The 72,089-nt window shown below is 42.5% G+C and overlaps 1 protein-coding gene across 4 annotated transcripts; it reads left to right on the top strand.

Annotated features, from left to right (window-relative positions):
* The first annotated feature begins 19,194 nt into the window (after positions 1-19,194).
* KCNE4 (potassium voltage-gated channel subfamily E regulatory subunit 4) lies at positions 19,195-46,869 on the top strand. 4 transcript variants are annotated; one of them, XM_074962970.1, is made up of 5 exons: positions 19,195-19,253; positions 20,406-20,459; positions 37,144-37,353; positions 37,816-38,383; positions 46,345-46,869. In XM_074962970.1, the coding sequence occupies exon 4, from the start codon at positions 37,842-37,844 to the stop codon at positions 38,337-38,339; it is 498 nt and encodes a 165-aa protein (XP_074819071.1). In that variant the 5' UTR covers positions 19,195-19,253; positions 20,406-20,459; positions 37,144-37,353; positions 37,816-37,841; the 3' UTR covers positions 38,340-38,383; positions 46,345-46,869. The 4 variants fall into 4 exon arrangements, 2 of the variants coding, with proteins under 2 accessions (XP_074819071.1, XP_074819072.1); XR_012640854.1 differs by lacking the exon at positions 37,816-38,383 and having other exon boundaries at positions 37,144-37,330; XR_012640853.1 differs by lacking the exon at positions 37,816-38,383.
* Positions 46,870-72,089: the final 25,220 nt, after the last annotated feature.

Below are 72,089 nucleotides of genomic sequence, written 5' to 3'. Positions count from 1 at the left end.
GGATCAGTCTTCACTGGGAAGCAACATGGTCAAGGGAAATGAGCTTAGGGTTGTGAGTCAGGATGGTCCTGAGTGCTCATCCTTGTTCTTTCAGGGACTTGCTCTATGACCTTGGGCAAGTCACTTCACTTCAATGCCTTGGTTTCCTCTGCTATAAAATGAGGATGTTACCTACTTACATTGCAGGGCATCATGAGGGTTTGTCAGTTTCATCAGTTTCTTCAGCACTTTGAAGATGCAAAATGCATTATAAATGCTAAATATTAGGCAGGATGATTTTATACTTAAGACATTGCACTGGAATTCAGGAGATCTGAGTTCAGTTCCAGCTCTGCTCAGGCTCCCTGTGGGACATTGGACAAGTCACCTGATCGCTCTGTAAACTTCCTTTGTCTGTTTTGTCTATTTAGATGGTCAGCTCTTTGGGGCAGGGGCACACCTAGCACAACAGGGTTCTGATCTCATTTGGAGTGTCTAAGCACTACTGTGATACAAAGTAATAATGGTACAGTAGAACCTCTGAGTTACGAACACCTCGGGAATGGAGGTGGTCCATAACTCTGAAAGGATTGTAACTCTGAACAAAACATTTGGTTGTTCTTTCTAAAGTTCACAACTGAACATTGACTTAATAGAGCTTTGAAACTTTACTCTGCAGAAGAAGCATGCTGCTTTTAACCATCTTAATTTAAATGAAACAAGCATGAACACAGTTTCCTTACCTTGTCACATCTTTTTTTTTTAAACATTCCCTTTACTTTTAGTAGTTGATGTTTAACACAGTACTGTACTGTATTTGCATTGCGGGTTTGTTTGTTTGTTTGTTTTGTTTTTTGTCTCTGCTGCTGCCTGATTGCATACTTCTGGTTCCAAAGGAGATGTGTGGTTGACTGGTCAGTTCATAACTCTGGTGTTCGTAATGCTGAGGTTCTACTGTAATAATTTGTGCATACCCTTGCACTTAGCAACCTATTACAGTCAAGTTCAGAAGGTGGGTATGATGATGTAGAGCAGAAAAGAAAAGATCACATTTTCCTCAGAAAGACTGATAAAGTACATTCATCATGAACATACATCCACCACCAGCAAAGCAACTACAGACAGTGGAAGAACTCCATGCACATTGCATGGAAAGGGGGAAAAAAAAGTCTATTCCAGCCTGTTGGCCATTAAGTGCTGCCAAGAACAACAGCAAGAAAAAAGCCATATGCCCCACTTTAATCTCTAGTCCCTAAAAAGAATCCCCAAGTATAAATTGTTGAAGCCATGTGAGTGAATTAAGATAAGATGATTAATAATGTATCCTGCTATGGGAAATGCAGAGGGTAAAAAGCAGATATCAAAAAGTGTGGGTAGCAATTACGGGGAGAGTGAGGACTGCAGCAGTGAATAGAAATTATGAAACTGACCAAAAATTATTTTTTTCCTGTGGAAAATTTTTGGATGAAATCTTTTTTTTATTTATGTCCATAGTTTTCTTTGAAACCTTTTTCACGGTAATTCTTACATTTTTTGATGAAAACAGATTTTTTTTGGCTGAAATTTTCATTTAATCACAGAGCCATTTTCCATCTTTCAGCATTTTGATGGAAAATTTTTGAGCAGCCCCAATTCCATATAATAAGCTATATTTATAAAATCATACTAGCTAACTTTGGAAGAGGCCTATTAGATAGTCATGTCCATCCTTCTGAAAGTAAAGGGCATGTAAAAACTTCTCTTAGATCTCTTTAGGCTTTCACACAGTTTCTAACATTTGACTCCTGAAGATCCATAGATGGTTGAGGAGAAAGTAACATAATTCTGAAATATAAAAATTGGGTATAATATTAAGTGTCTGCAATGGAGAATATCTCTGCCTATTACAATAATTGCAGATAAAATCCAGCTATATCCCAAAGCCACCCTAGAGTCTTAGATGAAAGCACTTCAAAGAATATACTCCATGTTAATTAATATGGATTTTGTTGTAAAGCTGGACCTGAACTACAAAGTTCAGATCCAAACTTTTACTCCTGGAGGAATTCTGCACCAATACGCATGCACATATAATTAATGAGCCACACACATTTTTATTTTTTTGTGCAGAAAAAAACGTCTGCCAGAAAGTTGCTGCAGTTCTGCCTTTTGCCCACCAGAGGGTGCTGTGGTGATAGAACAGAGCAGCAGCTCCTGGCCAGCTAGGGAAGAGAGAGAGCCTGCCTTCTTCACAGTGCCTGGCAGGCCAAGTCAGGATACAGAGGCAACAGACAACATAGGACTGCTGGGGGGTCAGACAGGGATACACAAAAGCTAGTGTGGGAGGACAGACTGGGGCAGGGGCTGAATGGAAGTGGAGGCACAGGCACAGGGGGAGGGAGGTGCAGGGCCATAGGGACACATGGGGATGGGGGATGGGGTGCAGGGCCACATGGGGATGGGGGGAGTGGGTGTCTGAGTGGGGGTGGAGGGACACATGGGGATGGGTCAGATGTGCCTGACTGAATGGGAGAGGTTAGGGGTCAGCCAAGCTCTGCATGGGGGAAGCTCCCTAACAATCCCTCTCCACGTCCCCCCCCCCCCCAAAACCTGCTCCATACGTTTCCCACCCATACCCAAGAACCCTCCAAATTCACACCCAGGCTCCTTCTGAGCAATTACTTCTCTCTTCCTCAGTTCCTCCATTACCCCTGACTCCACTAAGCCTTTGCACTCTGTCTGAGGTGTGGCAGAAATATGGTTCTATTTTGTAGTTTAAATGAATTATTACTCAGAGTTCTGTATTAATATCCCTAGTAAGGAATCTATTTCTCAAAAAATATTTCCTGAATTTATGTTGTTTGTTACAAACATACTTACTGCCAGGTATTTTGAAATAAATGACCAAATATAATTTAAACTGGGGTGATTATATTGTTATTTTGAAAAATAAAGGATGCAGAATTTTGCAGAATTTTAAAATATTGTGCCCATAATTTTTAATTTTTTTGGCACAGAATTCCCCTAGGAGTAAAACTTTCCCAAAGGTCAGGGGAGTTGAGATCAATGGCATTGGTCCAGACAGATACTATGTACAGTATAATTCCAGTTATCCAAATTCCCTTTATTCAGAAATTCTAGTTATCTGAATCTATGTGTAGCCCTTTTAGTTAAATGTTCCTTTTTATCCAAACACCTGGTTATCCAAAACTTTTTGGATAGCCCCTAGTCATTCAGGTCAATGGAGGTGTACTCTGTTCACAGATGTTCAGCTCTATCTAGCTGCATAAGTGTATAAACTATAAGACTTCAGTATAACTAGTAGAAAGTTTGGAGGGAGCATAATTTTTATTAGCTGATGCAGGCCGAATACACACTGTGTATTCTGGGGTTTTCAAAGGGGCCTAAAGGAATTAGGTTTCTAGGACCTATGGAAAGTCAATGGGAATTGGATGCCTAACTCCCTTGGGCCCCTCTGAAATCCCACCCATGTTCACTTGCCTTTTCAGTTCTGGTCTGGTCAGATGAGCGAGAGTTCATGCACAACAACAGCATCAGAAAGGTCAGTGTGCCTAAATAGATGTGAGTGTATTCACATCCACAGAACTCTTGTGGCCAATTTGAAAAGCCACCTCCTTAATTTTCATAAGAGCGTCATCTAGCAATTACAGTTACTGAACAAATTATTACAAATCCCAACCTGTTCTTGGATCATTCATGAATTGAAAAAAAGGGCCAAACCAGGCCAATAAATTATTTGCAACTAATAATTAGACCAGCTGAGCGCGCGCACACACATACACTCTCTCTTGCATGCATGCATCTCCCCCCCTACCCCCTCAGGTCCTCCACAGCCAGAGCTTAGGAAGTGAGGTTTGGGGCAGCACATTATGTCAAGAGATTTGGGCAAGGTCCTCAGCTGCTGTAAACCAATGTGGGTCTATTCACTTTGATGTAAAGATGCCAGTTTCCACCCGCTGAGGATCTGGCCTGTGGTTGGCACATTTTAACAAACATATTTTCTGGCCTTCTCCCCTATGACTCATGCAGATTGTCTGCCATGGGCAGAAATATAATTTGTGTATGGGACAGGCATGTGGCTATAGCTAGCATGTATGTTGGCAGCACTGATTTTGGAGAAACATAGATGCAAAGACATATACATCTGGAGGTGAGTGCATGGCTGCATGGTTGGTGTCACAGGGTGGGCCTCAGTTTTCTTGACCATAAGATGTTGTTCAAGAAGAAGGACTACTGAGCAGAGGTGGGGTCCACCTATCTAGGAAGGGGAAGAGTATCTTTGAATACAGACTGGCTAACCTCATGGACTTTAAATTAGGTTTGATGGGAGCAGGAGACAGAAACCTGCCGGTAAGTCCAAAACAAGGAGAAGGGTGAAGGGTTGGAATCTGGGTGCAACGTGGGAAACCAAAACAGGGACGGGAGACATAAGATGGAATATACAGGGGAAATCTAATGAACATTTTGTATGTCTGTATACTAATTCAAGAAGTATGGGGAATCAACAGGAAGAGAGAGAACTAGAAATACTAGTGAATAATCACAATTATGACATAATTGGCATTGCCGAACTTGGTGGGATAATTCGCATGGCTGGAATATTGGTGTAGAAGGGTACAGCTTGTTCAGGAAATACAGACAAGGAAACAAGGGAGGAGGTGTTGCCTTGTATGTCAAAGACGTATATAGTTGAACTGAGCTGGAGATAGAAGCGGGAGGCAGACCTGTTGAAAGTCTCTGGATAAGGATAAAAGGGGTAAAAAACAAGAGTGATGTAGCAGTAGGGGTTTACTATAGACCACCTAATCAGGAAGAAGAGGTGAATGAGGTTTTTGTAAAACAACTAACAAAATCGTCCAAAGCACAGGACTTGGTGGTCATGAGGTACTTCAAATACCCAGCTATCTGTTGTGGGAAAATAATATAGCAGGGCACAGATTACCCAACAAATTCTTGGAATGCATTGGAGACAATTTTTTTATTGCAGAAGGTGGAGAAAGCAACTAGGGGAGAGCTATTCTAGACTTGATTCTGATGAACAAGCAGAATTGGTTGAGTATTTGAAGGTGGAAAGCAGGTTGGGTGAAAATTATCATAAAATTATAAGGCTCACGATTCTAAGGCATGATAGGAGGGAAAACAGCAGAATAAAAACATACTTCAAGAAGACAGACTTTAGCAAACTCCAAGAATCGGTAGGTAAGATCCGGTGGGAAGCAAGTCTAAGTGAAAAAAGAATTCAGTACAGTTGTCATTTTTTTAAAGAGATGTTATTAAGAGAAAACTATCCCAATACGTAGGGAAGATAGGAAGTATAGCATGATAGCACCTGGGCTTAACTAGGAGATCTTCAATGACCTGAAACTCAAGAAAGAGTCCTACAAAAAGTGGAAACTAGGTCAGATTATGAAGGATGAATCTAAACAACCAACACAAGCATGTAGAGACAAAATTAAAAAGGCCAAGGCACAGAATGAGATTAAACTAGCTAGGGACATAAAGAGTAACAAGAAAACTATTTACAAATACATTAGAAGCAAGAGGAAGACCAATGACAGGGTAGGCCCATTACTCAATGAGGAGGGAAAGACAATAACAGAAAATGTGGCAATGGCAGAAGGTTTAAATGCCTTTTTTATTTCAGTTTTCACCAGAAAAGTTAGCAGTAATTGGACAACTAACATAGTGAACATCAGTATAACTGCGGTAGGGTCTGAGGCTAAAATAGGAAAGGAACAAGTTAAGAATTACTTAGACAAGCTAGATGTCTTCAGGTCAGCAAGGCCCGATGAAATACATCCTAAGTTACTTAAGGAACTGGCTGAAGTATCTTGGATCCATTAGTGATTATCTTTCAGTACTCGTGGAGGATGGGAGAAATCCCAGAGGACTGGAAAAGGGCAAATGTAGTACCTATCTATAAAAAGGGGAATAAAGACAACACAGGGGATTATAGACCAGTCAGTTTAACTTTGGTACTCAGAGACATAATGGAGCAAATAATCAAACAATCGGTTTGTAAGCACCTAGAAGAAAATAAGGTGATAAGCAACAGTCAACATGGATTTGTCAAGAACAAATCATAACAAACCAAACTAATATCCTTCTTTGAAAATGTAACAAGACTTGTGGATGGGGGAGGCAGTAGATGTGATATATCTCAACTTTAGTAAGGCTTTTGGTACTGTCTCACATGACCTTCTCATAAACAAACTAGGGAAATACAGCCTAGATGAATTTACTATAAGGTGGGTGCACAACTGGTTAGAAAAGCATATTCAGAGAGTAGTTATCTATGGTTTACAATCAAACTGCAAGGCATATTGAGTGGGGTCCTGCGGAGATCTGTCTTGGGTCCAGTTCTATGCAATGTATTTTCATAAATCATTTGGATAATGGCATAGAGAATATACTTATAAAGTTTGTGGATAATACCAAGCTGGGAGGGGTTGCAAGTGCTGTGGGGAACAGGATTAGAATTTAAAATGATCTTGAGAAATGGTCTGAAATAAATAGGATGAAACTTAGTAGGGACAAATGCATAGAACTCTGGCTATGGGACTGGAGCAGCCAAATCCCATAGACTCCACTGGGGATGGTATAATCAATTGCACAAATACAAAATGGGAAATGACTGCTTAGGAAGGAGTATTGCAAAAAAGGATCTGGGGGTAATGGAGGACCACAAATGAAATATGAGTTAACTATATAATACTGTAGCAAAAAAACCAAACCAAAACAAAAAACCACACACGCACTCATTATTCTGGGATATATTAGCAGGAATGTTGTAAGCTGGACACTAGAGAAGTAATTCTTATACTGTACTCAGTGCTGATAAGACCTCAGCTGGAGTACTGCATCCAGTTCTGGGCACCACACTTCTGGAAAGATGTGGACAGATTGGTTATAGCCCAGAGGATAGCAAGAAAAATAATTGAAGTTTTAGGAAACGTGACCCACAAGGAAAGATTGAAAAAAATGGGTTTGTTTAGTCTGGAGAAGAGAAGACTAAGGGAGGACATAACAGTTTTCAAATACGTAAAAGATTGTTATGAAAAGAAGGGTGATAAATTGTTCTCCTTACTCACTCAGAACAGAACAAGAAGTAATGGACTTAAATTACAGCAAGGGAGATTTAGGTTAGACACTAGGAAAAACTTCCTAACTGCCAGGGTAGTTAAGCACAGGAAAAAATTACCTAGGGAGGTTGTGGAATCTCCATCACTGGAGGTTTATAAGAACAGGTGCCGTTGGACAATCACCTGTCAGGGATGGTTTAGATAATACTTCAGGGGACTGGACTAGATGATCTATTAAGATCCCTTCCAGTCCAACATTTCTATGATTTCTATGATTCTAAGAGGGATAACAACAGCCTTGTCTGTTTACTCTATGTAGTTGACATTCTTTAATCTTTATCCTAATGAAGGGAGAGTTATATAATGTATTTATCCAAGTTTTCATGCTGGCTCTGATACCCCTGTTTTTAGGTAAGGTCTCCCCACTTTATCAAAAGCCTTCTTGGTCAGCCTTAGGCTACACGTGCACTGTAAGCTGGGGGTGCGATTCCCAGCCTGTGTACACAGACTAGCATTAGCTTTCATCTGAGCGAGCACGCAAAAGTAGTAGTGATGCCAAGGTAGCACAGGCAGAGACCGTGGCAGCACAGGTTAACTGCCTCGAATACAAACCCACCTGAACCCAGTGGTTACGTACCTGGCGTGACTGGCCCATGCTGCCACTTCCTGCGCTACTATAGCTGCTCTCCTACTTTTAGCATGCTAGCGCAGAAAAGAGCTAGCGTATGTGTACGCGAGCTGGGAATCACACCCCTTGCTTGTAGTGTAGCCTATGCTTAGTTACTGGTGATTCTCTTTCTGCCTCTCTAGTTTGGCTGCAGAAGGTGCTGCCCTTTTTCCGGGTGCTGTCTTTGTTTTTGAGGGAAAAGATCTTTATATTGGAAGATTTTCTTCCTTTTCCATGCATCTAGCTTGTGTTTATTTTTTTTTTAAACCCGGAATGTTTCGGGGTCACTTCCTCCTTGCTTATTGCTCCCCTCTCCACATGGCCACCATCTCACTTCCTCCCTGCTTGTCTGGCCTCTCTCAAGATGGTTGCCACCCCACTTCCTCTTCATGCACTCTCCAGATGCCTCCTGCCACCCTTCTTCCCTTAGCCACAACTGTGCATTCTGAATGGGTTTTGTATCTCATGGCGCTCCCACACTGTCCTTTTAGACTGTAGTGAGGGTTCAGTTAATTGGTTGCAGGCTTGCAGAACCACTCTTGGCTTGTTGCGCAGACCCATTGGAGTTTGTTGCTGGATTTTCTCACCCTGAGGCTGCTCTGTGGGCCCTGGGATGTGCCAGCTCTCTATGTGCCTCCTTTTTCTTAGCTTACTACATGTTCTTCACTTATGCCCAGCTCCTTCCTTCCCACCACCACTTTTGCATAAAATAAGATTAAGCCACCATATATATTGAACATATTAATATATTAAAGATCTGTGCAGTGCATCTCCTCCATAAACCAGTTTTATAGTTTGCAATATCAGTTTAATGATCTTCATTAGTTGGCTTCCCATTATGCATTGCTGCCCTAATGAAGATAGCATTGATTATAATGTAAAACCTCAGAAAGAAAGAACAATACTAGTCAAGAATCTATCTGTAGACTAACCTTCAAATGTACTACAGGAGAATTCTAATGATGATCTACATTAAGCAAATACTCCAGTGCCCAGTCTATCTTTATCTGTCTTCTGTGTATTCTTTATCTACATACGTACGTGGGTTCATCTTTCTATGATGTACAATGTGTACAAAGGATCATTTTACTTCCAGTCAAATTCCCATACAAACCTCCCTCTTTCTCTTATATAATTTCTTGTTCCTTCATCCATCAGTAGCACTTTCAGTAAATAGAGTAAGTAGGTCAGAGAAAATGCGGTTATCTGATGTGAGAGTAAGAGTGAGTTAAACAACTGCACAGACTCTTACATGAATCACGTGTCTTGAGAAGCTTGCAGAAACAGACCCTGATACATACCAGATGATTTAGCAGCATGGTCCCTTTGCAGGGCTTTTCCCCAAAAATGGTACAGGCTGCAAACTCCTCTGCTCTGATTATGCTGTTCTGATGGAGCTAAATGTATTCTGTAGATGTAAACTCCTGATTAGTGTGGTGGTTTATAGCTAGACAGGCTTCTACTAAAGAATCCAGTCAACAGATATTGTACTGACTACACTGCACTAACTAATCAGCTATAGATGTCACAAGGACTTGTTGAATTCAGGAGTTCCAGCCCTCTCTTTCAGGGATTCTCAACTTTTTCCCATCCAGGATCGCAATGCCAGCCATAGTTTCTTATTTTTAACCTCAGATTTTGTGTAATAGAAAGAAATGACAGCTGGCTTTGGGTGCTAGGTGGGAGTTAATATGTGCTGAATGGAAGGCGGGAAGAAGGAGAGGAGAGATGTCGAATAGGGGGGCTGATGAAGAAGGTGGTGGGCAAAGGGTTTCCTCCCTCCTGCCCCACCTGCACAGTGTTCATCTGTGGGGTAAGTGATGCTTGAAGATGCTATGGAGCCTGTGCTGCCTGCTGTGTGGGTGGGGTTGGGGAGAGGAAGGGAGGGATGAACAGCTGTGTAGGGCCAGGTTGCAGGTTGAGCAGGGGTAGTGCCTTGGCAGCAGAAGGAGAGAGAGGAGTATCTTCACTCATTCTCATCTGGGTCTTAGTTCCTTTGTGGGCAAGGGGTGGTGTGATGGGTTCCCTCCGAGGTGCCACCTGAAACTGGGGTGTCACTGAGCCCTCTGACCCACCAGCATGGGGTCCCTCTCACACTGTGCTGCTATGACAAGTTACAAAGCCCTCCAAATTCGCACTTTCACCAGCATTCACACAGGTAGGGACACACTCACCTTCCCAGCCTAGGACCCCAAAGCAGCACCGTCCTGCCCTGGTCAAATCTGGCCAGTATATGGGTTTAACATCCAGTCCGCCTCTCTCCCAATGTGAAGAGGACCATGCGCACTTGTGGTAACCAGCTGAGATTTTCCCCAGACACCTTAGTCAAATCCACACTGGTTTGGATTAAAACATAAAATAAGTTTATTAACTGCAAAATGATAGATTTTAAGTGATTATAAGTGATAGCAAACAGATGAAAACAGATTATCTAGCAAATAAACAAACCCGCAAATTGAGCTTAACGTACTAGATAGGTAGGATATGAATTAGCAAATTCTCATCCTGAGTGATAAACAGACTGGCACATTCTTAAGGCACAAGCTGCCTTGGTTTTGCAGCTTGGGTTTCCCATTTTTCATACACAGGCTAGCAATCCCTTAGCCTGGGACCATCACTTCCCATCTGTCCAGTCCTTATTCCTCAGGTGTTTCCAGGTGTGTTGTTGTAGGGAGAATGAGGTACTATCATGATGTCATTGTCCCCCTTTTTTAGATCTTCTTCCCTTTTGCTGTGACCTGGATCAAACAGTTTCCATTGTGTAGTGCTATCGCTGAGAGGTTTCTATTGTATACAGTTCCTGGGTAATCCTTGTGCTTGTGTGCATTTCCTCAACACGCCATTAACGTTGTTTGTCCTTTTTACTATTGTACCTGAAAGGCTGCTTGTGGGTGTTTTCAGCCTCACAATCTGTTTCAGTAACACATACATAGCCAAACTTCATAACTTCACATACGACGACAGCACACACAATCCAACAAGATATTAATGTGTAGCAGATCAAGACTTTTAGAATGATACCTCACAAGGCATACTTTGTACAAAACATATCCTAATTCCATGACAATGGTGAATATTGGGGTGCCAGGGTGTCACAGGTGGGTCAATCTATGGAGTGTGGCCCCTTGCGACCCTAGTGGATCATGCTCTAAGAAATGAGAAACACAGCTCTCTCTGATGTTAAACAGAATGAATTTTATCAGGATAGTAGATTGCTCTAATATTTTTGTTTCTTGCTCTTCATCTAAGGGCGTAGATATACTTGGGACTTGTGCCCATGAGGTACTGAGCAACTCCCCCTTTCTTTCAAGTCAAAAAGAGCAGAACATGGTCAGCATGTTACAGGGTCAGGCCCATTTCTTGTAGCAGTTTTCATTTGTAGTTAGTCTGAAAGGACAATACCTACCACTCGCTCCCATTTTCTACCACTGTGCCTAGGAATTGTGGGGCTTACGCAGAAATGTGCAGAGGACCTGCAACTCTTAGCTGCTGGTGTTCAGGACCTTAGAGATTCCAGTCTTGCATCAGGTTTACATCAAAGCATGTTTCACATGTATTAATTTACAAAGAGAAGCTGATCATTGCAAAACAAATGAGAGGGGTCTGATCCAAAGCCCATGGAAAGTAATGAAAATCTTTTTAGTGTCTCCAGCGGCCTTTGGATCAGGCCCTATCATCCATACGACAAATGAGGGTGACATACACCATGGAAATAATTGTTTCAAGATTTTTTGACACAGAGATTCTTCTCAGCTTACTTTGCAGAGGATGAAGAAAGGAAAAACCCTTTGCAATGCCAAGGAGAATGAAATGAAGCAGGCAAAGCCTTATACTCATTTCCAGAGGAATGCCTTTTTGATATAATTTGAAGAAATGTTGGATAGAAACTATCACACAGTTCTTTGGTCCTATGCTACAAGTCAACATCTGCAGAGAGAGAGAGAGAGAGAACAACTTTCTTGGATTCTTCTGCTAGTTTCTATGTTTGTCTGAGTTCATAGCACAGTATCTCGCACAGCCGCAGAAGATTGGCTTACGTCTGTGCTATGTAATTCTTGAGAGGGGTGACCTGATCTGACATGCTCACTCAGGCTCACAGACTTTGGGGATGTTGTGGGTGCTCTAGAGTCATATACCTGTCATTAAAATCTATGTAATTATAAGTTTCTCTCCAGCTGTGTGTGTGAGTGTGCTCCAGCCTCAAAGCTCTCACAAAAGCCACACCTCAAGTCATGACAGATGTTGGAGCCAATCATATGCCTTGGACTGAATTCACAGCTGGCATAAATGTGACGTCAAGGCAGCTGCATCTTCTTACGCCAGCAGTGGTTTTTTTTTCTCTTTTATATGGAGCTTGGATCACATTTAAAGTCCCAAACCAATTTGGGATAACTGAGAGCTGCTGCTCCCATGTTTTCGTAATTCTGATTTTAATTATTTTCATCTTGTTTACCCTCTATGTACTTTTCCAAAAAAGCTCCGGGACTTCTTAGGATAGCCTTATTATGCAGGAAATTTCCTGTACTTGTAATATTCCAGCCAGCTGTGGTTTTCAGGTTCCTCTGGTGATTAAATACATCCAGGACATGAAAAATATGTTGTAGACCACGAAGTGAGAGATTCTAAAGTTTCCTGTTACAGTTTTAAATAGGAAAATGAAGCACTTATATCCTTTTTGAATGGCTGCATAATCAAAAGAATAGGCAACAGCCTCAATCTCCTCACCAGATTTGAAGAAAATTTTTTTAAGGTTCAAAAAAGTTTGATTATTTCCCCTTCCTCCATTACTTTTTTCATTTTTGCACCTACTGTAGTTCCAAATTTTACCAGAGACTAGAATTATGAATGCCTAAGCAATAAAATACTATAAGAAATGCTGGTCTTAAAGTATTTCTAGTCGTACCTGAAGCAGGAACTATTGAAAATCTCACAAGATTGTTGGTGTGAGATTTTTCAGATCAAGATCACCTGTGAGATTTGGAGAAACATCTCAACTTTGGAGTGCTTAACTTAACTGAGCATCCAAACTTGTTCAGGCTGATCCAACATTAATGAGAATATATGTTTATTATGACATAATTTCCTTGACAAAAACCATAACTTTTAGAGTTTTTTTCCATAAGAAGTGACATGTTCTTTGTCATCAAAAATTTGCCTCTATAGCAGTCCAGTGTAGCTGAGTATTGGCTTTTAAATGGCTTTACATTATTCTTTACATGTTCTTATATGGTTTAAACAATATTCTTTGTAAAATGAAGGATATTTATTTGGGTTGGGACTTTCAAAGGAAGCTAGGCCCCCGGCTGCCATTCAGCCTAACCCTCTTTGAAAATCTATGCCTTGATTTTTGTCATAATTCCTCACAAGAAACAATTTAATGTGAATTACTGTACTGTACTGTTACCGTGCCATTATCCTTTTTATTCTTCAGCTAAAATTTTGATTTTTTGCATTTTTTGGCCATTGTTTGCAGTGAAAACCAACCAGCCGTAATCATTAATAATCTGACCAAATGCCTTCAGACCCTCTTATATTTCTCAGCATCTGAATGATTTATAAACTGTGTTTAGATAATCTCTCTAATTTTGGAAGAATAGCACTCAGAGGCACATAGTACAGTAAGTTCTATCTATAAATACTTTGTAATCTTTTTAATAATTTTCCATTACAATTACTACTATGTTTATTTAGCATTGGATTCTGCCACACAGATGCATGCTGATTTGTGAGCTACTTTGTGAATAGTCCAATTGACTTCAGTAACATGGACTGCATAGGAAGGTCCTACTCAACCTATTTCTTTTTATGCGTTAAGGCATTAAGTGGGGCACAGATTTTGTGCAGGCTTTCTGGGGTGAATTTCATCCACAGTTCTATCTGACACTCTATATGTCATATAAAGATTAAAAACTAACAACAGTTATTACAAAATTGAAATCATAAGCATGAATAATTAATTTATTTAAAAAAACGAAACAAAATCCAGATTAAACCAGTCTAATACTGGTGGATACCAAGTACCTGTCATTCTCAGAAACATAATTAATAGTTCACAGTCTTCAAGGGGATGTCCACTAACAATGTTCCTTAAAATTGATAAAAGGCAATACATTTTAATAAGGTATCAAATTAGTATAATTTCCCCTGTTGTCGTGTGGGTCTCATTCACTGTACCTGCAAGTCCATGGGATAGAAGTGGTGCATGAAGTCCATGATGTCTACCATTGGCTGCATGGGCACGATCATAAGAATATAGGAGTGGAAGGAAGCTCCTGGGTCATGGAGTACAGTCCCCTACTATCACAGGCAACCCCCCACACATAATTCTTTTCATGAATTTATCAAACTCTGTTTTAAAGCCTTCTTTGCATTACTCAAGCTGTTCCCTTGCTTTTCCATTATCGATGGGATTCCTTCCTCTTCTTCTCACTCTGCAGCATTATAATCTGTTCTCTCTCTCATCCCAACTGGCCTCATCCCAAGTTAGCTTTACACTCTGTCCTTAGTCACACACATACAACTGCCATCAAAGTCAACATTAGTGGTGCACACCTCACTTTGTGTAACTTGGCCATTTGTTTGTGCACTTTGTAGCTAGTGACAGGTTATCTAAGCCAGCCACAGCCTATTTACTTCTCTTTGTTCTCTTCTGCGCCAATTTATTTTACAGACAATCAGGCAAGTTTACTGCTGATGAAAGTGGGTGCAACTTTTATTGTAGTCAATGGGTTTGCACCATTTGGAGCCAATGGTGAATTTGACTTCAATGTCTAGCAGTTACTTCTTTTCTTTTAAATAGGTATATAGACCTAGTAGTAAAATAAAAAATAATGTTTACTTACATCATTATTTGCTAAATAAAAACACAATACTCCACAGTGATTTTACAAATGAAAAATATGTTCCACACAGAAACATAGTTTTGTCCCCAGTTTTCCTAGACATGGAGTCAGGGAGGGAGGAGAGTAAATGTATCTTCAGGAAACATAGGGAAAAATAGTACTGAAGACAGTAAATCAAGGAATAGCAAGGTCCAGTACCACACAGCCATCCCTTGCATATCTGCTTTCAGCTGAATTCTCTTCAAGTCCCTCTTTACATTTGCTGGCCCCTCCCATTCCTCAATCTGTACTCATTGTCCTAACAAGCCCGACAGAAGAGTTTTCCGTGATGACACTGAATGTCACTTCTGGAACCTTGAGATGGGTGTAGTTCTGAGCTGTAACAGCCCAAATCCTTCACAGTAATAAATACCAGCTGCCTGAGTAAATAACATTCCCAGTAAATTCTTGATGTCAGGAAGATCAGAAAATTAACATCATGAAGGCTATCGTAAAGTCAACTCCCCAGGAAGGTAAACAATGTTTTATTAGAGGGGAAAAAATCAATAACTAAATCTTCCTGAGGTTAAAATGATGAACTTGATTTGTATTTCCCAGGGTAATGATCTCAAGCCTTGGTGATTTAGAAGCATGTCACCTCTAATAATTTCCTGTAGTGGTGCATGTGACCATCTCAAATGGAAGTTGTTTGAAAAGCTTAGGTCACAATTTGAGCATCTTTGTGCCCTGTAGCTAGAGTATTTTTTTAAGGGAGATTTTTTTTCCACGGTAAGTTTCTAGTCCTAGGAGGCAGATATGAAGAGGTACTCCTCACTTCTGTTTAGTTTAAAGATCTCCGATTATTTTTTTCTTCTCAGAAGCATTTTTAAGGACCAACACTTGGGACTACAATTGCAAATACCCTCAATTTAGCCCGCTGTGTGCATGTGTTTTAATCACACTTAAAATGTTATTTGAAGGGGTCATGCTCCTTCCTCTTTTTTGTTTTGGTCTTGATTTTAGTCTCAGTTAGTTGAGTACATACCACAGTGCGTCCAGTAAAAATCAGCAACCCAACATGGGGTTACAGTCTCGAAGGAGTAATTCATTGTGATGCATAGGATTTGGCTACTTGATTCAATCCACTTCCATGCATCATGGCTAAATATTTATCTTTAACCTGTTCTGATTTGTTTTACTTTCAAGAGCACCAGCAATGTACAGTGTTTGTATACACAGCCTGTCCTGCTTTCACCTTCTATTAGTTACTAAACTGGTCTCTGGGTTGCACATGCACATCCAAATAGTCTTCTTTAGAACTAGATCACAAAGCCAAGGTATTTTTCCCCTTCTGATTTTCACCATTTATTGCAGCAGCTTTATCATCTATCCTAGGTGCTTCTATGCCCTCCCACCCCCATTACCACCATAGTTACTAAGCACCTCACAATCTTTAATGTATTTATCCTCATAACACCCCTGAGAAAGTAAGGAAGTACTAATATCCCTAGTATTACAGATGGAGAACTGAGGCACAGAGAGACTATGGGGCAGACCCTCAGCTGGTGCAAATTAGCATAGCTTCATTGAAGCCAAGCCTTAAGTGATATCACCGAAGTGACATGGTGGAAGTCTGTGATTGATTTGAACCCAGGTCCCTGGCTACTTTCTTAACCACTGGATCATTCTTCTCTTTCCTGGTTCCTTCACTTGAGAAAAGTTTGAAGTTTCTCTTACCCGATGGATGGATAATTATTTTTGTTTCTGAAATGTACTATTTGTAAGCTTTATCTTCTGGCTGAATGGGGGTAATTGGGCTGGGTGATCACTGGAAATTTTATTCATGAACATGTCACTGATTTTTTCAACACATTTGCTTTGTTGTGTCTGAACCTCTTTTGTGTTGGTTTTCCATGAATATGGTAGTGAACAAGTTTACTGGCAGGAACGTTTGCCAAAACAGTGAACTGTATATGGCTATTGCTGAATATTTGCGGAAATCAAATTTAAAATTCATAATCACAAGTATTCATACCAGAAATCTCATGCAAATTATGCTCATTAGAGCTGGGCAAATAATATACATTTTCGGTTTGGTGGCAGTTCCAAAAAAATAAAAGTGAAATTTTTTAGAAATTCTTGTGAATTGAAAAAGTCCATTTCAGGTCTGTTCCAGACACATTTAGGCTCTCTTCTTTGTTCTTTTCGAGACTCTCTAGGTCTATACACTGTGGTGTCATTCGGGGGCAGGTATTTTTTTATCATTAACTGCTTATTCATTAGTGTCTGTGCATGTATGCGCACACGCGCACACACAGAATTTTGGATCCCAAACAACTTAGTGTACATATTTTGTATTTATAGTAAAGCTTTGTATTCAACTTTATTTTAAAATTCTGCACACCAAATATTGTCATAATTCCAAGTAGTCCATTAAATAAGGCCTTCAGAAATCCCACAGTTTTAGTAAATCATGCCCAGAGGACCTCTAAGAACACTTCAGCATAGAATAGAGTGTATGTTTTTTAAATATGGCTGTATAGCCTCTTTTTTGCAAAAGCTGTTAAACACTTTTGTCTGCTACACTAAATATTCAGTAAGCAGCTAGCTGGGTCATATAAATCAGTATGGTGCTGTCATTCTTAACTGGTAGTGCCTCCACATGGGAAATATATAGGACTCCAAGGATGAATGATAACGATCATGATGGTGAATGGAAAGGTTAAGGGCACTGGGAGTCTCGCAAATTGCTTGTTCACTCTGTATATTTAATATGCCCCTCTCTAACCTTCTCTCCCACCCCCAAACAAAAATATCATTCTTGAGAATTGAATTTGTTACAATGAAGTGAATGCTAAAAAAGGGAGACCAGCTCCTGGAGGATTGCGGGTTATAGGCCTTACAGAGACTTAGGCAGTAAAGGCTGCTACACGCAGAGATGTCACCTAATTATTTTTAAATATATTTTTTCTATTTTTTTAACATCTATATTGAATAATTGCAATTGATGCAAACAGAACTCACGAGGAGAAAAAGGAAATTGTACACACAATCTTTTTCTGATTCTTTTTCTCTTTGCACAGGAGACACTAGAAATTCCAGAGTAAATGTGTTGAAGTGGATAGAGTTACACTGCTGTAAATAGAAGCAACGCTTGGGAGGTCCTGCACCCTCTCCGTAAGATTTCTGCGAGCACCAAGCTGCCCTTGCAGGGCTCACAGTGAACTGACCCTGTGGCCCCACAAACAGCCTATGGCCGCCTTGGCCGGGCTCTGTGTGACATGCCATGTGAGCCTGATGCGCCCAGCGCTGCTCCCCCGCCAGCTCCCGCCCCTTCACCTTAGCCCTGTGGGCTACTCCCAGGCTTGCTTTGCTCAGTTTGCTGGGTGGCAGGGGGACTCTGTCCTCACCCTGAGCCACCCCCACCCTGGTACATTTCCAGCTCACTCGGCCCCTCTCCCCGGCATCCAGGCCTGGGTGGGGAGCGGAGGGGATGGCGGAGGTGATGCATGGGGAGGAATGTGGGGTCACATGTCCCCCCAGATTTGCTGCTTGGCTTGTACTGATCATGCTCAATAACACTGCTGAAGCCAACTGCCCTCACTCTGCCCCCCTCATCCCCCATCGGCAGACACGGATTGTCTCTGGTGGGAGGGCGATAGAGCCACTTCTCCTGCCAGGGAAGGGTGGCCACTCCAAGCTGCTACCTCCATGCAGCGTGGCGGCTGCCTTTGAGAGCCTGGCTGTGGAGGCAGCAGCGGCCTGCATGGCAGGTAACCCTGGAGGGACAGAGAGAGCGTGGCTGCCGCCCTGGCCAGGTGCAGGTTGCGGATTCAGTGTGGGAGGTGCCAGAAGCCGGTTCCCTGTGCTTAGCCCTAGTTCAGGTATTCAGACACTGTGAATATATCACATGTTCTATTGAAAAGCAAGCTAGTCAAATTATTTGTTTCAAATAAATCAGCCAGTGATTTTAATCTTCTTCTCATGGATTATACGGTGACTGATCCTAATTACTAGAGGTGAATTTGGCTTTCACAAATGTTTGCTGACTGATATGAATAAATTTTAGCCAATAAGTTGTTTGCAAGTGATTCACTTCCAATATATCTACCACAATTTGCCCATTGCCATCCATGGGGTTTGATTTGCCATCTCAGTTGTGTTATAGTGGTTTTGCTCCTAATTTGTATGAGGCTGTCTTTTTAAACAGAAGAATAACACATTTCTGGCTAGAATTGTCAGTGGAATAACCGCCTGTGCTAAGTGTCTGTGATTTGTGACCATTTTCATGAATCAATCAACGGTCATACAAATACTCATGAGCAACAGATTCTATGAGTAATTCTATGAGATTCTCAGGTTTTTTCATTGTTTAACCAGCTGAGACTAAGTGCAAAGAAGCTGTACATTCTGATGATATGAACAACAGTTCTCACCTCCTTCCTTTTCCTTTTGGACCCTGTCATAAATAGAAAGGGAAGGGTAAACCCCTTTAAAATCCCTCCTGGCCAGAGGAAATCTCCTCTCACCTGTAAAGGGTTAAGAAGCTAAAGGTAACCTCGCTGGCACCTGACCAAAATGACCAATGAGGAGACAAGATACTTTCAAAAGCTGGTAGGAGGGAGAGAAACAAAGGGGTTTGTGTGTCTGTCTACATTTTGTCTTTGCCGGGGATAGACCAGGGATGAAGCCTTAGAACTTTTAGTAAGTAATCTAGCTAGGTATGTGTTAGATTATGATTTCTTTAAATGGCTGAGAAAAGAATTGTGCTGAATAGAATAACTATTTCTGTCTGTGTATCTTTTTTGTAACTTAAGGTTTTTGCCTAGAGGGGTTCTCTATGTTTTGAATCTAATTATCCTGTAAGGTATTTACCATCCTGATTTTACAGGGGGGATTTCTTATTTCTAATTCTATTTTTATTAAAAGTCTTCTTGTAAGAAAACTGAATGCTTTTTCATTGTTCTCAGATCCAGGGGTTTGGGTCTGTGGTCACCTATGCAAATTGGTGAGGCTTTTTATCCAACATTTCCCAGGAAAGGGAGGGTGCAAGTGTTGGGAGGATTGTTCATTGTTCTTAAGATCCAAGGGTCTGGGTCTGTAGTCACCTAGGCAAATTGGTGAGGCTTTTTACCAAACCTTGTCCAGGAAGTAGGGTGCAAGGTTTTTGGGAAGTATTCTGGGGGGAAAGACGTGTCCAAACAGCTCTTTCCCAGTAACCAGTATTTGTTTGGTGGTGGTAGCGGCCAATCCAAGGACAAAAGGGTGGAATATTTTGTACCTTGGGGAAGTTTTGACCTAAGCTGGTAAAGATAAGCTTAGGAGGTTTTTCATGCAGGTCCCCACATCTGTACCCTAGAGTTCAGAGTGGGGGAGGAACCTTGACAGACCCATCGAAGAAGAATCTTTCAGATAAAAAAAACTAGGTCAAATTCTTAATAAAAAGACCTTAATGCATCCTTAGTTCAGAGGGAGGACAGGCAGCCCCACTCTTCAGTTCAGAGTTCAATTTGAGCATTGCCTTAAATGCTCCAAGAGTTGTTTAAGCTTTTTTTTTCTTCATTTATTTTCTCATGTTTGTTCCCAAGCTGCCCCCTGTGAAGAAGAACTGATACAGAGTCCCTACAGTAATACTTCCAAATAAGTTCATCCCAATCCTGTTTTACTTACTTTAAAAAGTTTTCAGTGTCTTTATATTGGTGAAAAAATAATTCTGTATAGAATGGTATTAATAATACTTGCATTATATGGGTGTTGGGGCTAATTCACTAATGTTAATGGAGCACCTCGAGGGCCTTTGAGTAGAAGTTCTATATAAGTGTAAATTATTTCAATGCTGATTGTCCTTGTTTTTAGCTCAGACTTGCGGATCCATGCTGCTGATCTCTACGAAAGTGGGTTAACAGAAGGGTAAGCAGCAGCATAATAAACACTTTCAGTGCCCCCTTTATGAAAAATAGAGAGAACATAAAAGTTTGACAGTTCCAGTCACAGCAAAGTGATGAAGTAGTATCTGGTTGGAATTTCCAACTTTCTCTGGTCTGTTCAATGTACGCCACATTCTGCTTTGTTTCACTGCACAGCCAGCTGTACTGTACTTCAGGCCATGCCGTCATTCACATTGGCTACAGCTCTGGTAAACTTTTCCCAGTCAGCTAATGAAAAGCCTCTGCCCCAGACTTTTCCTAGAATGACTGATTCCCCTGCCCTTGCCTAAAGCCTTTGGTCATTTCCTGAAACACAAGGGAAATGTGGCTGAGAAATGTAAAGGCTCTGTTACAGTCTTCAGGGAATAAGGAGGGATTCAAATGAAAAATAAAGGTTCCTGAATACTCAGGGGGGAGGAAAGGGAGCCCAAGTGGGATTGTTTGGCAGTATTGCCAACCGCAAACGTTCAGAAATTATGAGTCAGGGCTCCACAAAATTGAGATTTAAAAATTAATATTGTGGGGGGTCTTTTTATTTGACATCTCGTGTTGGAGCACTTTTGGGTCATGTTTTCAAATTTTCCCCACACGCATGAGGGCTAGAAACAAAGAGGTTTTTGTTTTAAATGAAAGCTGAGGTTCTCATGGCATAACCGGATGCCGGCAGCTGGGGCTTTAAGGAAAACAAAACAAAACTGCAAGGGGATGAGGCTCTGCTGGTGTAGCCTGTCAGAGCTCCATGTCAATTTACACCAGCTAAAGATCAGCTCCCCAATATCATACGACTCCCAATTAAATCACAAGAGTTGGCAGTTCTGGGGTTTATTTGTGAATTACTTCAGGTCTCCATAGGGAAATCCCACTAATTTCAATGGCCATATGCTTCTCTGCTAATAAAGACTCAGGCACCTTGTTGCTTTCAGGAATAGACGACTGAGCATTCGTCCGCTGACCACAGCATCTCATTTCCCACTGCATCATCTGACGTTTGTAGAAAGCACTGGGAATTTCAGGACAATTACACTGCTTCATCTGTGTGGCTCCCCTTGAATTGTATTTCCTTCTGTGAAGCTTCTCACCTTTCTCTTGGGGACATGTGTATTCGAGACACATGGGGCCTGATTCTTTTTTCATTTACACCAGTGCAAAGCAGGAAGTTACTATGTGTCATTTATATATAAATCCTACATGAGCTTCTTTTTTATATATTTTTAAAGAATTATTCTCTATAATTCATATTTATTGAACAAGATCCTCTGTCTTTTTTTGGAACAGCCCATGCAAAACACATCCTTAATCTTAATTTCATGGCAATTCATTCAAAGCCATGCATTAGCTAGATGAAGGGGATTGCAGTTTATTTCTTTATTAATTAGAATGTCATCCAGCACCCTGAATGTGACATCTTTATGCAGTAACATCCAGATGTCCTCTCTTCCATGACAATTTATTTTACATAGCTTCATTTGTTTCCATGCATTGCAGGTAACTATGACAACAGGCAGTTGGCAAGGTCCAAGCTGGCCATTGTTAGGGCTATGACAGCTTAGTCCAATACAATTATTACTGTTTTCTAAGGACTGTGATACAGTCTGCACCTAAACTCTTCAAAGAGAGTGGTGGTTTTAAAATCTTTTGCTTCTTAAATGCAGGAGAGAGGCAGGTGAAAAGACAATTAGTGACCAAACTCTGCTTGCCTTACTCAGAAGACTTTAGTGGACTGTTCTTGTGAGTAAATTCAGCAGGATTTGACCTCAGGTTATCTGCACAGTGTTAAGAGAAATTGGACATATTGCTAAGGGCGCATGATGGCAGAATACAATCCTCACTACACCTTCAGGTACACCCTCATGTGCAGTGGGGAGAGACAGCTATTTGGTCAATGATTGCAATGCATTAAGACTGAATTCTTCTAACCACCCAAACAAAGGAGCCGCCATGTGGGAAGGGGTTGTCCCTCTTTCATAGGCCCATATGGATGCTCAGGCCAACGGGGAGAAATTAGTTAGAGGTACCAGGAGACTTCACACCTGAGCACTTGGGAACAAAGAAATTGACTGAGCCATATAGTAATGGATTCCCTCTGGAATGAGAGGGCCTTTCTTCTACTAAATGCAAGGGGAGTGGGTCTAGGAGAAAATTAGGGTGTGCTGTCCATTCTGACCAGAGTGGGTCACTGGAGGATCTTGCTTTCTAGAAGCTTGTGTGTTGGTTCATTTCTGCTCCTGTACCTGAAAAGGAAAGCCTATTTGACATGGCTTGTAGTGAAGCATAAGGTCAGATTAGACTAAATTTGCCTGTATTTAATTTGTTTTAAAATCCTTTTATCTCAAATACTTTGTTACAACTGCTAAATAAAAACACTTTTCCTCAGGAAAGCTGCTGGTCAATATTACTGGTCACAGGTGTCTGAAGAGAGGATCAAGCAGCTGCCTGAATCTGAGATGGGTCTTTAGGGTAAGAAGGGGTTGGAATACCCAGGTCTGAGAGTAGGAGACTTGCAAGATTCCACTCTGAGGCAGGTATGAGAATGAGGCCTGACACCTGAGGTGAGTGCTCTCAGAATCCAGAAAGGGGCAGAGATGCAGCTATGCCTGTAACCGTGACAGAGGACTGGATCCTACAAGCTGCTGAGCAACCTCAACTCCCATTTGGCATCTTGCAGGGTCAAGCCCATTCTGCCCATTAGAAGTCACTGGGAATTTTGCCTGAGTAAGGATTTAAGATTTAAGCCCCATGGGACACACTGTGAATTCCTTTGTTTGGATGGCTGGTTATCATATCATAAGACACCTTCCGCTCCTTTGTCTATCAATCTATCATATTATATAAAAACACTGCCTTTGGGTGAGATCTTGCTAGCTGCTGACTGCCTCCTGTGAGATATGGAGCATCCTCAAGTTCTAATAGAGTCAATAAGCCCAGCCCATGGATATAAATGGGAACTTAGGCATTCAGTTTAATGGGAGGAGGACTGAGCCAATGAGATCTGAGTGCATGAAGAATCCCTTTATATTACCCTTATATTAACTGATTCCCTGGTTCTTGATTTAGCAAGTTCTTTTTAGCCAGAATTCTATAGGTTCTAGTAACAAAAGATTTGTTTACCACAGAATTTCTGGCAGCTATTATTCAAAATATGATGTGTATCCTATATAACTTCAGACATGTTCTGTTGTTGAATAACTTCACATCTGATAACAGTTGTGCTGTATTTTATTTTTATTCTGTTTATTCAGACTCTAACACAGTCGGCTGATAGTCTGTTGTCCAATTTTGCAGTGGTTGCCTGCATAATGTCTGCTTTTTAATTAATTTTCATATTTAAAAGCCTACTTTATATCAATGCTGACTCAAAACACTGATGGGAATTTGCCAAGTTCTAACTTGTTGGTTCTTGGGTTGGAGAAAAATCCTGTGTGGTCAATTTAATTTTAGGCATATTGTTCTGTTCAGTGGCTTCCTAAGGTTTAATTGGCAAAGATTTTTTAATTAAAGTTAATCACTCTTTCTTGCACACGCACGTAGCAAATGCTAAAGCTAAGATTATTATGTCTAGAGCAATAATGACTGTTAAATAGTAATTAGGTTTGCATAAAAGTTTTCATTCTAAGCTCCTGTTTTCAGATGGTCACAGTTTTCTCAAATGGTGATTATTTTGGGTGGAAATTTTCCAGGCTGGGGATCTGGTCCGGGAAGATGCACCAGTCAATGGTATGCTGTGAGGATGCATAGATTTACCTGCACTGAGGTAAATAGATGCCTTGGTGTCTGTTTGAGAGAGAATGTTTGTGAGAAGTCTGATAAAAAATAAGTCAGCCATTTGGGAGTATAAGGAGTTAAAAACAAGAGAACTCTATTCCTGTTAAGCATTCTTGGAATGTTTAATTTCACCAGCTCTAGTGTCAAAAGTGGTAAAAAGCTAAAATCTATTAGGTTGATAACCCTCAGGGAAAAGTGGTAGGGAAATTCCATATTTTGGGGAAAGGTAGACGTGTTTTTCTGGCAGCTTTCTCTTTTAAAAGGCAGCTGTTTGCAATCTCAGAAAGAATCACAACAAGATGGCTTAGGCTGGAGAGTGAGTGAGACAGTCACAAGTGCATGATACCATATTACTGAGTGCCCAGAAATACGGTAGCTATCTCACCAAACAAAGACATGGTCCCTGACCAGAAAAACGCATCACCTTGATTTGATATGACACAATGAATGAGGGTCAGAACTAGAAATGTGAGAAAGGAGCAAGGGAAGAGAAAGACAAGGAATAAGATTACATGGTTGCTCAGTGAGATATGTACATCATGACCTTTATTTTTTTTCTTTTTCAATAATTTAGCCCTGTCCTCCTTTTCATAGGCAAAAGTGAGGTTTTTGCCTAGGACTGCAAGATGTAAAGTCTTGAAAGAACAGCCATGGGGTTTGTTTGTTTTTTTTTAACCAGAAGTTGTGGGCTTAGTACAATTATTAGTGGATGAGGTAGGTTCTATGGCCTGTGTCATGTAGGAGGTCAGACAAGATCATGCTAAATGGTCTCTTGTGCCCTTAAAATCTATTAACATAATAGCCCAACAGAGAGCCACTGAAATGACTCAGAGGGAGGGTGAAATGATGAATGTGACAGGTGAGACATGGTTCTGGCAGCAGCATTTTGGGTAGCATGAGGTTAATTATCAAAAAGACATGAGAAGAGGAAGACATGGATGAATAATTTGGACAGAATGAAAAGAGTGGGTAGCTAGAAAGGAATGGCAAGTAAATTCATTTATTATGTGAGTGCACTTTCTCGTGGTTTTCATCCCTGCAAGCGTGAGTAGTATGTATTGGAGCTGAATGAATAACTTGCAATAATAAAAAAAAATCCAAATGTGACCTTTTCTTCTGTTCATCAACTGTCTGAAAACAGATAGAATACTTTCAAACATGGGGATTTCTTTAGAATGACTGCTGAAGAAATCAGCAAATTGATTCCTGATCAGCAGCATGCTAGCAAAGAATTTGTCATGCTGCGTTGGACAATTATATAAACCTTAATATTGTTTGTTCCCTGATTGGATGTTTTATGTAAGTAACCAACACACCTGAACTGTTGATTTTATAATTGAACATACAGTTCAAAATTTTGTCAGGAAGTATTAACTTACATTTAATGTTTTCTGTTCACTAGCACTTGATTGAAACTTGAGCATTCAAATATTCATGAAATGGGACACAGGAATATTCATAAACATTGGGCACATCAAAATTCTCTGCATAATACAAGTGAATATGAATTGAGCACGTTACTAGTCTTCGTTCACCTCTGACACGTATCTCTGGGGATATTATTCTCTAATATTTCCAATCAGGAACAAAAATATCTTCCCCCAAATGTGCTTCACTTCAAGAGACTCTTGTGAAACTGCAGAATCCCCTCTTCTTGCACCACTTCCTTTCACTGAATTCTTTTTGACTGTTGTGAAATAATAACCCACTTCTAGCATGTAGAGCAAAAAAGACCACACGCATTTCTGTGTATCAGCTGTGCCTTGTTTACATTAGGTGGCTAATTGCATGTCATTAGCCAACAGATACAATTTACGATTAAAATAGGGAAAATAGTGATTCCACTGGATTAACAATATTATTATTAAAATATACAAGGAGTGATTATATCTCACCAAATGCTTCAGTGTGAATATCTGTGCCTGAGAAAAAGGAACCAGGGAAGGCTATGTGTCACTCAGAGAAAACTTCTCACTGCTAGCAGAGATTCAGACTTTGTAATATCTTTCAGACTGGGTTTGACTTTCTCTTACAGCATTATGAAATATTAATTTTTACAAATCTTAGTTCATTTTCTATCCACCTACTTGCATAGACCTGGTCTATATTAAAAAATTAAAAAATCAGCATAACTCACTTTTTTGGGGAAGGAGGGGAGACAATACTTGGTGACAGGTTTCCATAATGGAGGGTGCTTGAAGACAGTGCAGAGGACGGTGGGATGCCTACCCACCATGCAATGTGCTTTTGCCCATACAACTTGAATGGATACTGTGTGAACTATAGTGTGCCAGGGCAAGCAGACAAGCATGAACTCGCTGTCAAAATAGTTGTGTCTGTTGCACTTTGCTAGTACAACTTTCTAGAGTAGTCAAGGCCTTTATCTTGAAATTCTGCTACTGGTTGTCAGCTTCTCAGAGGGGGAAACTCACCCACCTTACTAGAAGGCAATGTTTGCACTGCCACCTCTGCCCAGCAGTTCTGAGGGAGGTGAGTAGACTTAACTTGATCCTGGGACTCCAATGGACTTCCAACAATGGAGGCTACCTGGGGTTGTGGTGATTCAGGGTATGGATAAAAGAGCCTGTCTGTCACTGGGAGTGGTGGTGTCTTCTGACCTGTATTTTGCATGTAGTGACAAATTCTCTGCTCATTTACGCTGTTGCAACTTGTCACCATTCCAGGCTGATCCAGCATGCTGTCATAGTGTTGCAGATGAGCTTTACTCGATTTCCCCCTCGCACAGGGTATCAATAAGTTCAAACAGCCAGTAAATGCTAAAGAGCACCTCCTGGTGGAGGGTCTCATTTATTCATGGAAAAGCCAGTACAGAACATAAAACTTTCAACCCAACATCCCAGTGGAGCGCCTAGGTCATTCTCAGTCCATTTCCGCCACCTGAGTCCAGCGTTCACCGCTACCCAGGCTCTTCCTCCAGGGTTCTTTTGGTACCAGTCTCTGCTTCAGGTGTTAGGCCTCTTGCCCCTACTGGAATAATATCCTTTCTCTGGAAGGTTGTCCACTGCAACTCTTCTCCATGGACAGTGGGTGACCCTTGCCAGGCCAGGCTTCTGGCCAATGTCTGGTGTGCTCCTGGCTGAGACCAGGCCCTCTTGGATGTCCGCCGGCTGCAGCCCTCTATCTAGGAGGCTCTTATTTCCTCCTCTTACAGGTCCCCTGTCCTGGTAGGTTCCCCAGGGAGCTTACCTTCTAGGCTTCCTGCTCAGGCTTTTCTTAGGAACTCCCTTCCTCAGAAATCTCCTGTCTCCCTTTGGAGATCCCTCTAACTGAGCTTGGTGAAGCTTTATTAGGTCAAGGTGCTTGTTTATTAATCAGCCACCTGGGGCAGTCAATTACCCCCAGGTGGAGCCTTCATAAGGCAGTTACAGTCAGACTGGGCCCTAATTGCCCATAATCACAGCCACATTGACTAGAAGTGAATGGATTCATGGGACTGTTTCATTAGAGCTTTGTGAGGTCATAACTCATGAGTTGATCAGAGCCCATTTCTAGGAACCACTGTGCATTCTAGTTACTAATCTCTTCTTGCTCTCCATGTACCTGGCGGGAAATCCTGGCCCCATGGCAAAACTCCCATTGAGTTCAATGGGGCCAAAATTTCAGCCTTGGAATTAGGAATTTGCTATTTAAAATCCTTTTCATTGGCATGCAGAATTAAAAATATATATACGACTATGTCACCTTCCAAATGGGCCTAATTCATACGCTCATATATGCCCTCTCTCCTACACACCTGAATTTACTCACATACATCCTCCTTTCTGTGGTCTTCAGTCCTCCTGCTATTGGTGTTAATGCAGACTTTTGGGATAATGGTACAAAGAGCAATTCTGAGGATATTCTTATGCCAAAAATTAATACAGTCCTTAGACTCAATCACCTGAGCTGCAAAACTGGAGAATAATAAATGCAACCATTTTAACACCTGGGCTTTGAAGAGAACACAATACAAAAACGACTGCAGAATGTTGGCCTTCATTTATAATCACGCGACGATAGAGGTTATCAGAGTGTAGTTCAAACATTAATGAAGCATGGCATTTTCCTTGCAACAGCTGCAATAGTGTGACTATCTCAAGAAAAAATCTTGGAGGAAATGTTACAAATGCATGTGATGCGTACGCCTTATTTTGAAGGAAAGCCTGAGTGCCTCGTATGTTGGAGATATAGTTCAACATCTGCTATCTATGTGAAAATGACATCTGTTCCGCTATTAAGGTCATAGCGACCTGGGATGCTATGCTGAGATGGCTGTGAAACAACATGAACAGCTTTTTACTTTGTAAACCATTTTATCCAGGATTCGGAAAAATAAGATAGTGCAGCTTGTTCTACAGCCATGCACCCTCAATGAACCAGTGGGATTTTATGGGTGGAACTGAGAAAGCACAATTTATCCTACCCATCCCGTACAGCACACCGTTTTCTAGGAGAGAGGACTGAAGATTCCTCTCATGGCTTGGTTTGGTGTGCGGGAGGAGAAGGTCAGGATGATGTTCCTGTTGAACTGTTAGTTAGGTACAGTTGCTTGTTGGTGCCCCTAGAGAGAGATTATGCTGGTTCAAGTATTTTCCTTGGTGAAGGCAACACAATGCCCTTACTGGAGTGGTTTATTTTAATTTTTGTCCAACCTGTCCAATATTGCTTCCACCACTATTATTATTATTAATCAGTATTAGTAACAGGAAATATTTCCTATATGTTGTTAGGTATTTTAGATCCCAGAAAAGGCAGAAAACTAGGCAGAACGCATTCTCACTCTATGAAGAAAACATACAGTGGGCCTTATGCTGTATTCTTTACATACCCCAAATTCCCATTTAATTCAGTGGGAGTAAGGCAGCGTTGCACTAATTGGTCTAAAACATTGGCCTTTTTACTGTTTCTTGTAACATGAAAAATGTAACTGAGTTGGCTGGCTTTAGTTAAAACTAAGCAACAACTGTCTCTTTGACTTCAGAGTATTTGATTTCCCCAGTGATTAATTTCCTGTCTATTTTTTTAAGCCTTCTTTGAAGTATTATAGGTCATGAGAATTCCCATTGTATCTTTGCCAATAAAGTGCAGTTCTAAAGCTACTGGATCCCCAGTCTTTACTATATCGTTTCATGGCTTGTGTGTAAGATAGCCTTATAAAGTGCATCAATCCACTTTTCTTCTTTCTTTGTTATAAATGTTGTTTCTAAAAAAAAAACAAACCCCAAATAACCATGCTTGGCTTCCACTGAGCTACCAAAAGTGAAAAGCAGAAGGGATAAGTGCAATAAGATCTGTAAATGAACTATGACTGCAGAACAAGAAATGTGCTAACAGGGACTTGTTTTGTTTGAAAAAGACAAAGTTGAGTTGTAATCTAGACTCAGCCTGAGGGCGTGTCTTCTCTATGGGCTAAATTGGCGCTACTGCGATTGATGCAGCAGTGTTGATTTAGTGGGTCTGGTGAAGACTCAATAAGTCTCTAGAAGAGTGCTCTCCCATCAGCTTCAGTACTCCACCTCAATGAGAGGCAGAAGCTATATCAATGGGAGACCATCTCCTGTCAACATAGCACGGTGTAGACACGGTGTAGACCGCTGCAAGTTGATCTAAACTACGTCGAATTAAGTTACGTAACTTACGTAACTTAACTAGCAAAACTTAGATTGACTTACCTCGTTAATGTAGACAAGGCCTTAGTTTCAGTTATCTATTTGGACAGCAGTGTACTCATTCATTTCTGAGGTCATTTTTCCCTTTGTGCTGTGAAAACCTTAACTTCCCCAGCAGAGTACTCTCAAAGTTCTTGTCTCTGTCACTCAGGATTTAAAGAAAGGACTCAAATGTTTTGAATACTCTTTAGCCCCATTATTTCTTTCACTTGCTAAAATGCTGGAAAAAGCTGTATTTCTGAGATCATTGAGGATCTTCAGAAGAACAAAAATGTAGAGAGCTGGAGCAGATGCTCATCTTTTATGCTTAAGGGGACTCTTGAAAACACAACCTCTTTATCCTCATCCTGTTAGGAAAGAAGCCTTCCCCAGTGTCACATTACAATGTTGATTCTGAGTATGTTAAAATCAGGAAAGCTTCACAGGATACGTGAACATCCCATGATAAGACATCTTTACACTGATGGAAGTAAATGTTTGTACCAGATTCCTGTCACTAAAAGAACAGAAACTTATATTTTGTTTTTCAGCATGAGTTTGAGACTGAAAAAGTCCATCTCTAAAACTAGGGGAGGATAGCAGCCATCTTAAATTCTTTATGTGTAGAAAAATAACAATAAACAGTAGGTGCTATGCTATTAAATCAACATCTATAGGCATAGTCAAGCCTACAGTGGTATCTGTAGCACTTTCTATTCTATATATAGTAGAGCCAGTGGAATTTTTTTTTAAAAATCACATTTTTTTCCAGGAAAAACAACAACAGTTTCTTTCTTTCTTTCTTTCTTTCTTTCTTTCTTTCTTTCTTTCTTTCTTTCTTTCTTTCTTTCTTTCTTTCTTTCTTTCTTTCTTTCCTTTCCTTTCCTTTCCTTTCCTTTCCTTTCCTTTCCTTTCCTTTCCTTTCCTTTCCTTTCCTTTCCTTTCCTTTCCTTTCCTTTCCTTTTTCTAAAACACTGCTATTAAGGCAAACACCTCAGTGCAAGAACCTAATCTACCTCGAAAGTTTCTGCTTCCTGCTGGAAAGTTAATGTAGTATCATTGACATGGTGTACCGGCAATATCTACACTAGACTTATCTGGGCAATTTTTCACCACTACACTACCATGTGTAGGAAAGACAGTGCAGAAAGCCACTGCCTTTTTAACCACCAGGTTGACTAGAACTACCCTGAGCAGCATTAGAGGACACAGTGGTAAAAACTGTACCGACTCCATATTAGCTACCACCAATTAAGAATGATGGGTCCTAATTTTCCTTGTATAGACAAAGCCAAAGAAACGAGAGTTCCATTCACCCAGTGGTGATTCTGGAACAGTGACAGGTAGTTCTAAACACTGTTTTGAAAGCTTAATTAAAATAAAATTACAGTTAAATAACAAAACAAAAAACAAACCCATTATGGAAATACAGGACATATGTCACACTCTACTCCTCTGACAAACTGGTTTCAGAGTAACAGCCGTGTTGGTCTGTATTCGCAAAAAGAAAAGGAGTACTAGTGGCACCTTAGAGACTAACCAATTTATTTTTATGTTCACATAAATTGGTTAGTCTCTAAGGTGCCACTAGTACTCCTTTTCTTTCTGTCAAACTGGATTGTGTTGCCTCCCTTCCTATCTCTACACCTGAATATTCTGTGCATAGACTGGAAGGTATTCAGGGCAATGGCTGTGTCTTTTATATTTGTCAAGTGCCCAGCACATTGTGCATACTATAATATAGAGACATTCTTAATGTAATTGGTTTTTGTTTTTTTAAAACAGAACACTGGAAGGCTCTGCTGATTTAAAAAAATATATTTTGACTTAGAGAACAGAGAGTTCACTGTATATTGTATGAACATTTCCATTGTTTTATCAGATCAGTATTAATGCTGCATTTTACCAGTTGGTGCTATGAACACTGGGCTTATGTTTGCCTTTAGCAGCTATTAACTGGAAAGGGAGTCACTTCTTGTCAATGGGTATGTGTGCAGCATTGTGGATTCTACTGTAGAAGCAGGTGATTATTTTGCTCCAGAAAAGGAGGTGGGGACGGTGTGTGTGTAAGGAAAAAAAGTTATACATTTATATAGTATGATGAGAGACAACTGAGAGAGAGGGAAAGTTACATCAAAACACAGAGCAATGTCAGAGGTGCTCTAATGTTAGATGTGGCAGGTTAATTATGGTTTTGCATTTATATGTCAGTGTCTTTTCAGGAAAGGATCTCCAAATGCTTTATAGCATCATGTCCTCATAGCAACTTTGAGAGTTTGGCAGCTATTATTATAATACCCATCTTAGAAATGTGTAAACCAAGGAAAAGACAAGGGAAGTGAATAACGATTAAGTTAATACATTGCTGAAAAATTCACTTTATTGCTCTAGGCAAGACATGGCAAATGGGGCTAACACTCAGGTGTCTGCCTGACTACTATACCCTGTTCCAACCATTAGACCAAAAGCAGACTATTTTAAGATTAAGATCTCAGGTTAAAATTTTTTTTTTCTCCTACGCACTCACAAGTTTCAAGAGAGATTGATGAGAGTAGCTTAGTCAGTTCTGCTCTGATATTTGCGTTGGATCTGATCCAAAGCCCATTCAAGTTAATGGAAATTGACTTCAGTGATCTGGATCATACCTTTAGACAGGCTTATGCTTTCATAATGGGCCCAAATGTCAGCACACATTTTAAAGTGACAGGTCTTTTTAAAAAGGAACAATCAATCAAACATCACTGCTCCTTTTGCTTTCCTCTTTCAGGTGTCAGATACCTCAAGATCCCCAATTTTAGCTTAGATGAAATAATAAATGTAAACTCAAGATACTAATTATCCTTTACTCTCCCTTCCCCGTTGTAGTATCCAAGGATTCTGAGCCCCAATTTAGTAAATATTTGTACAATAAAAGGTCTCCTAATTCCTCCTTCAGCTCTAGATATCCTACCTGCCATCCCCATTAAAGTTCCACTTCACAGAAAAAAATCAAATATCTCCCAGTACTCCCCCCGCCAATTCCCTTTCTCTCACATCAATTTTAAAATGATTGCTTCAGAGAAGAAAAGCATCAGAGAACTTTGTACATACACCATATGATCTAATGGGAGTTGAGGGTGCTTCGGCAGCTCATGTAATCAAGCCCGGGTAATTATGTAACAGCAGTCTTTCTGACTTACTAGATAGAAACAGGCACATAAATTCAGCACTGGGAGCACAGTGGTCCCCAAAGGGTTAAGCCTGTATTTTCCACTTCAGCCTGCAGCAACTTGTCTGGCTCTCTGGGGGAAACTGCTTGCTGGGGCTCACATTGTACTGATAATGTATTCTGTCTGTGCCATTTCCCTTCCTCCTCTCCTAACCTTTATGTTGAGTGTGGGTTCATGTTCTGCCATCTCCTGGGCCTTGTTACAGCCTTTGTCATCAGATAGATACCTACCTACGGGGATGCTGTGAGCCTTAATGAATATTTGAGTCCCTGGATGAAGGGTGTTTAAAGAAGAGCAAAGTCTTGTTGTTATTCTTAAAGGTATGCCACTTCCATTCATGTTACTTACCGTCACAAAAGACTCATTAGGCTGTGAGTGCCTTTCCCAGATTAGCTGCTCAAGGCAATCTGGGGGAGGTGTGGTGACCTTTTCAATGTGTAATAATTTTGCTTGATTGGCTGGCCATTCCGCTCCTCACCTTTGGTAGCCCTGGACACCTCCAGGGGATGGAAATAGGAGGGGCAACAGCAGACTGTTCATAAACTAATTTTTATAGACCATGATGGGAGTAAGATTCTCCTCATGACAAAGATGAGTGAAGATGGATAATAACTATAGCTGTGCAGGAGCCAGAGCTGCTGTTTCCACAGGAAATTCTGTAATTTTTGCAATTTTTTTCTGTTTTGAAATGGAACAAAAAAAATTGAAATTTCCTGCAAAATGAAATTCTGGAAAAAAATGTTTTGGGTTGATCAAAAAGTTTCATTCTGATGTAAATGTTATAGAATAAAAATATTGAAATGAAGTCATTTTGAAACAAAAAGTAAGTGTTGCCTGTCAACCTTATGAAAATGATCCATTCCAGTTTTTTTCCAGACAAAACTTCATCAAAACTGACATGACACTGTACACTGAGCACCCTCAATTCCCACTGGTCAATGTGGTGCACACTGCTTATTTGATGGGAAAGATAAATTCAGGAAGAAATTGTTCAGCCACCTCTAGTAATAGCAGAACATGGAGCCATCACTGTGATCAAACAATGGGGCCAGTCCCACAATGTGCTGAGTGCTTCCTGCCAAGAGCACTTCACAGGGTCGGGCCCATAATTCCTGCTGTGTATAACTGATATAACCACAACTCTGCCTTCATAGCAACAGTTGCTAATTAAACAGTACTATGTGATACCTCTTTAGGACAAGTCCCTGCTGTCCTTACTCAGACCCAACTCCCACTGATGTTAGTGCAATTTTGGATTCTATATAAACTTTGTATTCAACAAATAACTTGAAAGTACTTCCTGTTTCTGAGCTGATAACAATATCCTGGGTTTGATCTTTTAGGACAAAGGCAAGGATTTAATTATTACTGTGTAAAGACTGAGGAAAGCACCCTAAACTCGCCATTACTCAACTGGAAGGTGTTCTCCATCCTCTTACCCCTGCACTCTGAATGCTATCAAATCCACTGCTGTAGTTGACTATTGTCCGCAGAACTCTCATCCGCAAGCCCAGAAACAACCTGGCCATCTAACATCTGACATCATCTCTACCATGTCACCCTGTTACCCAGCCTCACCTCACTGTCCCTCTATCCCCCTCCCCCACTCTTTACCATTTTGAAAGGGGTTAGTGTCTCCTCCCCTAGCAAAAATGGTTCTTTTGAAATTCAAGTGTATTTAATGTAGGGTCACATGGTGTGACAGATGGGGGAATTCTGTGGGCAGCAGCCAGTCTGAGTAACCATGGTTACAATGGTTTTTGAGAAATACCCATTCACTCATTATGCACATCCATTCCCCTCTCAGCCAATGTTCAAGGAATTGTATAACTGTGTGGGCTGTGGTACCTGCACAGCTTTCTTGTGCTCTGACTGGCTGCAGCAATTTAATTCAGTATTATTTTACATACAATTTCACCACATGGGGAATGGGAGGCTACGGAGCAGGTGCAAAGGGGAGCTCTGCCTCCTGCATATGGTGGAGCTGGGCTCCATGCCATGTCTGCTAGTGCAGGGAGTGGAAGCTTGGTGTAATGGGGGAAGATTGGGGACTGGACAGTGTGGGACCATGATAGTTTAGGTGGAATAAGAGGCTACAAGTATGTAGGTAGACACAGTTCTTTGCACTGGGGGTTCTCACATGTCCCTGTTTCAGTTCAGGAGCTGGAGCAGTGACTGCAGAGGATCTGAAGAGCTGCCCTTCTCCCTGTCTCTGTGCCCCCTCCAAAGCACCAGTTGGTTCCCTGCACAAAGCCCATTTACTTGGGGTTTTTGGGGATGGGGAGGAGATTTCACCCTGCTAGGATGTATTGCATTGGGCCAAATGTTAACCTTGGATGCATCTTTGTGTCTTCTGTCCAAGTCCATTGAAGTCTCACATGTTCATCTGAGGGAAAAATATGACCCATGGGCTTTAATGTGTTGAATTCTTAATTCCCACAGCCAGGTGGGAGGCCTATTGGGGCAGGATACCATCTAGCCCTCTTGGCTGGGAGGGAGGTGGCTGTGATATGAAGCTGACAGGAATACCAAAGAAAATCCTCAAAGGTAACCAGACAACTGGGAGCTCTGCACTGATAGGCATTTAAGCCCACTGTTATGTTAGTGCTTTCTGCTCAGTAATCTGTAGGGAACAGGGAGGAAAAATGCAGACTTGGCAAGAGGGTGCTGCAGACAGATTTTGTCAAATGAAATCCCAATAGACATTAGTCCAACATCAACATCTCCTGAGCTATCCATATGGGAATGTGTGAGGAGAGGATAAAATCAACATCCTAGAGAGCAGATCCTCAGTTTCAAGGGATGGGGAGGGGAATCCTTCCTTCTGGTTTAATCTTTATATCCATGGGCCTTATAGAAAAAGGAAACATAGCAAAGTAGAAAATGGATAGGGCTTGTGTTCTGTGTCACCTGGACTTAAGAATTTCATTAAAAATCACTTTCCTTCTCTGTACTTTGGCATACCCACTTGTAAAACGGGTATAATAATGTAAACCAATATAGCATAGGGATGCGGAGAGGACATGATGCTGTAAAGCGTTTGGAGCCTATTGAAGGAATCCACAATTTACTGTGGAAAAATTCAGAACCTACAATGGGGAAATTCCGCAACATCGGTATAATATTGTCTGGAATGGAAGCGTCCCGTTACATAAACATCCTTGAAGTGATCCACTACGGCAGACATTCACATAATATGCATGGGGCCTGGCTAATCAGGCTTTGTGTAGGGGTGGGGGCCATGGGGAGGGGAAATTCCCTCAAGCTGCAACATTGGCCTCCTGCCTCCTACAGCTTGTACTGGAGCCTATGGTGGCATAATAGTCACAGGCCCCTTGTGCCACTTAGAGAGTGGTTAGGGTCAATTGATCAGTGCAATTGTAGGTTCTGTGCACTCACTCACTAGTCTACCCCCAGCGCTGATTTTCATACAGAGTTACAGAAGCACCCTGTAATGGCAGCCTAGCCATTGGTTTCAATGGTGCAGAGGGCCTTTCACTAAATCTCTGTTTCGGGGTGAATATGACCCTGTAATACTAAGTATTATTAGCTTACTGGTGCTACTGAAAACTACCATTTATACACAAGGGTGTTTTACCTAGAAAGGTTCATTCAGGATCCAAGATCTGACTCTCCTTTGCCCTGCCCCCTCTGCAAAGTGAGAGCAAAGTAGACGGACACCACCACCATTCCAATGTGGAAGCATTTTGCTCTCCATTTGTCATGGTTTAAATGACTGCATCAGGTTCAGGGCACCAGAGAATCTGGCCCCCCACAGACTTCAGGGAAAGCAGTAACTTTGCACCTGGCTGCAACAGGCCTTCTCCACAGTGTACTATAAAACCGTGAATGTATTTTTCTGTATTTTATAATAAAGGGGAGTTTATGATTAGCAGACTTTTCGTTATGTACAACAGCTTTCGGTGTTCAAATTTAGTATTGTGTGTGTGTGAGTGTGTGGGGAAACAGATTTGCAACCTGAAAGATCTGGTGCTGTGCTGGTTAAGAAAAAGCAACTCTGAATTCCCAACCCTTTTTCTTTTCACAGCTGTCAAGAATTCAGTGGGTTGAACTTTGAGTTCATCTGTTGACTCCAACCCAAAACTATTATAAACTTTGCCTCCAAGACACGTGATGACACATTTCTTGAGAGACTATATATTCTGACTGCAGCAGAGCAAAGTTTTCAGAACACCCGGCATTTGGCAGAGGAAAGATCTCTTGAGCTTTGTGAAGTAAGGAATTATTGCATAGTCACGTAAGTGGCTCACGTCTCTTTCCTTTCTCCCACACCATTCAATGCAATAACACTTCTAACTTCGTTTTTCCTATTGAAACATTGGCAACCAGGAGAATTGCCAGTTTCAGTTACATAAATGTGACTCGTAGAGTATTTTCCACTTTTATTCATAATGCTAAATGTCCATATTTGGGTTTTGTTATATTTTAAAGTTGTATTTGTTATCATTTAATATTGTGTGCTCTCTGTATAATACTCTCTGTATTTGAATGATATTTCATTAGATTAAAAGATTAGTTATTGCCTAAATACTGTAGACTATGCAAACTTCAGTCTGTTGGGGTCTGCCAGCTTTTAAAAGATAACACACTGTGTGTGACAAAGAACAGCTTGAGTTTTTAATTCATGCATGTCTATAGGGGCTTGTTTTCAAATATCTGATCTGGAGTTTTGATACCCAACACACATGTTCTCTTCTAGGCTTAAATTCTGGCAAAAGTGCTTTGATGTTGAAGATGGATCATACAAACATGACTCAAACCATGTTGACTGCTGAACCTCAGACTCCGGAGAAGAACAGCAGCAGTGGCAATGAGTACTTTTACATTCTGATTGTCATGTCTTTCTATGGGATCTTCTTAATGGGAATAATGCTGGGCTACATGAAATCCAAGAGGAAAGAAAAGAAATCCACTTTGCTTCTGCTCTACAAAGATGAGGAAAGGCGTTGGGGAGAAGCCATGAAACCTCTGCCAACCGTGTCAGGACTGAGGTCCATCCAGATCCCCATGATGCTAAATGTGCTGCAAGAGAATATGGTACCATCTCTGTCATGTGCTGTCTGCTCCATGGAGGGAAGCAGTGTGAGTTCGGAGTCTTCCTCACCAGATATTCACTTCACCATTCAAGAGGAAGTGCTGGATGCTGAGCTGGGGGAAGCGTCAGAAGCCCTTCTCAATGAGAGCAGTGAAGGGTCTTCGGAAAACATCCACAAAAATTCCTAGCACTTGCAGGCCTTTGAAAAGCAGTCCCATCAGCTGGCAAAAGAGTGAGTGGAACTAATGTTAAGATCTTGCAGTTTTACTTTCCTGCTCAACAAACTCTCAACAGGTAGCTGTGCTCCAGAACCTAATATGTTCTTGAAAGCTGGCAAGATGAGGAATCAAATACACAAACATCAAAGTGAAACTTAAAAATTAGTTTTTTTTAAAACTAATTAGAAAATTGAACGCTGTTTTCTTTACTGTAAGTGCTAAGAACATGGAGAATATTTTTCTCAGTAGGTAACTATTACTGATATATCCTCTGCATATTTCAGAATTCTGCAAATATCTGGGAAATGTTGAGAGTAGTTATCCAAGTGTAAGTGACTAGTTTTGAATCATTGTTAATGTCCATTCTCAGAGATATTTGATCTACTAGAAGTATTTTTACTGTTTTCTTCTATCAAGCCACAGACCACTGAAGTTTTACTTGAAGATGCCTGAGACTTCACGTCACCAATTAGAAATGTGCATTTAGCAATATAAATTTGATTGCAAAAGTCAGAGATCTTTCAGTGCAAAACACATTAAAAGATCTTTGCTACAAACTGTAAGAGCTAAAAATGCCAGCTCTGCTCTGTTGCACTGAATTGAAATAAATGGTCTTTCATGGATATAACTCAGAGCAGAATTTTAACTATTAAGGGTGAAACCTTGGCCCCACTGAAGTCAATGGCTATACTCCATTGACTTCAAGGGGACCAGGATTTTACCCTAAGCATTCAGAGCAAAATTCTTCATTGAAGTCAATGAAGTTGTGCCCATTTACACCATCAGAGAATTTGACCCTTCTTCTTCTGAAACCAGTGTAGATAAACATCAGGTTGAATTTTTTGTCTGTTCCTTTTTCTTCCACTATTGGCTTGCATGTGGCACATGCATTTCTATATTGTGATCAGTAATTTTTTTAAACCACTGTTGTAATGCTTTTCCTCATCGAATGACACTGTGGTTTTACAAATGCATTAGCTACTAAATTACTTCATTTTTTAAAATAAGCAAAGGTTAATATTGAATCAAAGTATGATTATTTCAATCATGCATGAAATTTTATTATAACATTATGCGTAGATTAGTTCTTACGCATGAGAGCAAAGAACTGAAATCTTAAAGCATTGCACAGGAATATGCTTATAAAATGTCCCTGCATATTTCCTGAGTTAAAATAGCTCTGTGATTTATCCATTGGCATTAGAGCTTGAGAGACAGTTTGAAAAACATGAACACAACACCAGAAATTAACTGAGGCAAAAGTCCTCTGTACTTCTTCCGTTTAGCAGTGGGAGCTCTGTTTTCACTTTGAAGGGTTAATATAATGTGAGAGGCTATACAGACATATCACTTCAGCCTTCTTATACAGCAGGGGATATTTGTGGTTGGAAAAAGCTGTACTGGTCACTAGGGGCCTGATCCAAAACCATTTGAAGTCAGTGATTTTCTTTCCATTGACTTCAGTAAGCTTTAGATCAGACCATATAAAGCTTTTGATAGATTTACTCCAAAGGGGGCTGTTTAAGTTTGAAAGAAGCCAAATTAAGTTTGGCACTTTGCCTGGAATCACTTGAATCCTGAAACTTTCCAACTGAGACTGACATGTGAGTTGTCACATTTTCCATTGCTTTCTCCTCTTTCCTTTTATTTTAGTTTAAATGTATTTGTATCTGTAAAAATGGTGTATATACTGAGTTGTATATAATTGTCTTATGTATTTATAGTTTATTGTTTTTATTGGCACTAATTTTTATTTAAATAAAGAAACACCTTTCCTGGGTGTAATGTTTGTTCACTAGTCCAAACAGATGTCCAGTAATGGGTCCTTTTCTTAACTTCTTGTTTAATTGATTTCCCATATCTCCATGTGTGGAAGGAGATAGTGGACTGAACACAGAACTGGGAATCAGGCATTCTAGGTTCTTTTTCTGACTCTGAAATCATCTTGAATAACCCATTCTGTCTGCATCTCTGAACCCTCTCCCCACCTCCCCAAAATGGGGTAGGAATTCTCTACCTTCCTTTTGCAAAGAGCTTTCAGATTCATAGATACTATGCATCTAAATGGAAATTTGTATTATTTATTACTATTACTGTATATAATATCTCCAAACTAATGTGCAATTTTGGTTTTAAATGCTTTTCTACTATATTTTACCATTCAGATTAAATTACCTTTTGGTTTTAATTACTGAGATTTGCTTGCTATTTTAAACAGGAATATTAAACACCACCAGCTATTCCATATTTTTCAGCAATATTTTGTAGTTGGAATGTTCACTTCAAATTATGATAACTTCACTAATGATTTAGGACCAGATTGTGCCACTCACATTCAATAGGACTTTAATCTCTAAGTAGCTCCACTGAAACCAGATGGGCTACTCATAGAGTAAGGTACTACTCCATGTGAAGGAGGTTGGCATAGTTTGGCCCTTTGAGATAGCTCCACACATGTTTATCTTACAAAACCCATAGAAATTAAAGTGTTTTCACTGTGATGTCTGCTGGTAAAGGCAGAGTTACAGGCTTCTATACTGTAAATGCAGCCAGTAAACTACTATGAGCTAAGCATGTTATGAAATTGCTCACTCTGCTAGCTAGGGTGGGGCTGGAAGCAGTGGAGACACTCCCTTCATAGCTCCATTCCTTCACCTTCAGCCTTCGGGGACTGCTTCTTCTCTTTTTCCCCTCCATACATCCTTGTGGTGCCTGGCACAGGGGGAGGGAAGGATCACAGCCTGCATCTGGGCCGAGGCTCTGGGCCTGTCCCATTCACAGCTACTGCCATCAGGGGGAGGTGCTGGGCTCTGGTGTGGTATTGGTGGACAGGGAGGAAGTGTTGATACAGTCTTCCACCTCGGTGCTGTAGACATTGTGGGCTTCCCTGTTTCAGCCCCATCCTTCATCTATTTGCTGGGGCTCTGGGGACACTGTGAGGGGGGCTTGGTTAATGGACAGTTTGGGAGACTGGAAGGGATTTTTATCATTTGCAAAAATCAGCAAACTGCTGTGTGGGTTTTTTTCCCTTTCCACTCAACATCCTGGAGATCTGGTTTGGGAGGTTTACGTTAAAATTGTCACAACTTTGGCAGGTGCCACTGTGATAGCGGGGGGTTAGAAAGGATCTGACAGAGATCTCTGTAATCCAGTGGGCTGCCTGGGCATTGGTGTTGGGCATTCACATGGCATAGTTAGGATGTTTGGCTATGTCCCATGCAGCTTGTGGCTCTCCTCATCTCATTTCTCCTCCAGCCTGGAGGAAGGGAGCTGGTCAGGACTCTGGAGTCAAGTCAGGGTCCTTTGGTAGGCTTGAGGGAATAGATTAGACCTGGCCATCACCCTCACCCTCAGGCTAATAGTGCATCAGGGGCCATTGCTATCTGCTGAAAGTTGCACTGGAACTGGGGAGTTTGGAGAGGTTTCCCCAGTTAGGTATGAGTTAAGTAAAGTTCCAGCTTCCACATTGAATCATATTGCAGTGATGGGGCCACATCAGTGAAGCTGATGAATGACTTCTGACAGCACTGGAGATAAAGAAAGAAAGAAAAAAATACAGCTCAACTTCGGCAACAAAAGTTTAGCTTGTTTCTGGGCTTAAATTGTGGTACAATAAATTGAGGAATAAAAGAAAATATACAGTGTGTAAAAAAAAAATATATATATATATATATATAATATAATATCTGGGATCTCTTTACCACTGAAGCCAGCTAAAAAGTACGAAGTATAATATGGCCACTTTGACAAAGACCTGATAGACTTCTAGCCTATCCTGGTATTGTGCATAACTAGGGAAAAATATACTCTTTCGTTTTACATGTATCTATTTCCTTTGCTTTTGGTCTTTGTTTAAATTAATACTTAGATTTGCCGAGGAAAAAGCTAAGAAACAAGCATCTAGCTTAAAAAGTTGATTGGCAATGACACAGAAAGAAAAGCTGTTTCACAGATTGCTTGGTGACCTTACGGCTACCATTTGTTATTGTTTCAAAATAAAGGAGGCTGTGTTACTCTTTACAAACTGTGAACCAAAGCAAGAATATTTTCTCAGTTTAGTTAGTTTTTAAAGTCCACAGGCAGCTAGAGGAAAAAAATACTGATTTAGTTATATTCTTCAATGGTGTGGATATTTCCCACAAGTGAATTAGGCTGATTCATGGCTAATATGCCTGGGCTGGAAGATGATGATAATGGCTTGTAATCTAACCAAATGTAGAAGGTTCTAGCCCAACACACCAGTTATTTACATACTCCTTTCTGAAATGAACACATTGATTAGGCACACATTTCATGGCAGCACTGTATATCATCTATTTGCTGAATTAGCTAACAGGAGTCTCTTTGATGGAGCCGTACATAGGTAACAAGGTGTGGTTTTTATTCATAAACTAGCTCAGCGATCACCTGTTGAACAAAATACAGCAGCAAGTTCAGCATGTGGATTTGTAATGCTCCTTGAGGGATGTTGGGTCCTCAGGCCAAAGAATGGGTTATACTCACCCATATAGGTAACTCTCTCATCTGCAACAGATACAGTCTAGGTAATAATTAAGGAGAAAATCCTGCCCTTGTCTCTGCCAACATAGAGAGCCCTGCCTGGAGCAGTGCTGCTGTAGGTCTACTGCACTGGGACACAGGATGTTTGCCATCCGCACAGGCACCATACGCTCCCTGCACATAAGGAGTTCAGCTCTGCGGGTGCTTCCTGTTTCCAGTTGCCTGGGGGGATATGAGGATAAAGTTATAAATTAATCAAGTCAATTCTCCTACAGGCTGGGAAGGATGGAAACAGAGATTAGGCGAGACTGTTAATGTTATTTTATTGTTTAAAAAATCTGGTGCTCAGATGTGATGGTGATGGCGACCACATAAGTACCTGCATAAATATGTTATTCCAGAATATTTGATACACAGGCCTCAAATATATAATTCTCTTAAGAGTGTAACAGAGGCATCCTTACTGATGCTTTCAGTCAAGATAAAGTATAATAATACTTTGCCTTTATGTAGAATCTTTCGCCCAAGAATCTCAGAGCATTTATAAATATGAAGGAAGCCCTGCTCTGAGGTAAGTAAGTGGTGTTATAGCTAGGCAAAATGAGTCACAGGACACCTCAGCACTTTGCCTGGTACCATAGAATGAAATGATAGCACATCTGGGCCATAGAGTGGCCCTATGTTATTTCTTGCTCATACATGTATTGGCTAAAATATTTGGATGCTTTGGTTTCACCTGAAAGCTCTTTTTTTCCCTCAGAGAAGCTGTGTTATTAGTCTAGACCCACATTATGCCAAGTAAGAAATGCAAATTCTTGGACTGGAAAGCTGGAAGAATGACTAGAGCCGACCAAACAATTGGTTGTTTAATCACTGAGTGTGTTTTACCTATGGACACATTTGGTTAATTATTTTTGCTATTTTTTTCCATCTTCACATGCCTCTGCACTTCCTTGTACACCTGGGCCAGAAATAATAGCCAAATCAGTGCTTAATTTGTGCCAGGGCTGAGTCCCAGCACTTCTGGACTTGCCACATCAGTTATCAAGGTAAAAAAATTGCTTGAGCCCCGGCACCTCTTTCATTACAAATTAAGTACAGAGCAAGCTTACCCTTTTTCTTGTTGTTTTAGTCAATTAGGGTGGCCTAAGGGTTGCAAATGCCTCCCAAAGGTTTTTGAACTTGCTCAAAGTCCCATAGGCTGCCGTATTGGAGGAGGAAGGGGACATGGGCTGACCACTTTTAAGCAGTGGTCCCTCACTAAGTCAGTATAGCTGCTACCAGAGCGGTCTGGAGTATTGCCTCATCTGTGTGGTTGCAATGCTGTTGAGGGGCAGCTGGGTCAAATTTTAATGAGTGGTGCTGCAACTTGGCACATGGGGTTGCGATGCCACAGAAATGTGCGTCTGTCTGGACCAAAGAGTGTTGCGACCTGGTGCATGGGGAGCCCGTTTCTGTATGGTGGAGTGCAGAGGGGTCTGCTGAGAGCTTGACTTCTGGTGGCATCAGCTCGTACACTGTGTGGGTAAGAGAAAGGAGGGACTCCCCAGCGAAGGGAGACCTGGGGCCTCTGCTGGATGAGGTGGGAAGGAGCAGGGACTAGAATTTAGCAGACCCAAGTTCAATTCCATGCTCTGCTTCCTAAGTGACCTTATGAAAGTCACTTACCCTCTCTGCTTCTCTTCCCCATGTGTAAAATAGGATAATGGCACTTCCCTATTTCAGAGAGGTGTTATGAGAATAAAAACATTCAAGATTCTGAGGTGCTCAGATAATACAGTAATTCGGCCAGAGGAGTACCTAAAATAGATAGTCACTCTCTATATCTAGCAAAGAAATCACACATTCTGAAAAATCTCCAACTGGTTCAGACTCAACTGCTTAACTACACTACTCCACATAAACACATCACTTCAGCTCACCATTGATCACAGGGCTCTGTTTAAGCCCTGGTCTACACTAGGACTTTAGGTCGAATTTAGCAGCGTTAAATCGATGTAAACCTGCACCTGTCCACACAATGAAGCCCTTTATTTCGACTTAAAGGGCTCTTAAAATCGATTTCCTTACTCCACCCCTGACAAGTGGATTAGCGCTTAAATCGGCCTTGCCGGCTTGAATTTGGGGTACTGTGGACACAATTCGATGGTATTGGCCTCCGGGAGCTATCCCAGAGTGCTCCATTGTGACCGCTCTGGACAGCACTCTCAACTCAGATGCACTGGCCAGGTAGACAGCAAAAGAACCGCGAACTTTTGAATCTCATTTCCTGTTTGGCCAGCGTGGCAAGCTGCAGGTGACCATGCAGAGCTCATCAGCAGAGGTGACCATGATGGAGTCCCAGAATCGCAAAAGAGCTCCAGCATGGACCGAACGGGTGGTACGGGATCTGATCGCTGTATGGGGAGAGGAATCCGTGCTATCAGAACTCCGTTCCAGTTTTCGAAATGCCAAAACCTTTGTCAAAATCTCCCAGGGCATGAAGGACAGAGGCCATAACAGGGACCCGAAGCAGTGCCCCATGAAACTTAAGGAGCTGAGGCAAGCCTACCAGAAAACCAGAGAGGCGAACGGCTGCTCCGGGTCAGAGCCCCAAACATGCCGCTTCTATGATGAGCTGCATGCCATTTTAGGGGGTTCAGCCACCACTACCCCAGCCGTGTTGTTTGACTCCTTCAATGGAGATGGAGGCAACACGGAAGCAGGTTTTGGGGACGAAGAAGATGATGATGATCATGATGAGGTTGTAGATAGCTCACAGCAAGCAAGCGGAGAAATCGGTTTTCCCGACAACCAGGAACCGTTTCTCACTCTGGACCTGGAGCCAGTACCCCCTGAACCCACCCAAGGCTGCCTCCTGGACCCGGCAGGCGGAGAAGGGACCTCCAGTGAGTGTACCTTTTAAAATACTATACATGGTTTAAAAGCAAGCATGTGAAAGGATTAATTTGCCCTGGCATTCGCGGCTCTCCTGGATGTACTCCCAAAGCCTTTGCAAAAGGTTTCTGGGGAGGGCAGCCGTATTGCGTCCTTCATGGTAGGACACTTTACCACTCCAGGCCAGTAACACGTACTCGGGAATCATTGTAGAACAAAGCATTGCAGTGTATGTTTGCTGGCGTTCAAACAACATCCGTTCTTTATCTCTCTGTGTTATCCTCAGGAGAGTGAGATATAATTCATGGTCACCTAGTTGAAACAGAGTGCTTTTCTTCAGGGGACACTCAGAGGAGCCTGTTCCTGCTGGGCTGTTTGCCTGCGGCTAAACAGAAATGTTCCCCGCTGTTAGCCACGGGGAGGGGGGACGGTTGAGTGGGTAGCCACGCGGTGGGGGGAGGCAAAATGCGACCTTGTAACGAAAGCACATGTGCTATGTATGTAATGTTAACAGCAAGTTTACCCTGAAAGAGTGTAGCCACTGTTTTATAAAATGTGTCTTTTTAAATATCGCTGTCCCTTTTTTTTTCTCCACCAGCTGCATGTGTTTCAATGATCACAGGATCTTCTCCTTCCCAGAGGCGAGTGAAGATTAGAAAGAAAAAAAAAACGCACTCGAGATGAAATGTTCTCCGAGCTCATGCTGTCCTCCCACACTGACAGAGCACAGACGAATGCGTGGAGGCAAATAATGTCAGAGTGCAGGAAAGCACAAAATGACCGGGAGGAGAGGTGGCAGGCTGAAGAGAGTAAGTGGCGGGCTGAAGAGAGTAAGTGGCGGGCTGAAGACAGGGCTGAAGCTCAAATGTGATGGCAGCATGATGAGAGGAGGCAGGATTCAATGCTGAGGCTGCTGGAGGACCAAACCAGTATGCTCCAGTGTATGGTTGAGCTGCAGCAAAGGCAGCTGGAGCACGGACTGCCACTACAGCCCCTGTGTAACCAACCGCTCTCCTCCCCAAGTTCCATAGCCTCCACACCCAGACGCCCAAGAACCCGATGGGGGGGCCACCGGCCAACCAGCCACTCCGCCACAGAGGATTGCCCAAAAAAAAGAAGGCTGGCATTCAATAAATTTTAAAGTTGTAAACTTTTAAAGTGCTGTGTGGCATTTTCCTTCCCTCCTCCACCACCCCTCCTGGGCTACCTTGGTAGTCATCCCCCTATTTGTGTGATGAATGAATAAAGAATGCATGAATGTGAAGCAACAATGACTTTATTGCCTCTGCAAGCGGTGATCGAAGGGAGGAGGGGAGGGTGGTTAGCTTACAGGGAAGTAGAGTGAACCAAGGGATGGGGGGTTTCATCAAGGAGAAACAAACAGAACTTTCACACCATTGCCTGGCCAGTCATGAAACTGGTTTTCAAAGCTTCTCTGATGCGTACCGCGCCCTCCTGTGCTCTTCTAACCGCCCTGGTGTCTGGCTGCGCATAACCAGCAGCCAGGCGATTTGCCTCAACCTCCCACCCCGCCATAAACGTCTCCCCCTTACTCTCACAGATATTGTGGAGCACACAGCAAGCAGTAATAACAGTGGGAATATTGGTTTTGCTGAGGTCTAAGCGAGTCAGTAAACTGCGCCAGCGCGCCTTTAAACGTCCAAATGCACATTCTACCACCATTCTGCACTTGCTCAGCCTGTAGTTGAACAGCTCCTGACTACTGTCCAGGCTGCCTGTGTACGGCTTCATGAGCCATGGCATTAAGGGGTAGGCTGGGTCCCCAAGGATACATATAGGCATTTCAACATCCCCAACAGTTATTTTCTGGTCTGGGGCTTCCTTCCTTCCTGCAGCTTTTGAAACAGACCAGAGTTCCTGAAGATGTGAGCGTCATGTACCTTTCCCGGCCATCCCACGCTGATGTTGGTGAAACGTCCCTTGTGATCCACCAGAGCTTGCAGCACTATTGAAAAGTATCCCTTGCGGTTTATGTACTCGGCGGCTTGGTGCTCCGGTGCCAAGATAAGGATATGGGTTCCGTCTATGGCCCCACCACAGTTAGGGAATCCCATTGCAGCAAAGCCATCCACTATGACCTGCACATTTCCCAGGGTCACTACCCTTGATATCAGCAGATCTTTGATTGCGTGGGCTACTTGCATCACAGCAGCCCCCACAGTAGATTTGCCCACTCCAAATTGATTCCCAACTGACCGGTAGCTGTCTGGCGTTGCAAGCTTTGACAAGGCTATCACCACTCGCTTCTCAACTGTGAGGGCTGCTCTCATCTTGGTATTCATGCACTTCAGGGCAGGGGAAAGCAAGTCACAAAGTTCCATGAAAGTGCCCTTACGCATGCGAAAGTTTCGCAGCCACTGGGAATCGTCCCAGACCTGCAACACTATGCGGTCCCACCAGTCTGTGCTTGTTTCCCGAGCCCAGAATCGGCGTTCCACAGCATGAACCTGCCCCATTAGCACCATGATGCATGCATTGGCAGGGCCCATGCTTTCAGAGAAATCTGTGTCCATGTCCTAATCACTCACGTGACCGCGCTGACGTCGCCTCCTCGCCCGGTATCGCTTTGCCAGGTTCTGGTGCTGCATATACTGCTGGATAATGCGTGTGGTGTTTAATGTGCTCCTAATAGCCAAAGTGAGCTGAGCGGCCTCCATGCTTGCCTTGGTATGGTGTCCGCACAGAAAAAAGGCGTGGAACGATTGTCTGCCGTTGCTCTGACGGAGGGAGGGGCGACTGACGACACGGCTTACAGGGTTGGCTTCAGGGAGCTAAAATCAACAAAGGGGGTGGCTTTACATCAAGGAGTATTTCAGGCAGGACTTCACGGAGGGTTCCAATAAGAAATGGTGCACCTAAGTTATTGTTCTTATTGGAACAAGGAGGTTAGCCTGGCCTCTGATTGATACATGGCTAGATTTACCTCGCTGCACCTTCTCTGTGAGTGACTACAGTGTGACCTAGAGGAATGAGTCCCCTAGACAGGGGAGGGGGGGAAGCAAATGAGTACAAAACAAATCTGGTCTATTTCTTGTTTTGATCCACTCCATCTATCTTTTACATCTTTGGCTGGCAGCAGACGGTGCAGAAGGACTGCAAGCCATCCACATCTCTTGCCTGCCCGGCAGAAGATGGTACAGTACGACTGCTAGCCATCCTCATCTCTTGCCTGCCTGGCAGAAGATGGTACAGTACAACTGCTAGCAATCCGTATCGCCTGCCTGCTCACCATAAGACGGTTCAATAGGACTGACTGCAGGACTAAAGAGAATGACCTGGTCAAGTCACTCCAAATTTAGTCCCTGTGCCCATGTCTGCCCAGGCGCTCCCAGCCAACGCGGCCAGGAGCACCTCGGACACGACGATGACGGCTACCAGTCGTATTTCACCGTCTGCTGCCAGAAGGCAATGGGTTGCTGCTACTGTGTAGCAATGCAGTACCGCGTCTGCCAGCACCCAGGAGACATACGGTGACAGTTACCTGAGCGGGCTCCATGCTTGCCGTGGTATGGCGTCTGCACAGGTAACTCAGGAAAAAAGGCGCGAAACGATTGTCTGCCCTTGCTTTCACGGAGGGAGGGAGGGAACGGGGGCCTGACGATATGTACCCAGAACCACCCACGACAATGTTTTAGCCCCATCAGGCATTGGGATCTCAACCCAGAATTCCAATGGGCAGCGGAGACTGCGGGAACTGTGGGATAGCTACTCACAGTGCAACGCTCCGGAAGTCGACTCTAGCCTCGGTACTGTGGAAGCACTCCGCCGAGTTAATGCACTTAATGCACTTAGAGCATTTTCTGTGGGGACACACACACTCGAATATATAAATCCGATTTCTAAAAAACCGACTTCTATAAATTCGACCTTATTCCGTAGTGTAGACATACCCTAAGATGCGTTGTGACATTCAAAGTCTCCCATGGGACTGGTCCTAGAATCTTCCTTTCCCATGACAGCAGTATTCCACTGAAACAATGAAAGTGTCAACCAATAGAAGAAGGTGCATGAGTGTGGGAGACAGAACTTTCACAAGAAGCTCTTGAATTCACTCCTGCATGATCTCAGAATGACCATGGAGTTCACTCTGCTCAGAACTAAATGCAAATCTCGTTGCTTCACATTGCTTTCCCACAAAGAGGGGCTCTGTCCCGGGCCTATACCCTACACTCACTCAACACACAAAACTGTAAACCAATCAAGCCAGGCTTCTTCCAGTCTGGGAAGGAAGAAGCGGAAAGTGACTGTTATTATTATTCTATTTTTAAATCCATTGGAGGTGCTCAGACACTATGGTGAATGAGGCCCTATGAATATTTAGACTGAAATATTATTCTACAATATTAGCCACACAGCCCCCCAAAATGCCCTGTAATACTAGCAATGGTAGCAGGGCCGAATTAACCTTTTGTGGGCCCGGCGCCAAACATATTTGTGGGCCCCCATGGAGGCAATGGAGCATGGCACGGGGAGGTCAGTCCCCGGAGCAAGGGGCCAGCCAGAGGCAATGGGGCATGGCATGGCAGGGGCTGCCCTCTTCCGCCCAATGCGAGGGCACTATTTACAAACTGGTAGTTGCCAGACACACAGTGGCCTGCCCGGCCCTGTGCTGCCAGCATGCCCCTTCCTCTCGGGGGGGGCTATGCCGCGATGCACATCCCCCCACACCCAACACTCCCGACTCCCTATGGCCAGAGCCCCCCAGACCCACTATGCCCAGTGCCCCCTCAGACCCACCCACAAATGCACAGTGCCCTGCACAACACCACCCCTGCCCACAGCCCCACCACAACTACTCAGCACCCCCCACAGAACTCCCACTCCCTAGTGCCTCAACACACACAGATCTTCCTTGCCCCTTCACAGCCCAGCACTGCCCCCCAGACTCCCCACAAAACCACTCCCCTAAGCCCTGCCTCCTGGCTGCACTCACTGGCCCTGCTGAGAGGCGACTGGGTCTGCCGGGCTGAGCAAGTAGTGCAGCCAGGGCTGGTCCCAGGGCCGAGAATCGCTCTGGCCCCTCGGAAGTGGCGCAGTCAGCTGGGCCAGGGCCTGCCCCGGACGGGCTCCCTCAAGACGCACTTGCCTGGAGGGGCCCAGCCAAGCCTTCCACGCTGTCTCCCCCTCCACCTGGCTGAGACTGGCCAGGCTTCATCACCAGTCCCAGGCGGCTCAGCTCTGGGGAGACAGGTGGGGCCCCTCAGGTGGTGGGAAGCAGAGACTACCTGCAGCCGGAGGTGCACTGGGGTCCAGCCAGAAGGCAGAAAGAAGTAGGGGGGTGGGACAGGGATGGAGAGGATTCCTCAGCCAGCCGGCGGGCAGGCTGAGAGGAGCAAGTGGTGGGCGGGGGGAGCCAGCAGGGTCTCGGGGCACAGTGCAAGCGGAGCAGGCCGGGGCCCCTTCTGAGTATGAGCCTGGCTCCATGGAGCCACTGGCGCCCCAGCACTGTGTAGAGGTGCTGTCTGCATTGATTATTACCATCTTTCTCTTGAGACCTTAAACAGGGCATCATTGTTGGTATTTTCCATATAGATACATAACACTATAAAGTGACCCTTTGCCATTTTTCTATCACAGCGGCAGCTATAGTTTAACGATGCTGAAAAATTACAATCCAGCCGGTTAGAACTTTGCTGCTCCTGTAACGATCAGCAGAGAAATCTTTGGCAGCAGCAGGAAGTGAGGGGGAGTGAGCATCCTTGCTTGCTGCAATGCTCCCCATGTGATTCCACACTTACACCATTACATGATGTTCCTGGGCAAGGTTTGTGAATCGCCCTGCTTTCTCTTCCTATACGTTACCATCTGAGCCATTGCTACATACACAGGATTCTAAATTGAGCAATACCAAGAAATCTGTCATGCAGCTGTTAGGTTTGATCAGCAGGCGTAAAGTTTTCTCTGCAGCTCCAGTGTAGCACATGGGTGATATATAATAATGGCACATAAGTCATAGTCACTGAAGTGCTATTTTCTTAATGAACATTAATCATTTTTTGCCACTGAAAAAACAGCAACAATATTGTTCTGAGGCACTTGTTCTGCATTTTATTATTAACTGTTCTTAGCCCAGTAGGATTACTGCAGATTGAGTCTCTCTATGAAATGTTACCTGGATTTAGCAAGTTATGGGTGGAATGAATGTAACTTAGGTTGAAGAGAAGGGCTCTGTATTTGCTGTGAGTCTTTACCAGAGGGAAAAATGGCTGGTGGCAGTTAACTCTCATTGAGGGCCACTGTACCGTATTAGCAAGTAATAGTGATGCTTTAGGCCTTGGCCCAGCTTCTTGGTTTGTGGGCATATTGCTTGTGCCCACAAAGATGGTGCTCAAATTTTTGCAGCTGCCAATGAATTGTAGGTGCATATGTAACACCAACAGACCCCGATTGTCATCAACCCTGGGGCCTCTGGAGCTTAGTGCATGAGCCTCTGCAGCATGAGCTAAAAACCACTTGGCTGTTAGCTACAGCTGTTGAGCAGACTCATTTTATCTTGCTCTGTAAGTGGTCTCCACACCACTAAATGGGACAGAACACCACACCCAGAAGGTGTGTGGGTTACACATACATGGCATTTGGATGGATAATGGCCTGATAGTTGCCCTGACCTGCTCTATTCTTTGTCTTACTCTTTTGATTGTGTGTATGCACCCATACCCCTCGCCTAGTGAAGGCCCAAAAGTGGGACATGATATTTGACAAAGACCCAAAATGAGAGGGACACAATTATGAATGGAGGAAACTGAAAATGCTGTGGGATTCCTTCCATTAGTGCCAAGGACTCTTTCTGTAGCCTCATCTGCATGATTCTTTATTTCTCCTGTAAATTGTTTTCATCAATAAAAGCGAAGGGGCAGATCATAGGGTGGCTGGCCTCTTTAAGGGCAGTTAGGGCCCAGTCTATTCATGACAGCCTTCTTGAAGGAGATTGACTCCATCTTGGCCTACCTAGAAGTATTTAACTGGCTTTGTGGCTGGTTAGCAGCTAATGAGCACCTGGACCTGACAGAAAGCTACCAGAGCTCAGGTGCTGGAAGATTCTGAGAAGAGGAGCTGCTAGGGAAAGGCATTTAGGGAAGAGCCTTCTGGGTAGCTGTTGAGGACATATCCTGTGAGGATGTGTGTGTTACCAGGGAACCTTAAAAGCCTCAGTATCAGCCACAAACTAATTGGAAGTGGCACAAGGAGCTGGAACCTCTTGAGAGAAAGCACTGGAAGGAGTTGGTTGCTCTGTGGAAGGGTCTGAAGGCAGATGAAGGTATGAAGTGGCTCAGGGAAACAGCAGTGTGTTTGAAGAAGCAGAATTTAGCTGCTTAATATAGCACCTTTGGACTTGAGCCCAGAATAGAGGGAGTGCTTGTGTTTACCTACTGTCTCTCAAGGAAGAAGATGTAAAAGTGTACCTGATGTGATTGGGAGGGGGGAGAAGAGCTTTAGAACCCAGGGTGGGGTTGTAGGCCTGAGATAAGGTCACCAGGCTTCTGTTTTTTGGGACTCTTTTTATTATCCCAGTATGTGTTGGGACTAGAAGCAACCTGGCCAGAGGGACGAATTGTGAGAAGGAGCCAATCACCTAAGGTTTGGAGGGACTGTGGATAAGGGGTGCCAAAGTCAAAGAGGCTGCTGTACCATGCCTGGCCAAGAGGGAGTGCCCCAGCTGGGGAGTGGCCCCTATCCAGTGCATTACATAGGTGTGGAACTTTGGAATTACAAGTGTCCCATTATAAGGGGTGTATGTGTGTAGGTAGGGGTAGAGCATAGGTGAAAATGCTGGAGGCTTCCCCTCCATATATTCTTGATGATTTTCCAGACAAAGGTGCATCCCTCAGATATTTCTGTTGAGAACTTTGCTATTTCAACTAGCAAAGGTACAGCAAGTGAGTGTCTTTCCTTTTGTGCGTTCTTGAGGTGTCTAATGTCTTCTGAGCTGTAGGGCTAGGAATTCAATCTGTCAGGCCTCTCCTTATCTCTTTACCAATATGGAGGGTATAGATTTAGGGCATTTCAATTTGCTATGAACATAAGTGCTTCCCATTCCTTTAGCACTTCAGATACTTACTGCTATTCCCTCCTTTGAATAATTATGGAGATGCTTACATACCTTCTGCGTAAAGGTCACGCTGATATAAAATTGATGTTTGCCATATAGGAGGCTGGATGGCTCAGGGGCTTGGTAAACTTACTGTCAGAATGTGAGATTCTGAATTTGCTAATTCAACTACAGGCCATCAGTTCATCTGCAAAACCAGGCTAGTAGCAGTTACCATCTATAGTTCTCTGGTGACTTATGTGACAGGGGCCATGATCTGAGTGCAGCTTTTATTAGGTGGTGTCTGCAGCACAGCTGACACCCTTGTTGGCAGGCTCAGCAGAGAGGTCAAGGACAGAATGGGGCTCACCCCTAAAGGTGGTTTCAATCAGAGAAGCGGTGAATCCCATCAGCGGGGAAGATTTCTCTTCTACTGCCTGTGTTTGTTCTGTGGAGGCTGAGCTTCAGTTTCCAGGGCTGTGGTCTTAGTTCTTCCATGAACTCTAGATTCCCTCCTTAAAACGTTCAGTAGAAGGATATGTGTTGAGACAGAGCTGACAATCTGCAGTGGGAGCAGAAGCTTCCTGTAGATCTTCTGCTGGTGACTGACCCAGTGATAGGGAGTCCCTGGTAGGTGATCTCCACTGCTGGGTGTCCAGGACCTGTGGGGAAGGGGGTGAGGTGCTCCCTGACAGCCCCTCTTTGATGCTGAGCTCAGTGGAAACTGGATGCTGCAGATAATCTAGCCTTTCTTCTCTACTGAGCCTGACTTTAGAGGGGCTGATCTCATTCCCCCTGAAATCAATGGCAAAGCCCCAATAGACTTCAGTGAGAACAGGATCAGACCCTAAGTAGGATGGTTATGCAGACAGCACTAGGGCCTAGGGGGTTAGATGCCAGGAGAACATCTCTTAAAATTAAGGCCCCTCTCTCCCCACTCTCCTCTGGCCTCTTTTAACATTAGACTCTGAAAGTACTCTGATTCTTTATTGATACATGGAATTCAAGGAAGTTGCTATCTGGGAGATTAATGGCTTGCTGAAGAACAGTCAGGATTTAGGTTGTGATCAAGAGACCCATAAAATAAACATGCAAAAAAGTGTTTTGGAAACAGTGTGTGGCCCCTCAGTTTTAAAGTTTGAATACTGAGCTGCATGCATTTCCTGAATGTGAAGCCTTATTTCTTTCCCATTAAAGCCAGGGCTTGCGGAACATGCGGAATGTCGGCAGGAGTAATTATTTACACTGGAAATATATTGGATTCCACATGATGTGCTTTAATCTAAATTACTGCTCTTGCATACTAGCTGGCTTTTTATTTCCATGCTACCTCTATATGTTCCTCAGACGTCACTGAGAATACACTAGTGGCAATCAGGAACATTTCTTTTGGAATCAGATCTCCCTCATGATCCAATTTGATCACGATTCCCTGGAAAATGATTAATTTTCTACACATCTGCTCCATCTGTGCAGGGCTGCAGGCTACTAATTCCTACGGACTTCCTCATGCTTGTCTCCAGAGATTGCTGCTTCAGAAATCCTGAGCGTAACCCAAAGATGACCCATAGCTGCCGATGCTGGGGCCCAGAGTGAGGGCAGTGGTTTGGCAGATGTTACTTGGAATGCTCAGCCCAGCAAATCTGGGGGTTGGGGCATGTGACTGTAACTGATTGTCCTAGCAGAGGGGCAAATTGTTCCATTTAGGCATTAGCTCATGTTAATGGCTGTGCAGAGCTGCAAAGCCTTCAGGGGACCTTGGGGAAATATTGTGATGTGAGCAGATTCACAGGTTGCCATCTTTTAGAATCCATCAGATTTTCAAGGGTCTTTTCACCAGTGCTCCTGGCCTTCTCCACAAAATCTAAGCAAAAGCCATCCCTGGTACTTCAGTATGGAAACCATTATTTCATAGATGCCATGGGGATGATTTTTTTTAAGCAAGGTACAATATGTAACATACAATATGTGGTTACTGTCCTGACTGCTTAAACCCTATAACTGCATGGGCAAATGGCCTCCAATAACTATTAGCCTATGCAACTGCTGGATTGGTATATTTAAAGTCATCTGAAAATCAAGCACTCAGCTGTTTCACACTTAGCTTGTTTAGGAATCTGCTCCCTTGATTTGAGTTTTTTTTTTCTCTTTAGCAAAAAGAGTCCTGAATATACATTAAGGATCCCCATCCCAATGAATGCCCTGGTGTCCTCAGCAAAATATTTCTTTCCTCACACTTCTGTGTAATGTGCTGTCCGCCAGTTGGTTGCTACTTCCTCCCTGGAAGCAGATACATTTCAGTGGTGGTTTTTATATAAGATAGAATTAAAAGTTAATGGAGTCATCCAAATACACAGGACCTAGTGCCTTGGCTCTGGATACTTGTTGCTTTTTCATTACAAGAGCTGGGTTGCTCTGGGCTCTTTCCACTAGGTGGAGTAGCAGAGCTTATCTTCCATATAGGTGGAGCTGGCCAAAAAATTTTCAGCAGACAGTTTTCAGTCCAAAACCACAGCTCTGTCAAAATAAAAAGATGTAGCAAGATGTTGCCAAGAAGGCCAATGGCAGTTTGGGCTGTATAAGTAGGGGCATTGCCAGCAGATCAAGAGACGTGATTATTCCCCTTTATTCGACATTGGTGAGGCCTCATCTGGAGTACTGTGTCCAGTTTTGGGCCCCACACTACAAGAAGGATGTGAAAAAATTGGAAAGCATCCAGCGGAGGGCAACAAAAATGATTAGGGGACTAGAACACATGACTTATGAGGAGAGGCTGAGGGAACTGGGATTGTTTAGTCTGCGGAAGAGAAGAATGGGGGGGGGGGGGATTTGATACTGCTTTCAACTACCTGAAAGGGGGTTCCAAAGAGGATGGATCTAGACTGTCCTCTGTATCCTATCCCTGCCCTCCAGCGTATCTACCACTCCTCCTAGTTTAGTATCATCCGCAAATTTGCTGAGAGTGCAATCCACACCATCCTCCAGATCATTTATGAAGATATTGAACAAAACCGGCCCCAGGACTGACCCCTGGGGCACTCCACTTGACACCGGCTGCCAACTAGACATGGAGCCATTGATCACTACCCGTTGAGCCTGACAATCTAGCCAACTTTCTACCCACCTTATAGTGCATTCATCCAGCCCATACTTCTTTAACTTGCTGACAAGAATACTGTGGGAGACCGTGTCAAAAGCTTTGCTAAAGTCAAGAAACAATACATCCACTGCTTTCCCTTCATCCACAGAACCAGTAATCTCATCATAGAAGGCGATTAGATTAGTCAGGCATGACCTTCCCTTGGTGAATCCATGCTGACAGAACGAGGAGTAATGGTCTCAAGTTGCAGTGCGGGAGGTTTAGGTTGGATATTAGGAAAAACTTTTTCATGAGGAGGGTGGTGAAGCTCTAGAACGTGTTACCTAGGGAGGTGGTGGAATCTCCTTCCTCTGAGGTTTTTAAGGTCAGGCTTGATAAAGCCCTGGTTGGGATGATTTAGGTGGGGATTGGCCCTGCTCTGAGCAGGGGGTTGGACTAGATGACCTCCTGAGGTCCCTTCCAACCCTGATATTCTATGCTAATTTCTTCTTTTTTGATTGGAAGAGGCAGGGGAGACACAAGGAATCACAGAAATGAAACAACCAAGTTTAAACAATGCAGAACACCATTTCAATATGATAAAATAATTTAATTTTGCATTTGTTTCCATTAATTGCATTTTGACTCTAATATAGTAATTCATCATCGAAATGAAACATTTCAGTGTTTGAATGTTTTTGGTCACAAATCAACTTTTTTATTCTCTGGGAAACTTCTTCTTGTTCCAATGCAGACCAAAAACAAATTCCCACAGAATAGAAATTCTGGTTTCTCACCAACTCTACATATAGGCACTATTTCCATATTAGAGAGGGACTCCTCACTCGGCTAGTCAAATGTTGAGACATTACACTTGCACAAAAGTCTGAACTGGACTTCCAGCCTCCTTCCCCAAACTCCGCCCTCCACTGCAGTTCCTTGTCACTGTTTGTGAATAGTTTGCCTAGCAGCCAAAATTATCTGAAATCAGGGTGGGGCTAATTTCAGTTATACTTCCAGATAGCGCAGATTCACAAAGATGGTGTCATGCTATCCAGAGAGATTCATGATCATGGGTGCCAAACTCAGGGTAGGCTGTTAAGAGCAGAGCAGAGACCCCAAACTGGTGGTATGTTCTATAATTAGATTTCACTGACCCAGTAACACGTGAACTCCTAAAGCAGTAACAGTCTTACCATGGAGTGTCTCAGTCCCTGTGGGCATTCCAGTCTATCTTGCCACTCAGGCAAGCTGGACTTACTGATAGATGGTTGCTATACATCAAAGATCACAAACTATTCAGGTTATTCCCAGTCCCAAAGTACCAGTTTCTTACCCCATGTCAATTTGGCATGAGATCAAAGGTACAAAGTTTACTATAGGACTGGCTGTAAGTGTTGTCTATCTAAGGATTTATTAACTAAGAAAATAAATAAGTTCATATCAAGGTTAAAGCATGCAAGTGTAGATGTACACAAATGTCTTTGGTTTTAAAAAATGACAGGTGAAGTAATTTGCCAGCTCTGAATGTCTTTTAGGGCTAAGCCAGGCTGACCCTGGGGATCTCAACTTCTGTTTTGTAGCTCCAGCCCTGTGAGGGTTCAAACAGCAAAAGAGATGATGATTTTTTGTCCGCTATATTTATTTCCTTCCAGAATTCAAGCTGATGGGACCAGCCCTTTTGCAGGTAGCCTCCTCATGGGTGCAAGGGAACAATTAACAAAGTCTTTGTACTGTGATGTCCCACAAGGGCCCATTTAGTTTTGATAGGGCTTCTTGATGGGCAGGAGACAATCCCTCGGGACTGGGTTCACCGTTTCAGAGCAAACCTTTTTTTTTCTTACTGTTACAAAGCAAAAACTTAAAAATGTCCTTGATTACCTGCTGTAAGCTGATAATAAATGAGATTAATGCATGTAGCAATTTATAAGCATTTCATAAACTCTAAACACATTGTTATAAGTTCAATACCCATCTCAACCATACTAACACATAGGTGAGACAGACTGGTTTCCCGCAACTAATTTGTCAATTCTTAGCTGAGGCATAAAGCCTTGGCAAGAGCTGGCATCTTGTCTGCCTGCATCACAGATGGGTTGATAGAAGTTTCACACCCCCATCATACCCTCCTTTACCCAGTTTTTCTTGCCAAATATTCTTATTTATATTTTTCTAATGTTAATGCTTCCATGTTGGAGGGGCTGCATCCTATCCCCAAAGATCCTTAAATATATTCCCTGTTCGCTCTCTTCTGCTTAATGTCATTTCAATAGAGCCATCACTACATAGGAACTTCACAGATGTCACTGTTGCACACCATGGCTACTCAGATCTTCAGAGCAACCAGCAATATATTCTTGATCCAAAAAACACAGGTGCTTACCACCTAAGCTAAGGAGGAATCTCTTAAACTCATGACACTATAGAGTCTGACATGCAGTTTGATCCCATCCAAGAGAGGGATGGGGAAGGATGGGCGGGCACGCGGGCATGCACACACACACAGCAGTGGCTCTCAACCTTTCCAGACTACTGCACCCCTTTCAGGAGTCTGGTTTGTCCTGCATACCCCCAAGTTACACCTCACTTAAAAATTACTTGCTTACAAAATCAGACAAAAATACAAATGTCACAGCACACTAGTACTGAAAAATTGCTTGCTTTCTCATTTTTACCATATCCTTATATTCCAATTGGAATATAGATATTATATTATACACTGAAAAGTAAGTACACAGAGTAGTATAGTCAAGTCATTGTCTGTATGAAATTTTAGTTTGTACTGACTTCGCTAGTGCTTTTTATGTACTTGTAGTAAAACTAGGCAAATAGCTAGATGAGTTGATGTACCCCCTGGAAGACCTCTACGTACTACCAGGAATGTGTATCCTGGTTGAGAACCACTGCATTACAGTACTTATTTGTGGTGTACAGGGCTCATACACCAACCCCTATTCAGAAGCAACAAACTTGTTAATCACCGTGCAGTAACATAAGCCACCTACTGTAATTCTCAAGCAAAGGGAAAGGTGTGGTGTTTTGGAGCAGGAAATATTGATCTCTCCTGTGGAAAGCATTTTATTTATGTACTTAAATGTTTTTAAAGAAGTTTGGCACCTGTAGAATGTGTGGTAGTTAGAAAGAATCCTGAGCCAAAGCTCCTGATCGAATATTTCCAAATTCAGGTGGGAGAGAGTTCAGATTTTGAACCTAGATATGAATTTGACAGCTGATCTGTATCATCTTAATGGCCAGCACCAAAACCTAGGACCAGAACAGTTTGAAATTGGGAATCAAGATTTTTATCTTGGTTCCACTTGTAGATTCAGCTTCTATAAGAAAATGGAACTGAACTGAGCTTTCTGTCCTGCTTTGTGCAACAGATGAATCTGAACAATACTAGTTGACTAGCAAAGTGATGGGGCAGGCAAGCAGAGCTGTGTGAAACAGAGCTTTACGCAACATGTTGAGAAGCCAGAGTAGTGCTAAGGCTCTATTTGCCTCCCAGTAGCCAGAGTTTGGCCTGCATTGCTGAGTCTTGGGTTCCTCACCCATTTAGGGCTCTCCAGAAATCTAATCTTTTACTCTTGTTCCACTCATCATGCTACAGTTATGTTGTACTTTAAATTAGCATAATGCAGTTTAGAACTTTGGGGTATTACATGGAAGTATTTCATGTTTAATATGTACCTCATTTCCTTTTGCATCAGCAAGTGTTAGTCAGATTGAGTAACTGAATGATCTGAGGGTGGAGGAACTTGCAGTAGTCTGCATGGTGAACCAGGAAGTTGTGTCCCAGTAGACTTACTTCAGATGAGTGAAGTTCAGGAACTTCACTAAAAGACTGAGTCAAACTTACAAAAGGAACTGGGTCCTTTTGGGCCTAAGGCCAGTCTCATGTTTCTTTTTCAGCAGAAAGACCATACTGTAGGTGTTATGATAGATGGCTTCCCCCTCAGGATAACTATATTATAGTATGCTTATGTGTAGGAACTTTACTTCCAGGAAATATTTGAGACTACAACATGTGTAGAGAAAAGAAAAATCTGGAATACTGCACTGTTCTGGCTCTTCATGCCTGCACATAGAATAGTAGGATAATATAGATAGGGATATATATCAGGGAGGCCCCCCCACCACGATGCTTTCTACCTCAGGGGAAAACCCAGCACTCTATGTTCATCCTTGTAAATTGATTTGTGTGGTATCTAATGGAAAGTTTTGTCATGTTGGGTATCTTCAGAAGGCTCATGATGTACTGAGCATTGTTGTTACAGTAATGTTATAGGTTATAACTTCGTGTGTGTACATAGTTATGAGGCTGAAAATGTGTCATCATGGCTTAGAGCAAGTCCAGGCAAAAATTCTCCAGAAGCAGAGGGGCAGTTCACTCCTTATCAGGGCATGTATGGGACAAACCCAGCCCAGTCTCACAGGAACAAAGGATACTGGCCTAGGTAACAACAAAGGATCTGCTGGACTCTCGAGTGAGTCAACCCCCTTCCTTTGGTCAGTGTGAGACTGCGATGAGGTGCTCATCTGACTCTGAAGCAGGGGGTGGGGTAAAGCCAAGAAGGAGGAAAGAACATGGCAAATGTCTCCCTTTTATCATGCTCTCTCTCTTCCACCTCCATCTACAGACACAGCACCAAGTGACTGAAGTGCTGATCAAAGGGGAGAGCCTGGCTGAAGAGCAGCCAGCCAGCCTGTGGTGAAAAGCATCTAAGTTTGTAAGACATTGAAAGTGTTAAGATCAGCTTAGAATGCGTTCTGCTTTTATTTAATTTGACCAGATCTGACTTGTTATGCTTTGACTTATAATCTCTTAAATTTTATCTTTGTAGCTAATAAATCTGTTTTTGTTCTGAAGTATGTCAGAGATGCCCTTGGGATAACAAGCCTGGTGCATATCAATTTCTTTGTTAAACTGACGAACTCATATAAGCTTGCAGCGTCCAGTGAGCATAACTGGACACTGCAAGATGGAGGTTCCTAGGGTTGTGTCTGGGACTGGAAATATTGGCTAGTGTCATTTGGTTGCACAATCCAAGGAGCAACTTACATGCCAGAGGTTGTGCGTGAACAGCCCAGGAGTTCTCACAGCAGAGCAGGGTAAGGCTGGCACCCAGAGTCAAGGATTGGAGTGACCTAGCAGATCACCAGTCTGATAACACCATAGGGGACCGTCACACTCCCACCAAGGTCCTGTTTGTGGGGAGCACATCTGGTGCCCGCTGCAGCCTAAGGGTGGATGGAAAGGGCTACTTGGCTCCAGGATGAAACAAGGCTTTTAAAATGTATTTATCCTAAGATTACACTTATTGGGTCTATAATACTGAGCACTTCCATTGGCGTTATGGATGCTCAGCAACAGGGTTCAGGCTCATAGAGCCAGAACTGCCCTCACTTACATCCATGCAACTTGGCTAAAGCCAATGTGGAAGCACAGGGGATACACTTGTGCAGCGCCCAGCACATTGGGGCTCCTAGGTGCTAAATAATAGTGATCAATTTGATGGAAGAATTTGGCTATTTTACTGTAGTGTCCTTACAAATTCCTGTAGTGCAGTGTTTTGACTTGATGCTGCTACCATGGGGTACATGAACTATTGTTCATGTTACATTATTAATGGAAGTGGATGAATAAAGTTTGTTGGAAAGCTCCTAGTGTAGCAGTAGTGGATGGGTTTCAGTTGTTGGCAGAGGCAGCGCTAGCCTATTGGGGTCACTAAGTAGGAATATTTGGGGCCCCTCTTTCCCCTCATCCACATCCTAAAAATATTGATTGCATTATTTCCACAAACAAAAACATACCAACATAACACATACTCATACACTTGTTCAAAACATTCCATATTAAATAAGATGAATGGTATTTTAGGGGTAATGCTAAATCTGGGCCCCCTTGAGCTGCTTGGGGGCCTTAAGCAATTGTTTGGTCTGACTATGCATAGTGCCACCATTAGTGGTTGGCTGTATCTTAATTACACCAAACTAGACATCAAACTCCAAAGGATCTATAAATGGATGTGCACATCAGAAAGATGTAAAAATAGAAAGTTACTGCCACTAGATGAAGGCTGTGAATTGCTCCATAAATAATTAAAGGCTGCAAGTGTTACTGCAGATCTATAATACCCCAATATCACATTCAGTGTTGTCAGTAGCTATCCCATCCTAGACTACAGGGATGGAGTGTTCTGGTTTGGACACTTGCATTTATTTTGCTGAAAGCTGTAATGGTATTTTCCTGCCATTACTTTATTGCTCTTTCCATTGTAGCAGAGTATTTAAATTATGTCTGAGATTATCAGTGAATGATTCTCACTTTCAGCTGAAGACTTCTTATCACATCACACACAAAACAATTGATCCTAATTTTGTAAGACCTCTGCATGTGAAATTTCCAGTGAATTCAATGGGAGTTTCCCTTAGAGGTCTATAGTACTAAACCTCTCAGGAGAATATTCCAGTGTTTGTGCAGGTGTCCTACTGGAATGCAAATTTGTTCCTATATTGGAGTGACAACTGGAATATTCATTCTGGCTCTTGAGGAGGCAGGTTGATAAAATGGGCAGTGAGATTGATGGGAGTTGCAATTAAAGCAATTATTGCATAGTTAATTTGGAAATGGGTTGGTGCATAGGACAGTGGAGTGAGTTTCAGGAAACCTCAGTTCCACTCCCAGCTCAGTCACAAACTCTGACCTTGGATAAGCCACTTTATCTAACCTGTGGCTCAGTTCCCATCTATAAAATGGGAATAGTTCTTCCCTCGCTCTCAGGGGTGTGGATAAAACAATAGAAAAGGGGGGCGGGAGAATAAGTGTTTGGTAATTCTATTTTAGAAATTTAAATCACTTTTTAGTTGAGCATTAAAGAGCCTACTAAAATCCAGCAGTGTTTTCTTAGAAACAAAATCTGAACAAATCAAAACTTCAGACTGAGACCATGTCTACCAACATTCACCCTAAAAAAAACTGGTTTTATATAGATCTAATTAGCCTTACATATAATACTGCTTTGGGCCCTGATCCATTGTCACTAAAGTCAGAGGGTGATTTTTCCATTGATCCCACAAGTGTTTAAACACATGCTACACCAAAAAAGAAACTAGAATTAAAATACAAATCAAGGCTTCTGAAGCGATTTCACTGTCATAAACATGTCAATAAGGCACAATATAATAATGGCTGTGACTGTTTCCTTTATAAAAAGTCTGTCCCATTTCATTAAAGATAATATAATATAAACTGTGGCCTTTTATAGAATTAAGTGGTTAAATGGCATCAGCTGTCAGCCTCATGCCTTTAATATCACCTGAAGCACATTATTATTCCCCAGCAAAGCTTGGCATGTTGGATCTTATTGCTTAATTATTTGTCACAAGTTCCAATTATGTTGCCATTTGTTAAGCTTGTCAAGTCCTATTTTACTGATGATGCTTGTTTTGCATTTCAGAAGTCCAAAGGGAGATGCACTGAGCTTGTCAGAGGAGGATCTTACCTTAGGCAAGTCAGTGATTTGATTTTTTTTAAATAAATCACTTCCTCTACTGTCTGAGACACAGTTTTTCTGTTCAGACAAATACTTTGCACAAATACTCTCCAGCTTCTTTTAAATGTTTGATACCAATGTACAGCAGTTTGCTAAATGTTAATGTCCGTCTAGGCTGTTCATGAAGGATAGAATTAGGGGGCTTAGAAGGTTGGTGGTTCTTTTTTTTTTTTTTTTTTTTTTTTCCTTTAAGAGCAGTGTTGATCAAAAGTAAGATTCTTCCACTGACTGAATGATATTTATGAAGCTCTGATTAGGTGCCCTTCTGTCTTGCATTGTCAGAGGATGATATGATCTCTTCCTCTAGTCTCAAGGGTGAAACTCAGTTTTAATACTTCAGTGACTTATGAAAAGGGCAACTCTGTCAGACATTTTGTGACCTTTGCTTCAGGAGAATGTCATCCCTGAGGATAATCTGGATCATTCTGATGTTACTTGCAGGGATTCTTATGATGTTCCCAGTTTGAAAAGTAACCACGACTAGCAGAACTGGTCTTGAACAATACTGGCCATAGCCTTAAGTTTGTCTTTGGAACGGTAGGCTATTGAAGTGCCTGGTGAGTGCCCATGAATAGAGGCTGGATAGTGGAACACTTGATTTAAGTTTTAGCACTTATTTTGGGATAGCGCCTAGCAGCCAACCAGACTGCTGAGACCAGCAAGTGTGGCACTGGAGGGAGGCAGGGTGCTAAATAAGCGGTCTAGTTCTTAGTTGGCCCGTAGTAGTGTAACTAGGGTTCCAGAGTGATTATCATTCTTTGGAACTTTTTGGATGACATTGATCAACCTCAAAAGCTTGGAGAAAGAGGGACCTTATACAAGCTTTTTCTGTTATAAGCATAAGATGCAGCTCATAAAACAGATTCTACCGTCTGACCTTGACTTCTATCCCTGCCTTTCCTGTTCAGAGGGAGTTTGGGCTGACAGTTATTTTCCATTAGAGACTGGTTTCTTAAACTTAATCTCTGGTTTGGAGGCTGACCTGTTACATGAATGGTCCCCACCCTTTACGGGAGCACACTTGAGAGTTCTGACGGATGTGACTTTCTTTTTTTTCGGTTTTCTTTTGTGGCGTTTTTGTTTAAGGCAGCTGAGAGCCAAGGTATATGGGATGGAACAGTGTAGAAAAAGTTCCCAGAGAAAGTGCAGCTGTTAGGTTCTGGCTCTTGGACAATTTCAGGAAAAGGTGAAAAGCTCATCATAGGATATACAGTTTTGCTCATTTTCATGTAGATTGAAGGGCATATTTATTTTTTTGTTCATCAGAACATTTGTCTCACTCAGTTATGCCAGAAATATCTGGCATAACCTATATGTAGTTTTAGCTTTCAAATGCTCTTCAGTTACTGCTTATACAAGATTTTTAACTCTCCCCAATAACAGGGCCAGTTTGCTAATAACCTAGCACCTTAAAACTCTAGAACATTAATCCCAAGAATTCCCAAAGAGTTTTGCATAATTCTGTGTACACAGGGATTATTCCAGCAGTTGCCCATAGGGTGGGACATGGCAGCTGTTTAATAGTAACACTGCAGACAGTTCAGAACTGGAGATGAAGAGAAATCACATCCCATGGTCGGGGGAGACTGCAGGGGGGGCAGAATGTAGTTACCCAAACTGGAATTTAGCCAAAAAAAATAGTTTCAGAGTAGCAGCCATATTAATCTGTATTCGCAAAAAGAAAAGGCGTACTTATGGCACCTTAGAGACTAACAAATTTATTTGTTAGCATAAGCTAACAAAGCATAAGCTTTCGTGAGCTACAGCACCCGATGAAGTCCGAAAAAACAAGGAGTCCAGTGGCACCTTAAAGACTAACAGAATTTAGCCAGAATGTCAAGTTTATCACTAGTCCCAGGCTGAGTATTCACACTGAATCCCAAACTCAAACCTTGATTGAAGAGTCCGGGCTCTCTCACACTTGAGCCCATGCTCATGAAAGTACAGAGTATGCTTATGAATCAAGACCAAGACTCCGGGGGGGGGGGGGGAAGGAGAGAGGTGTGTGTCCCCCCAGAACTTGTTGAAAGGAAAATCTTGGGTTTATGGCCAAGATCCACAAAGGTACTTAGGCATTTAAGTCACAATTTTGGCTCCACTGTGATATACAGAACTGCTGTTGAACACCTTAGTCACCAGGTGAGTGTAGGAGTCTAAGTTTTCAGGGTAAAAGTTCCCTTGTCATCTGTTTCTGCCTTTGGGGCATGTCGTCTGCTGCCCTGCTTTAGGTGTCCGATGCCTATCTCCCACCTAAGTCCCAGAGCAACCCACGAACTGGGAAAGATTGGCTTTTGCCTGCCTGACTTGCATGTGAGGCCCTTTCAGTAGGTTTGCTCAGCAGCTGCCTACTAGCTGGATCCCATTCAAAATCAGGTGATGCCCAGTTTTAGACTCAGCTAGGGCATGAGATACCCTGGTTCAAGTCCCCCCTCTCTGCTGGGTGGGGGAGGGGGAGAGATTTGAGCAGGGGGTATCCCCTGTGGAGTGCTCAAACTACTGAGATACAAGAGATTCTGATGTGGGGCTTCTTCAGTCTCACCTGTTGAAGGTGTTCTGCTGCGGATAATGAAAATGATTGGAGCTGGGGGAATGGATCCTGGGTCTCCCACCTACCAGGGGGTGCCTTGATGACTGGACTAGTCAGTCTCTCTCTGTAGCCCAATGACTATTTGTTTATCCACAGTGGAACAGTCTGTGGGCCAGAGAGAATGAGTCCCACAATTAGGTTTTGCCACACTAATAGTTACCCTAAGTTCCTGTGTTGACCTAGGCCTGTATGTCCTACTCCTGTGTGACTTAGGAAGATGACCAACTTCTTCACTGGCTGCAAAAGGAAGACAGTGGCCTGCGTTGAGAAGAGGCAGCAGCTGCTGTGGCCTGTTAGGAGGCATAGCTGCCAGTTCCACCTCCATGGTGGAGGTTGGCATGGGGTAGATGTGAGATATGTTTCTGAACTGCTTCCTTTTTGCATCATGCTGGGGTTTCCTTTTGAGGTCTCCCATAAAACACTGATCCTGCATAGCTTGGGAGGCCTAAGATCTAGACAAAGGCCTGCTCTGGAGAAAATGGGAAATTGAATTGGAGCCAACAAAAAGTAGAGTTCAGTTTAAACAAACAACCCAACTCCCCATAGTTAACATACTCGGAGTCCTCTCTATATGGCTAAACTAGAACCATTTTGTTTCTATTGTATGCAGCAAACTGGACCAGTTAAGCAAGATATTACAATGGCCCACGGTTCATCAGATCGGGCTGTGTTACACAGTAACTTTTTAAAGTATATATCTATAGTCTCCAAATAGCTTTAGCTCAAATAGCAGGAGTTTGTGCTCTTCCTGGAATAGAGGGTCCTGGGCTCTAGTCCCAGCTCATGAGCAGTATGATATCGTATATGAATGAGGTGTATGATATTGTATATGAATTAATACCCATCCATTGAATTTAAACAGCTGTGAAACAGGATAAGCTTTGCTAATGGAGGGAAAGTATGTAATAAACTGGCTTTGCATGTATAAATGTGATACTCCTTTCAGTTGCTGACTTAGAGCAGATGTGAAACCTAGGATTACTTGCAGCTCAAGGATTTCTCCTTTTTATAAACAAAGGGGAAGGGAATAATTACAGTAACTTTTACTAGAGAAAACTCTCAAACTCAGTGGGAGAAGATAGGAATTAAAATTCTATAGCTTAACTACACGCCATCTTCCTAATTCAGTTTCTAAAGCAGTAGTCTGGAAAGTACACTGAATACACTTGCATGCTGGCTTTAGATAATAAATTTTTCCCCACTAATAACACAAAATGTAACTTACAGATGTATCAAAAAAAAGCATTCTAGACTTTACCCCCAACCAAGGGGAGCTTAGAAGAGTAACGCACTAGTAAACTAAATCAAGAAGGCAACTTGAATGGGATTCATTTTGATAAGAGACTGATATGGTATATGGATTATAGGAAAATTATAAATGGGTGAGACCAGTTACACTGTTCCTATGTAGGCCAGAAATGACTATTCTTCTCTTAGTCTTCTCCTCCTCACAAACACATACTGTTATGATATGGCAAGAGGGTAGTCGATATGGGATATGCACCCAAACCTCCCCATGGACAGCACCTGATTGTATCTGGAAAACATGCTATTAGGTACATTAATGCAGCTGTCTCAGTCATTAGTCAAAAAGTAATGTTTGACACATGGGATGGAATAGCCTATTTCTATATGGAATACCCAAGGGTTCTTCAGGCCAAAGGATTGGGCCACAGATAAACTCTGTTCAGGAGATGTGGGAGCCATACTATTGATGATTCTGTTAGAAGCTCAGTTTTAACTGGAGCTTTATTTAAACTTTTGTGTTTACTTTTTTGAACTTTTCATTGTGGTTTGGAAAAATGAATTGATACAGCAAATAAGCTTAAATAATCCTTTTGCCAACTTGTCACTCATGTGTGTCAATTTTTTTGTGCCCCTTCTACGATTTTTTTTATTTACAAGAAATTTAAAACACTCTGGGACCAAGATTCCTTGTGAGGTATAGGCTTCACCAAGAAGAATATCAGGTCCTAATAATTCAAGTTATGAAGAATATTTAATCCAGACAGTTTCATTGTCTTCTGAAATAACAAATCATTGAAGTGACTTAAATAAAAATTTTAAAAACCTAAGAGCAAGGATTACCATAAATTCCCTGGATTTGCAAATCGCCCAGATATGCAAACATGGCCCCAGATACCTTTCCATGGAAGGAAGAAAAATGCTGCCATGGCCAGAACTTTCAGATGTGCTTAGCATCACAATTGGGGTTAGATTTTATATATTAAAAAAAAAAAAGAGAGAGAGCCTTGTTCTCCCGTAGATACCAGAATAACTCTCTAGACTTTCAAAAGAGCTTGGCATTTGGAACATTCACAGTCTAAAAATGTGGCCATAAATGTCACAAGGGGAGGTGTTGAGCACTACTGAAAAGATGTCCATTGCACAGCAAACATCCACATGAGGGCTGCCCTCAAGCATACTGGCAGCAGCACCTTCTGGGCATTCACCCCAGAGATCCTGGCACTGCCCCAAACTGGAACTTTGTGGGTGATTCTGAACCATCCCATAAGAGGGCTCATGGATGCCCAGGGTGTGTTCAAAGCTGTAATTCTAATTAAACTTTTGCAAAAGTGGATGTTAACTTTTACTACAGCTATAAACCAGCGCACGAGGGGGAGGAAAAAAAATATCAAGAAAGCAGCTGAGAATAAAAGGAGGGAGAGCCTAGAATGTTGCTAGCTGATATGCCAATTTGTAGTCAACTCTCATCTGGAAATAGAAGCTTCTAGAATCTGGGATTTTAACCTCTAGCAATTTATTGCTCCTGCTTCCATGGCTGTAATGCAGTGGTAGGCAACCTGCAGCCCATGGCCTGTCAGGATAATCCATTGGCAGGCTGCCAGACCATTTGTTTACATTTGCATGGCCGCCTGCAGCTCCCAGTGGCCATAGTTTGCCATTCCCAGCCAATGGGAGCCGCAGAAAGCAGCACAGGCCTGGCCGCTACTTCCCGCAGCTCCCACTGGCCAGGAAGGTGAATCGTGGCCACTGGGAGCTGCAGGCAGACATGCAAATGTAAACAAATGATCTGGCAGCCTGCCAATGGATTACCCTGACAGACCGCAGGTTGCCACCACTGTTGTAATGGCAGCAGAACTGATGACTTCACTGTGCAAGGAGGAGGCAGGATTTGGGAAGGGGTCTAAAGCCGTGTCTCCTAGGTGAGGTGACCCTGCCTCCCATCCTCAAGAGAACTCCCATTCCTTTCACCATCTCCCACAGACAAATAATACAAGAGAAATGAGCATTGCACAACACGACAGGAAAAAATACCACCCTTAAAGTTCTCGCTAATCTATCCCCTCTGAGGAAGAATCATCCTGTGGTTAGGGCGCTAGCCTAGGACTTTGGAGACCTAGATTCAATTCCCTGATCTACTACAATTGAACTGTCATTGTGGGGCAGCTTCTGAAAACCAGCAACAGTGGATATAAGCACCACAGTCTCTATATTGATACTGCGTCAACATTTACTCTGACTCTCAAGGAGGTGGAGTTATTAAGTCAGTGTAATGGGTGAGTTATGTTGGCAGGAACAAAATTTTAGTGTGGACACTTAGGTCAACACAAGGAAGCTTATGCTGATCTAATTCTAAGTGTCCACACTAAAATTTTGTTCCTGCCAACATAACTCACCCATTACACTGACTTAATAACTCCACCTCCTTGAGAGTCAGAGTAAATGTTGACGCAGTATCAGTATAGAGACTGTGGTGCTTATATCCACTGTTGCTGGTTTTCAGAAGCTGTCCCACAATGCCCCACGTTGACAGTTCAATTGGTGCAAGTACTCCTGGTGAGAATGCGCATCACTGACACACGGAGCAAAGTGTAGACATGCACAAGTGATGCAATTACTGCAGCAGCTGTATGCTGACAAAAGTTAGGTTGACTTAATTTTGTAGTGTAGACATGCCCTTAGAACAGTGGTGAGCATCCCGCCAGGGTAATCCACTGGCGGGCAGCCAGCCTGTTTGTTTGCATTTGCACGGCTGCCCGCAGCTCCCAGTGGCTGCGGTTTGCCATTCCCAGCCAATGGTGCAGCTCCCATTAGCCAGAAACTGTGAACTGCAGCCACTGGGAGCTGCGGGTGGCCGTGCAAATGCAAACAGTCTGGTGGACTGCCAGTGGATTACCCTGACGGGCCACGGGTTGCCCACCACTGCTTTAATCTGTTTCCCATCTGTGAGATGGAGATAATAGCATTTCCCTCCCACAGGTGTGACCAGATACCCTAGTAATGAGGACCACCTAAATACTTTTGATAAGAATCCAAGTTTAAAAATTAATACACATCCTATCCATATATGGATGGTGTTGTGCAAAATGCCAGCTTATCTATTTTTTTAATGTGTATTCATACAGTGTGACTCCCTTCCCCCTTAGAGCTCTCTGTTCTGAACAGTTGTAGGTAAGATTCAATTCAACTTGACAAAACATATCAGCAAGTGGAATATACCCTTCCCCAGCCTTCCCTGTGAGGAAGCAATGTCATTTTACTAAGTGGAAAGCTGTTTTGCTGGTGTAACTTCATCGGATCTAAAAGCCTCTATACATGACTTGCTTTATACATGTGGAGAAAAGTGATGCTTTTGAGGGACTATCCAGTGCAGACAGTTCTCTATGGAGCCCTTTGGGAGTCAATTTTCTTTGACTGCCTGACATTATTGCCCCCTGGTGTTCGGGTCTCTGATATGAAGTAGTCTTTTGTGAGCATCTTGGACAGGTCTATACTCCCATTGAAACTGAGTTTGTCTTGTATTTGAGTACTATGTCTTGAAGATAAAGCATGTAGGTTGAAGGATAGCATAGCCACTAATAGTCATTCACTTCTATCATTAGTCTCTAAATAGGCAGAACCAGTCTGATCTTAATGGTTGAAGAGAAATATGCGTGTGCTTTAAGAGAATGCTGCAGCCGTTCAAGTCACACTTTGCCACAGAAAATTGTATCACTTCAGTTTCTGTATCCCTGTTATTTCTTGTCCAAAAGCTTTTCAGCAAACTAGTGTTTTTTAAATAGAGAGAACCTATAAGATTGTATGAAGAAAGTACCCAAATCAGAAA

The sequence above is a fragment of the Natator depressus genome, chromosome 9, assembly GCF_965152275.1.
Source record: "Natator depressus isolate rNatDep1 chromosome 9, rNatDep2.hap1, whole genome shotgun sequence".
In the NCBI taxonomy this organism is placed as follows: domain Eukaryota; kingdom Metazoa; phylum Chordata; order Testudines; family Cheloniidae; genus Natator; species Natator depressus.
Note: the sequence above shows the minus strand (reverse complement) of the source record. Positions and strands in the feature narration are given on the sequence as shown.

Bases quoted from the DNA above. Each gene is read 5' to 3' on its own strand.
- KCNE4 (XM_074962970.1), top strand. From the start codon at position 37,842: ATGTTGAAGATGGATCATACAAACATGACTCAAACCATGTTGACTGCT.